This window comes from Aplidium turbinatum, chromosome 1 (assembly GCF_918807975.1).
Source record: "Aplidium turbinatum chromosome 1, kaAplTurb1.1, whole genome shotgun sequence".
Classification (NCBI taxonomy): domain Eukaryota; kingdom Metazoa; phylum Chordata; class Ascidiacea; order Aplousobranchia; family Polyclinidae; genus Aplidium; species Aplidium turbinatum.
In genome coordinates, this window is record NC_137472.1 from 17,549,673 (window position 1) to 17,619,342 (window position 69,670).

At 38.0% G+C, this 69,670-nt stretch overlaps 2 protein-coding genes across 4 annotated transcripts; one reads left to right on the forward strand and one right to left on the reverse strand.

The window, feature by feature from the left end:
• Nucleotides 1-3,343: 3,343 nt before the first annotated feature.
• LOC145768786 (snake venom 5'-nucleotidase-like) lies at nt 3,344-23,500 on the forward strand. The gene is made up of 11 exons (XM_082580383.1): nt 3,344-3,486; nt 7,210-7,654; nt 8,194-8,569; nt 13,406-13,645; nt 16,326-16,502; nt 16,727-16,846; nt 18,911-19,046; nt 19,727-19,932; nt 20,437-20,727; nt 21,298-21,576; nt 22,342-23,500. Exons 1-11 carry the CDS (start codon nt 3,468-3,470, stop codon nt 22,774-22,776), a joined length of 2,724 nt encoding a protein of 907 aa, XP_082436509.1. The 5' UTR covers nt 3,344-3,467; the 3' UTR covers nt 22,777-23,500.
• A 762-nt stretch (nt 23,501-24,262) lies between these two features.
• On the reverse strand, nt 24,263-33,396 carry LOC145768796 (coiled-coil domain-containing protein 63-like). 3 transcript variants are annotated; one of them, XM_082580393.1, is made up of 7 exons: nt 33,277-33,396; nt 31,410-31,553; nt 28,721-28,917; nt 27,572-28,030; nt 26,687-27,170; nt 25,910-25,961; nt 24,263-25,231 (listed from the first exon to the last, which is right to left on the reverse strand). In XM_082580393.1, the coding sequence occupies exons 3-7, from the start codon at nt 28,898-28,900 to the stop codon at nt 24,664-24,666; spliced, it is 1,743 nt and encodes a 580-aa protein (XP_082436519.1). In that variant the 5' UTR covers nt 28,901-28,917; nt 31,410-31,553; nt 33,277-33,396; the 3' UTR covers nt 24,263-24,663. The 3 variants fall into 3 exon arrangements, with proteins under 3 accessions (XP_082436519.1, XP_082436528.1, XP_082436535.1); XM_082580402.1 differs by having other exon boundaries at nt 31,410-31,526; nt 33,277-33,294; XM_082580409.1 differs by lacking the exon at nt 31,410-31,553 and having other exon boundaries at nt 33,277-33,365.
• Between the last annotated feature and the right edge of the window lie 36,274 nt (nt 33,397-69,670).

Here is a 69,670-nt window from a genome sequence, read left to right on the forward strand (position 1 = left end):
CATTTCCAAAACAAATCAAAAATAAAAATCTGTCAAATTGTGCTTCGCCTATGTCGTGATCATACATCCATTTAATGTTTAGAAGTCATGAACAATCTTAATTTTAACGTTGCAGGACCAAAATCCAGTGTTAGACATGGAATAATAGTTGTCTAAATATTTAATTCGTCATGAATGTTCATTCTCAGATATTCAGTTAGGCCTACACTACAAAAACTAACACTTAGGCCTAAACATTACAACCGCAAGCAATTTGTACAAAAAGCTGGATAAGTTTGCCTCCTGCGGATAGAAGCTTAACGAACTAAATATTGCATCCGCACCTGAACGTTTATTGGCGAAGTAACGTTACGCTGTAAAAAGGGCAAAGGCATGACTATGAAAGCTAGTAGGCTAAAGTACATGGCGAGGAGACATCAAAAAACAGCAACAATTATTTCGGCATTATGATGCTGTGCTCTGTACCGTGACGAGAGACCATTCTGACGAGTTAGTCTAGCCGCTCTAGCGAATGTTCGCATTGACGTCACTGGGAAAGCACAACTAACCATACCATAACCATAACACATCTGATTGGCTAAGCAGCTGGTGACGTTTTGCAAACCGAGTAAGGATTGGATAAAACGAAGGCGTTTTTTGACATTTTTGTATCTGGGAAAGCAAGTTTGATAGTTGCTTACCTGGAGCCTCAGTGATTGTTTCTGACAGAAGCGTTTGCGTTAATTGGCATTTATAGGCAAGACATGCGGTTTGGTGAGGACTTAGACTACTCACAAGCGTTACGAGTAATTTTAGTCACGAATACAGTAATTTTCAAGTTAAAATAGACGTGATAAAAATAATAAGAAGTTAAACCTAGAATTCAGTCATTATATTTTGCATAGTTTTCGCTCAGGTAAGCACTGCTTTCCTTGCTTTCCCTCACCGATCGTCACTGGTGTTGGGCTCACAGTCGAAAGCTTGCATGTTCGACTCCAGCCACCCGCACTTGCTGTTGTTTCTCTAGGCAAGAAACTTTACGATAATTGCCTCTACCCAGTGATCGATTTCGAGTAATGGGTAGTACCAAATTTAAGTCATAAGTAAAGTAGACAACCGGAAACAGACATTGCCGTCGGCTGCAGCGTGGGTCAGGTGTAGGCTACGTCGGAAGACGTACACCGATGCATAGCGCTCAAGTCCGCTTTCCCGCAATGCAGGATAAAGATAAACAAACAAACAAACAAACTGTACAAGGTGCTATAAGTTTTTACTTTTAAACTTAAATATTAGTTAATCGTTAAACATCGTTAGTTGATTGTCAGCTTTAACTGGATTTAGATTTTACAAACCCTATATTCAGAAGCTATATACAGCAAATCTGTATTTTTACAATGATTTCACGTTTGCAGACATTGCTTAATATTCTTAAAATGTTTGCAATATCAACCTCAGTGGATTAGAAGCAGTCAAAGCGATTTAAACGAAACGTCGCTTCGCTTTTGTTCAAAACAAGCAATCTTTAATAACAATTCGAAGAGGAAAGCAAAACCAATTCAGTGTGCGTCGAGTGGGAGAGCGTGAAAGACCATAGAACTGGGTAAGCGAGAGGGGGTTTTGAGTCAGCACTTCTCTATCAAACGGGTAATAATCTGTTATTCAAATCGTAAAATGAAACAATAAGGAAGAAGGAAAAAAACAAAAACAAATACGGACGTTAGAAATGCTGAAAAGGAAAATAATAACTGTGGAAAAAATCAGGTGGTGGTTGGCACATGATAATGATGAAAATGGTTGGTTTTGAATCGTTATCCTCGGACTGACAAAGCCTTGATGGGTTATTTCTGGTAGTTTCGCGTACTTGTAGAGGCTCTTGACGCAGGGCCGGTTACGGAGATTGGCAGAGTGAAGGTTTCCGATTCTTGAAGTGTTGTTGCCGGAAATTATTCCATTCATTAGGTGCCGCTGAATGTATAACAGTCCTGAAATGAGTCGCTCATGAGCAGTGTTCCCTCTGAGAAAATTTTACGCTGAGCAAATATTTGATTTTGATTATTGATTATGATTTATTTGATTAGTGAGCATGAGCATTTTAATGCTGAGTTAAAATGAATTACCAACTTCGTGAACCGAGTTTGGGAACCACTGGTCCAGAAGAAGTTTAATAAAAAGCGAACAAATTGTGTTTGTGTTTGTTTGTGAAGCAAAGACAAAGGATTGTGATGTAACAAAAGGGTAGGCTACTGTATGCTCATGTGCATCAGCACACAGTATAAATGCGATAAGCGCAGAAGCGTTCTGTCCAAAAATAATGTTGAAGATCATTTTATTTTTAAATTTGGAATTTGCAAGTGCGCAAGAATGAAATTTTACTGCGCAAATAATCTGGTGGTACTGCGCATTTGCTCAGTTGCGCACCTTAGAGGGAACACTGCTCATGAGCACACCCCGAGAGCCGAACCAGCACCGTGTTATCGTGATTCGGGCGTGAACCACTGAGCTAACGGGGCGGAACAAATGCCTACCTTAAATCTACGGGTAGCCTACTCAAAACTGCAAAAAAAAAATGTTGTGCTGTATCTCAAAAACTAAAGCCAATTCGAAAAAAAATGAAAGCATCAAAACTCCGTCGAGTTCACCTGCATTTCTATTAAATAAAAAAGTATATATACGAAAAGATTGTCAAAAAATTTCTCATTTTGCCCTCAATCTTATCTTCTATTTCCTCACAAAATAGTCTCTAAAAATATTATCAAACTTAAAAAAAACACATGGAAAATGGCTTTAAGAAAAGTGTCAAAATTGTTTTTTGCCCAACAAGATAAAAAAAGCGTCAGATTTAAAATAAAAAAATAAAAACTGGAGATAAAGAAAACTGCCCGCCTGGCAACTCTGGCACCAATCAGCTGTCAATTCTTTTCGCTTTGTGTGTAACGCGGCTTCCTTTCTTCTTGCAGGGTAGCAACAAAAAAGAAAAAAAAGCAAACGTCAGAGAGAGAACTTTCTGTCGTCCTTTATACAGGGCGCTTCGTTGCTTGAATCATAATTCTACGCTTGCCTGCTTTTCTACTGGAGGCAAAACATAGCCCGCCTTTGTTATCGCAAAGCCTGTGTGGTGTTCTGTGAACACAATACATAGAAATAGCTGATCACTTCTAAAACTTCATCAAGCTTTATCCACACATTAGCCTGAGCCTACTTTTTAAGTATTTGTGATTTATTCCATTTTTTAGCACATTATTGTTAATGCTTTTGTTTTGGCGTAATTATTTGCAAACATGTTATACATTTTGTCATTGAAAGTTGGTTATTGTTTACAGTTGATTGCACTGTAGGCCTGTTTGACGTTAAAAATCTGTTGTTAGCAAAAATCAAAAGTTGTATATTTGCTTCCAAACGTTTTCAAAGTTATAAGCAAAGCAAGAGACATTTTTCCAAAGAACAGTTTAGCTTGAAAAGATTATATTGTGTCAAAGAGCAAGAAGAACATGAAAGAAAAATTGTGTGGTGAGTACTACTTTATTAGTTAATATACTACCTTATTATTAGGCTACAGCCGCTACACCTATGCAATTGTTACTAATTTTTCAACTATATCTTAACAAACTTTGAGCGAAGATGACATGTGGTGGTTTTGCCTACAACAGCGCTAGCTTAGTCGAACTGTAGTAGTTAGTGTTTTTTTAGCAGTTCTAATAAAACGAACAACTATCTTCAGTTACAGCTTGGGCTATGTTTGCAGCAGTTTGCGTCGATCGCTGGCCATAGCTCGAACGGGTCGTCGCTTTCCCTCAGCGCTATATGTCACATGACGCAATAATGACTTGATTATGTACGTTGCTTGGTAGCCTATTGGTGAGAGTGCAATCGTTCGATAGAATAGGTGGAGGCTCTTGCTTATAAATAAGTTATGAAGCCGGATGTGTCGTACCCAATTGGTAGCACAAAACTGACTCAGCTTTGTGTGTATTAATTCTACCATTGTTGTGCCAAACAATTAATGCGACGTTTTCACTACGTAATGACAGCGCATACCTATGTTATGATTTGTAAATTAAAATCGGTCTTCCTTTCTATGTAGTAATTTATGAATAGCATTTGAAGTCACCATTCAAATAGACGATGACACTTATTTTAATGCCACTTTGTTTACAAAATTGCATTTTTGCGCTTCGGATTAACATTGGGCAAAATTAAGTTTGCTGCAAGAAAATAAACGAGAAGAAAAACAGAACAATAGCATAAACACAACAAATATATACGATAGTAAATGGTACACTTGTAACCCATTTTTCTAAATTAAAATGTTTAGGACACTCTTGAAGTGGGCTCGCTAGACGACAAAGTAAACATCTGAGTGCACACAAAGAAAAATCATTAATTTTGAAATGGTTTTGGAACTACCACAACAATCAAAAATCTCTTTTTTTTCTTTTTGCAAAATTTAAAACACCTAAGCATTGATCAAGCTTGCTCTACAAGAAACAAAACCCGATTTCTGCAATTATTAAGACACTTTGATTGATACATAGGCCTAATAGGATTAATACAAGAAGCATTCACAACAAAAGAAATTGTTCGTGGCAATGTAACACAAACTAGTAAAGTTAGGTAGCCTACAAGTAGGGCTCACTAAAGCAAAAATATATAAAAAAAACATTCATGGTTTTGTCATTGTAGAATAGCGTGTGGTTTAGTTTCTTACGATATTTTGAGTAGCCTATGTTTTATAGGTGGGCTCTTTGCAACAAATTAATTGTAGTAGCAGAGAAGTGATAGCCTATTCTTTATAAAAATTGAAACGAAATAACGATAAATGATAAATCAACAAATGAGGTCTATTCAACATGGTTCAACACAGTTTGAAAATATTTAACAACAAAATGTGATTTCATTTGGTAATAATTTTGAATTGCTGTAGAAGTACATTAATTTTGTATAAACAAAATTCCTTTTTGTAAGGAACGAGATGTTTCGAGACGAAGTTTCGTGCCCCGTTCGATTGACCATTGTTTCGAAAACAAGCTTCATACGAAATCAAGAAAAAATATTTTTTTGTCTAAATAAAACAAAATATTTCATGTGATAAACACTACGAAGCAAAACCAGATTTAGAAAAGAATTGGGTGTACCAGAATTTCATCGAAACAAATATTTTAAAACAAAATATAGAAGTTTAATTTCTGAGAAGCAAACAGCCTAGCAAAAAGGGTCTGGGGAAAGTTTTTTGACAAATTAACTTTGTTTCGGTCGCTTTTTGCAAATTTTGTGGCACTTTGTTCATATAGTGTTTTGAAGCACACTTTGTATTTAGCCAAATTTATCAAGTTGAAACTGCATTTGTGTGGGCTAGAAGTAATTATTCCAACGTTCGGTATAACTTTGCAGTTAAGGTTCTGTTCTTTCTTCCTGTTAGCAGCTATGTATTAACTGCTGTCTGCTACCCAACCTGTCTTCTTCCTAACTTTTGACTCAAGTTCCACATGTGTTGAGTGAAGATTATATATTGTCAACAAGAGACGAGTTCAATTGTGATGTGGAATAGTCACCGCACACTCTAAAACCGGACGTCCTTCCGATAGATTTGCACATCGTAAAAAGACCGAACTACGTTTTCTTTCGCCAAGTAGCGAAAACACGAGTTAGTAAATAGAGAAAAAATAATGAGACTGTCGCTAAAGCGTGACAGCGCATCGCAGTGATGACGTCATGATTGCGTCACAACCTATGTTACAACACGGGGACAAATAGCTGGGCAATAATTCCGTGAACAGGTTCAAATCGTTTGTTTTTTCATCACCACAAAAGAATTCAATTAAGTTATTTACTTTTTTACGAAGTTTTGTGTAATATTGTTGCATAGTCTTTTAGTAAAATCTTGTTATTCTGTCCGGAATTTCCCCCCTTCTATCATACCACGCAAGGTAGGCTACATTTCCCCTTTTACTTTTATTAAGGTGGTTTAATTTATTTGTCGTCTAGTTGAGTGAGCAATGTGTTTACTTCAAAATATTGCATTACTTTTTCAGTGTTTGAGGGCTGCATAAAAATTCTACTCCTTGAAACCGCTACTGAAAACACCTTTGCTTTTTGCCGCCACTAAGGCTAATGTGATTTAGACTAAAATTGCGAAAACATCAAAAAAGTACACATTATTTCACGATGGTGGTGGGCCCCTGACCAAGCGTTCCTCCTAGATCCGATTGCTCTTGCCTGATTTGTGAATCATTTCGTTTCAATGAAAACAAACAAAAAAGTATACTCTTTATACAAAATCAAAATAAATTATGCAACATTTTGCGTCAAAAGAACAATAGATATTGAAATTTGATGAAATGAATGAAAAAATATGTCAAAAATTTTCAATCTCATGTTCTCAATGACAGGCTCAGATGATAAAATTTGATGTGAAAAGAAACTATGACGTCACAATGTCAAAATTGTGCCCTTATGCAGGTCTGCCGCTGGCGATAAAATTTTTATGGAGTTCGTTTTGCTTTTTTTGTAATAAAGTTGTGTCTTCAGTGTTTCCAGGCACTGCTTGGTTTAGCTTGAACAACGAACTTTCACGTAAGTTTTGTCAATACTTCAGATTAAATTGAGGTCGTTAGGAAAACACGATTTATTTATTGAATTTTAAACGTTTGAACTAACTTTTAGGTTACGTACCGTACCTTTTATGTATCATAGGATTCAAGTTCAAATCTTAAACTGATCTTAGCTTAAATTAAATTTTACGAATGCTTGTAGCCGCTGGTCTAAATACCACAAATCAAACTTTTTTCTTGACAACCTAGCGTAAAAATGGGCCTCTTTTTTAATATATTTTCTGTCAAAAATATGAATTTTTTTCAAAAATATTAAACAGAACTGTGTGATTAGTTATGGACTTGTTCCCTCTGGCACTAACCTTTGTGTTCGGTATAGTAGCTGCGTAGCCGAGTGGTGAGAACGTCTGCGCGACGTTCGAAAGGACTTGGGTGCGACACCGCTCCAGAGCATGCGGCTGTGTCTCGGCAAAAACGCTTAATGGCAAGCCAAAATAAGGGAAGCAGCTGACTCGAAAACTATATTTCACCTACTCACTTCGCTGCTTCCTGTCGTCGATTGTAGCCCATCTGTGATCGCAGTGTATTTATTATACAGTGTATGTTATCTCAATGGGCACTAATAGAAAGTTTTTATTACAATTTGCAGTAGAAAGGGCTAAAATTCGAAATTGCTTTGCAGAAAATTGTTTCGAGTCTAGTGACACCGGTGATGCAGAAAATGTGTCCAGCGATGATAACTTGGATCCATTAGAAGATCACTCGCCAAAAAAGCACAACTCCACTTATCGTTACCAGTCAACATTTGGACGTCACAGCTCCATAGAGGCTCAGTATTTCCGGAAACACTGCTCAAGGAAAGTCACCAAAAAGCCCCTTGCCGCTACCTTTCACCTTTGTCGAGTTGAGGACAACAAGTCACCAAGGAAATTAAGCCTCAGAACTAAAAGAGTTACCAGTAGATCTTCTTGCAGTTCAACGTTTTCGTCTTCAACCAACAGTAGTGGTGAATCTTCTAGTTACTCTGATGATTGCTTTGATGTAGATCAAGTTAATGATGATATCAGCAAACTGGAACTTAAAGAATCTAATACAAAAACGATTTCTGGTTTCTGTTTAAAAAACAGGTGAGAACCTCATTTGTTTTGTTTTTGACTGTTGCAGCCGATGATTGATTTGGTTTTTGAATGAGTTTATAAATGCAAATGATAGCTGTTGCAGCAAAACACTGTATAAATTATAGAATAATATTTCATCAGTTATGACTCGTGGTGGAAAATTTCTAAACAAGTAAGTTTGTTTTAAGCTGCCAAACACTTCACTTATTACGTTAATTTTCTCAATAAGAAATTACATAACAAGGCCAAAATACCCCTTAACCTCAATGCTATACGATTATTGAATTACAAGAGTTTTGTGCAGTTTATGCTTGTTGAATTGGCTCCTTTTGTTTGGTTGATAACTGAAATTTATTGTATGTTTTTAGAACATCACACTCCTGCTTGTTTAAAATTGGTGATTGGTGAGAGCCTCAAACAAAGCTCGTTAGGGAGCCGGCTCGACACCGCTCAATAGCATGCGGTTGTGTCTTTGGCAGGGCACTTAATGGCATGCCTAAAGGTAGACACATGAAGATTGGCATAAAAACATGTGTTTATAAATGCAGAAGCAGTAACTGCGAGAAGACTATGGGATGCAAAGTCAGCACTGTCACTCCAATAGACGACGACAGCAAAAAACGTTCTTTTGATGAGGACATGGACGATAGGAACCGTGACGACGTTGGCATGACAACGAAAAGTAATGCAGATTTGTTAGAAGCTCATCGAATGCACTCCACTGATGTCACCCGGGGTCTGGAGGACCGTTGGATGAGGAGCCATTTTTCTGAACAAGCGCTGACGAAAAACGACTGCAGAGCAATGCGTCGAAAAATGAGCTGCAGGAATCCAGATGGATCTCGAATTGAAGCCACTGTCGTCTCTTCTCAACATGCCATCTTGGATAGTGACACGGATATTCACGGAGATGAATTACGCGATGTGAGTAGGCCAGTTTATGTGCTCTTTTTTGTTAGTTTAATTTGAAAATTGAATTGATTCGAGTGTTTCAATAAATAATTCAATATAATAATTTCTTGCTTTAAAAGTAATAAATAAGTCTTACCGAAGTGTTATTGCAGTATAAACTGTGAACCTGTGTTCCAAATAGCCTATATGTAAAAACATGTGTGGCAATATTATGATCAATTATATCTGCATCAATTTTTTACAACTCATAAAATGGTGCAATGCAAACTTATAAAATATTTTAACGGAATATCGGGTTTTGATAGTTGCTCCCTTTCAAACATGTCCCATAGCATGATCATTGACGTGCTTAGTGATCAAATCTCGGGCATAAACGTCAACCTACTGCGTAGGCTATTTGTCATCTGTAGGTCGCTGCAGCAGATGGAGTGTTACATGCTCATGGTATTGTGACCGTTCTTCTGAAAAAAAATTAAGTAAACGTTTTGCCGTCGACAGCGTGGCTTAGCGGTTTAGGGTTAAGGTTAGGGAGGTCATAATTTTGATGACTTGTGTTCGATTCCCACCCTCGCCTTTAGTCTTTTTTTTCTTTCACCTAAGTTCAAAGCAAGAATCAACTTTCTGGCTGAGTTCTAGAAGAGTCATACTGATTGCATTCAGCTGATTCATTGGGAAAGTTGTCTTGTGTCCAAAGTGTCCACCTGTAAACCCACTTCATCTGCTGCAGCGACCTACAGATTATAAGTACGCCTACCCACCGTATCTGATTTGAATCTTTAAAACTACCAATGCCACAGTAACTGCATCATTGTGTGGGCGTTTGTAGTGGGAGCCTTCGGTTTATAGTTGAGTTAAAAGTTATGGACTTTTAAGGTTACATGCATCAACAGCGGATCTTTTCAGCGGCCGATTAACTGATCGTTTGATTAGTTAATTGAGAATTAGTGTGCAAATTTCACATTTTGATTAGTAATCGGTGGTTCCAATCAGCAGATTATGGTTGGTGCACAAAGGAAAAACAGTCTTCGAAATAAATTTCCTAATCGGTGGATTTACTCAATCTCAATCCGTAAATAATTTACTGTTGGTACATCCAATGATTAGCCTTTATAAGATTTTTTAAACTCAAATTTATAAATGCTGTAAAGATATTGGCTTTTTTTTGCTACCTAAAGAAGTTAAACCAACCAAAGTTCATTTCGAGCGACGTAAGTCGTTCATCGCTTGATTGTTGAATACAGGTTTTGTAATTACAGATCAGTTGTTAAAACGTTTTTGGACAAAGATGAACTAAATAGTTTGTAAAATTTTTTGGGGGCTTTCACTACAGATATGAAACTTGTTTTTTTAAGTTGATATTTTGCTTTTTATTGTGTACAAAAAGCAGAAATAATTTCTAAATCTGGTCAATTTAAAAAAAAATTGAGCAGGTATATTAAAGAAGTAATATTAAGAAGTTTTGATTTTTTTTGCTTAAAATCTTAGTCTGATTGCACTGGTTTGCATGAAAATTTTGTTTTTGTGGGATCAACGTTTTTGCACTAATTTTGGGGCGCTGATTCCACAAATGCCATTCTTTTTTGCCTATCGCATCAGGATTTATAGTTACGGTCAAAAAAACGTATCAAAACTGAAATAGGTGTGTCACCGTCTACAGGTAAATAGCCTATTCCCCGACCACGCAACTGTGTCACACGAAAATGCTAGCTTGCATGGATGCGTTTCCATAAATTCGGTTTGCAAAGAAAATGCCAAACGTAATCTGGCACGCAACGGTTGCAATCTAGATCTTAAATTTACGTAGTTTGACAGTGAAAGTGTATTCAAATTGTATTAGATGCGCCTGCTGAAATTGATGTGTAGATTGATCATGATTGCATAAGGGTGAGGCGAATACTAAAACGTAATGCAGACAAATGACTATGATCTTGCTGGCAGGTTACACTGACAAAATTTCATTACTATATCATAAGTATCAAAATTCCTAGAAAATGTGTTAGTTCACCAAACTCATTTTGTTATATTTGCGGAGTATATTTACAGTTGCAGGAGACAGATGCTGCATAACAATGAATATAAAGAAACTCTACCACGTTTATAATTTATTTTGGCATTGAACTTGGTGTTCTGGATGTATACTTTGCCTCACATGTTGCATGCATATCATGTGCATCAAAGTTACGTATGTGGTACCAGAAAAACTGAAGAGCTTTCCTTTTAGCGTCCCCATGGTGTGGATTGAGCAAGAAAAACATCGCAATGATTGCTATTTTTGTATGGTAAACATTAACAGGTTTAAGAAAAGAAACAAATCTAAAATGAAGCACGGTATCCTAACCTAATTTAAAGTCAGCAATGAGACCTGTACCGCGTGATGAAATTTCTATGCCAAATGCTCTAACAGAGATGTAAAATTCATCAGAATCTGAAAGAAATGCAGGTAATGGAGAGCACTATCAAGAAGAGATGAACGATGACTCTCCCAAGCAAACTCAGTCGAATGATGTTACAAGAGAGGTGAATCTCTCAAAATAAGCTGCACAACTGTTGGTGTCATAATTAAGGGAAAGGAATCTTGAAAATGGTACAAATTTTGCATGGTACCGCCACAGGGAGACAGAATTTATAAAATATTTTAGTAAAGAAAATACTATGGTTTGATGTAAGGATATTTAGAGTTTGATTGAAACATTTGAGATATCATATTCAGCAAAAGATTAGAGACTGTTCATAGCTTCTTCAAAAGCGAGCATGAAAGCTGTGTTGCTGTACAATGGGTCATCTGTGCCATCAGTATAGGCCTACCTGTTCCATATAGACGTGGGCAGCAGCAGGCTACGTTTGTAGTGACGCTATTAGCGCGCTATGGTTTGATAGCGATAGCGGTGCTACATTTTTGTTAGAGTAGCCGCTGCAGAAGATCAAGGTAGGCTATATTACGATTATTGTGCAAATTTTGAGCTTTATCGATTCTAGATCACGGTATACTTCGCGACATTTTGAATTAATTCACCAAAAGTGATATATCATGCGTGTAGCATTTATCTCAGAAACCTGATCTGATAGAAAGAAAAGGAGCACAAATTCGGAATTAGCACCCCAAAAATAGCCATGTTTGCATGTTTTTGGTGAAAAAAGCTTTGAAGTTGGAAAATGCAGGCCAGTATTATACAGTACGGTAATAAAAGGTTTCTGCAGACTCTTAACCTCAGTTCTGGCTTCTCGGTGTTATGGGAATTGCTAATCATAAATAATTGTAGGATCCATGTAAAAGGATTCAACCAAACGTATAATAGCCTACCGGTAATCAATAAAAAATCAACCAGGTTTGGTAACTACAATTTTGTAGTTACCAAACCTGGTTGATTTTTTATTCAGTATTATACACCTTTAAAATTCAACAAAATATTAAATTTTTTATAGAAAAATGCTTATCTGCTTTTCCAACTGTAAATTATACAGACAATAGTGAACTTTAGCGTTTAATTTTAATGTTTTTAATTTCCTATCAAACAGATTATCAGATGGATTGATAGAGAGTTTGCAATGACGTTTGTAATCGCAAATAGGCCAAGCTTGAAACATAGGCAATAATCTTTATGCGATCTTTTGTATTCAAGCAACTTTCCTTGGCAATTGGGGAGATTTGCCTCATTAAAACTTTGACGTAATCACTGTTGTATTTATTTAACTTCATTAATGATTAACTAAAACTAAAAGCGTTCAAGGCCAACCGATGTTATTGCCCGAGAATCCTTTTACGGTGAAAAAATTACCCACAATTCCTTGCTGTTTTCAATTTGCAAACACCTGTGTAGCAGCAATCACAGTTGATCCAACAAAATCATTCAAAAGAAGTATTAAAGTTCAGCTATTCAAAAGAGCACATCTACATACAATGGGGTTTGTGTCGTACCGTCAATTGAACAATTGACCACGGGTCACATAACTATTCTTTGTCGCCCACACCTATATTTTAAAAGGCTCCGAATGTTATTTGGCAAATGGGCGTTGGGGAATGCGAAACTCTTTTCTCGGTTGAAACTAGTCTTCCCTTGTTGACAGACAATGACAAATTGCAATAATTTCATCCAAAGTCAGGGGAATTTCTAACACAAGTTTGTTTTATTGCTTTCTCGTGACAAATTTAAACAGGTCTCTCTCAAGTATCGCGTTTTAACTAAAGTCAAGACCTAGACTCGATGAATTTGTCACAAGACAACAATCATAACAAAACGGACTTTGGGAATTCCCCTAGCTAAGGACAAAACTGCCAGGCTTGCACAAGGCACAGCGATGTGTTTGAAACATCGTATCCATACTTCATGGCGCGATATACGTGACATGTCGTATATCTATTTATGCTTTCTTTTGATGAGCCCGAATTATTACATAGAAAGGCGATTGCGCATGCAATTATATGGCAAAAAAGGTTTAATTATTATAATTAAATAATTACATTCGCAATAATCAATTAGATTCTGCAAGTTCAGGCCAGTTTATTTGAAGCTTCCTTTACTAAGTCGTAAGCAAACTAATTTTTACAAACTAAATGTGGAAACTAACCGTGAAAGTTTATGTCTCAGTACGAGTCAGAAAGCAAAGCTTCAACGGAGCCAATTTTTAAATTTAACTATTGTGATTATCCCAGACAGCACAATCTGTCGTTTTTACGTCTGCAGATGTTGAATCAATGTAAAAATGACGGATTTTGCTGTCTGGAATAGTAACCTACTTGTTAGTTGTAACTCCAAATTACATCAAACGTTTTCAAACTGTTTATGAGGCTTCCACAAAACTTTATCGATTAGTTTTATTTTTATTTAAAAAAACGTATCTTCCTTGTAGGTGAAAGATGTTTTGTCCATCATCCATTTCAATGATGTCTACGAGATCTCGGAGAGGAAGAAAGAGCCGATCGGAGGAGCAGCAAGATTTTGTTCTCTTGTAAATTCCAAGATTGCAGAAGCAACGTCCGACAAATCAGAGCGCCCTATAGTTGTGTTCAGTGGCGATTGCTTGAATCCATCAACGTTGAGTTGCGCCACCCAGGGGCGACATATGATAGAAGTTCTTAACCACGTGGGGGTTAGTTAACATTGCTTTTTGCAAGATAGTTTCTAATTTAAAATTAACTAAAACAATATTACTTTGCCAAGTGTTTCGGATTTTTCCTCAACCATTAACATTATCGTTGCGTGGGTGCCAAAGATTTTTGAAACAATTCTTTTAATTGAAACAAATAAGAACGAAATCGTATTTTGTGAAAGGTTTTTCGAAATGACATTTTGTTCGCTTTGAAAACTTTTGAAACGAATTTTTTTATTATTTCTAAATCTAAATCTTTGGTGAATCGTCAAAGTACCAGACGCAAGATTATTCGCCACAAACTTTCTGATTTCTTCGCTTTTTGTGCGTCTCCTTTTTGTTTCAAACACACATGAAACGAGATTCTTCAAAAGGAAGTTTGAAAACGAAACAAAAGTTTACAAAATGTTGTATTCGAAATACTTTGAATATTCCTTTTTTCACAAGCAGCTCTAATGAAATTAGGCATGGAACTAATTTTGTTAACTATTTATCCATGAGTGTGCACTGTGCCGCCATGGAGTGTGTTATATTTGACAAAGCATCTCAATGCCTACAATGATTGAGGCTGTATTATGCAAAAACATTACCGTACGTGGTTTCAAAATATTGTTGACCGGGCGTTTCACAAGTCCATTGCAAGTTTTGATGCATCTCATGTGCAGTTTGCTACACTTTCCACGATGAATCTGTGGGGTGTCTTCCTCTTGTCACAGTGAAGGACTGCCACGCTTGTCAGCTATAGCCTATAGCAGTTCTAACGAAAGAAACCTGCAGCATTTCAGCGAGACAAAAAGGTCGATCACAGGGACTTGATCGTCTGGAATTAACTAGGAAAGCTAAACAATTGCTTTTTTATTTAATAGTCTCAATTTTCATTTGATTTCTAGTTTAATTATGTTGTAATACTCTAAAGCAAACCTATTTATACTTTCCAACAAGAAGGCACCAAGCAAGCTATTTCTTCAAGACAGTTATGCCATTTCGTTTAGAAGTTGTGCCTTTTGGAAGAAATGATTAGAACCTAACAGTATCGTTTTTTTTTCAGCTTGACTATTGCATTTCGACAGTGGCATGCGATCACTGACGTCACATCCCAGTCGTCAAACGTCAAGTTGTCGTCATCAGTTTGGCGATTGGAGTGTTGTGTCAGTGATTACAGAGGACTGCCGAAATTGCCGATTCCAGTTTGAAAACTTGAAAGAGCCGATGTCACAAAGTTTTAATTTTTTATTTTTCCCAGAGAACACTAGCTCTAATCACAATAGCATGACTTGAAAAGATGGCTTGATGCTTTGTTGAGAATTAAAATTGCGTTCGTTCGAGAGAAAAAGCCAGGCCAGTGCAACGTTGTAGGATGTAGAGTAGAGCAACAAAATTAAGTATAGGTCAAACACCAATTGAGAATATTTAACATAAAACATAGTAATTTAACTTTGCCTGTTAGTCCGACAGTCGAGTCTCTACGATTGCCTTGATACCATTATCCTTTTGCTCAAGTCTGTCAACAAAAACTATTTTCCATCTCACTGGAATGCTTCAAGTTTGTGTCGTTGTGGCTTAAGCTAACAGGCATTGACGTAGTTTGATTTGAAATGGGGAAGGCACGCCAAAAGTCACTTCTTGTGGGGTATACAAGATTGTCAGCAATCTGTTTAGACTTGAAAAATTGATTTATGGCTTTTGAAGATGCTGACTTTTATACCTTAAAAACGTGAAGCATTCATTATTAGCACTTTTATTGTGGCCATAAATGTTAATTACCAATAAAGTCAATGTTTACTTCTGTAATCAAATATTCGTTATCTATTTTAAAGTTGTACGGTACTTTCCCATTGTCGAAACTGCATTTTTGAGCGCAGATAGTTTTGCAAACATTGTCTGTTTGTTGCAAGACAACAGCTGCATCTGCAACATACTAAATGCATACTAGGAAGTTACGTAACTGCAATTTTTCGCCTTTTGATTGGCTTGTGGGCGTATGCTCACGAAAGTGTTGTACGTTCTCTTGTACTTTTGCCAGCACAAAAGGAAAGTTTCATCTTGTTCTTGTTATAACGACGGCAAAATCTAAAGCTTAGGCTACTTACCAAATTTACAACCCTTTTTTTTTACATGGATTCACCATCTTTAGACGTTCCATCAACGCACAAAAAGCGGGTTTTGCAAACTGAGTGTCTAGTTTTTACCAGTCTTGCACAAACCATAAAATTATACCCTGATAATATCAAATGTTTTTCTTATTATGTTTTAAACCTTGCATTTTACTTGTAAATATGTCTACTGTCTTGGCGGTACTGTATTTATATTTTGTCACCACAAACCTAATCAAACTGAATTGTTTTTACCGTTCAATCAAGTGCATATTTGAATGTGAGTGGTAATTGCAGTAAATAGGCGACAGCCTCTCCAGCTTTCGTAGGAGTAGGCTACGAGGTAGAGAGTAACTGGTTAAGTGGTAATTGCCGGGAATAGACTAGCACTAGCCTGCCTTTAGCGTACCTACCTGCTTTCCGCGATCTTTCGCTTATAAGAAAGCCCAGATTTTTGCTCAATTTTTCAGCAGTTGCGTATTTCAAAACCTGATAAATTCCCACATTTTCAGATTTGCAGTTGGAAATCATCGCTGGCTATTGCAGGAGTGTAAAAAATATGTAAATTTACGTTTGTTTTTCTAAAGGTCGATGTTTCTGTCTTTGGAAATCATGAGTTTGATTTTGGAGTAGAGCACGCCGCCAAGTGTACAAAAGATATGAAAGCCCCGTGGTTGCTAGGCAACGTGGTAGACAAGTTGACCAATAAAAATTTAGCCGATGGGTTAGCCACGTGGACAATGACAAGGCAAAGTGGACTTAAGGTCAGCTTGCTTCACATAATTTCATGTGACTGCATGAGTGTTCATATGACTTTTCTCACAAATAGTAGGCTACTTGGTACACATACAATCTACTTAAATCTGTTATTTGACGAAGATAAGTCGTTTTTATGCAAATGTGAAACAATTGATCGACAATTGTTAAATTTTATAGTGGACATAAGCGCCTTGTGTTGGCATCAAAATGATGGTTGCTTTCATCTTAGGTTGGTTTTCTTGGTCTGGTCGAAGAGGAATGGCTGGACACCTTGGCCACTGTTGACCGAAGCAATTTAGAATATCAAGATTACGTCAAACGAGGAAAAGCTCTTGCTAAAGAGCTCAGGGTAAGTAGCTGGTAAAACTCTAATGGGAAGTGGAGGACTCAAAGTGGGGGGGGGGGGGAGTCGATCCCCCTAAAAGTAAAACACAAGAAAGCTACTTTATTCAGGGTGTATATTTGCATTAATCTAGACATTACTGTGATTTGTTGAAATCCCCCCTCCTCAGGCTACCTGCTGGATACAAATGTCTAACACCCCGACCCACGCCTCTGCTAAAGGGTCGGGGTGTTAGACATTTGTACCTGGAGGGGAACACTAAACTAAAACGGGCCCATTACCCATATTTGACACAAAAATAAAAACACATGCTACATTTTAATTTTATTTGATAAAAGATAGTGGGCAGTGCAGCTCTCAGTTTTTTTACAAAGTCATGTTACAATCTGCGTCCTTTGAGTGACATGCATTCACTGTCCTTTGTGAGGGAAAGGACGAGTCATGACGAGTGCTTGCTACGTGGGTGTTGGCCAATGTCAGCCAATCAGCTTTCTTGTTTGTAGATTAGTTGTCGACTGCAAAGCTGCCACCCACTCAGCAAATCAGCATTTTTACATCGATTCAACGTAGGTAGATGTTGAATCAATGCAAAAGAACTAATTTTCTGTCTTGGATTGATTGCAACTTGCTGTTACAGCTGAGCGCGAAAGTACTTGAGTAGACGATGCATTAATGACGAGTATGGGGTCAAACAATAGCTCTGTAGTAAACTAAGTAACTGTAAATGTTATTGACCAAAGTCTGTGCCTTGTTGATTACCCTTGACGTTTTATCGTATATTTAGTGTTTCATTCCGTCGCGGAACGTTCAAACTATGTAAATTGGCAACTTCATTAGTTGCAAGCATAACAGCCACGCAAATGATTTCCCAGTAGCATACAACAAATTTCGTTTGTGAAAGTTTTGTAGGTTTAATTCCAACGTTAGTAAAACTGTATGTGCAATTGACGTTCGAATGATTGAAGCTGTAGGCCTCCGTAGCAGCAGTTCCTCTAGTGACTTCATTACTGAGCATTGTTGCTGTTATTATTCTGAAAAAGTTTAAACTGTACTAAGCAAAACATTTTTTGAGTATTCAAACTATGCCGCTCTCATGAAGTAGAAAGTTCAAGTGGGTAGTTCAACTTTGCTACAGAGTAAATAAATATCCAAAACATTTGGTTGTCACGTTATTTACAATGGTATTGAAAAAGCTTGACTAATGAACAACTACGGTATGCTACAAAGCGGTAGGCTAACAATGGTAACACCAAGTCCATACATTCGGGAATAATAATCAAAATTATGAAGTTTGCAGTTTCAAATATGCTTTGCTTGCTTTCACACGGGATCGTGGTGTCCAAACAGATAACAGTGATTATTTTTTTTTGAAAATCTCCTTCATAGATACTAATAACGCCGTGCTGACTTGGATGGCAGAAGTATCTTACGATTTTTCATAATACTTTTATGTTTTAAGAAGCCTATATAATTAGTGATGACAGCTTAAAGTTGTGATACAAGAAAATGCTTATAACACAAATTGAGAATTTTTCTACCTTTCAGTTGAGCAGTTGTCTATCTCTTACAACAGTTGTTTGCCGGTGGGGGTCACAACAAAATAAAATCGAATTTATATTTTGTCGCAAGTAACCGCAATTTATTTATGTACTGTATAATACATATTATTATTTCAAGAATAAATTGTAGCAAATGCAAAACAAAGTGCTCAATGCAGGGCTAGCAATGTTCACTATTTTTTGTAAACGATTTTGGACTTCATCTTTTACGCTTTTGCTGGATTACTTTCCATCAGTTCGTTGCACTTTCAACTTTTTGTTTTTTGTTTTTCAGTGTTGCGCCTGACCCCAGACGGCAAAATCCGTCATTTCTACAATGATTCCGCATCTGCAGACGTTGAATCCAAGTAAAAATGACGGACTTTGCTGTCTGGGACGATTGCACCTAGCATGAAACCTTAGGTAGCGCATGACTTAGGCAGTTTAGTTTTTTTGTAATGTACATTTTGATAGATAACTACTAACTAGTATATATAATATAAAAAAAAAACTCAAGCACTATTCTTTACAGGAAGATGGAGCTGGTTTTATTATAGCTCTGACCCACATGAGATGGCCCAACGACATCAGGTTGGCGCGAGAGGTTCCTGACATTGATCTTGTTCTTGGAGGACATGATCACGAATACGGAGTGAAGGATGTTGATGGTACGTGCTAATTCTTGATCGATCGTCTCATCATAAGAATCCGGCGATCCTAAGGATCCCATAATTGCATCTTTATGATTTGCATTAGTGGATGTTTGGGTTTGATGTTTTACAAGTGACTTTACGAACAAAAAAACTGCAAGATCAACCAGCGCTGGTTCGACTCTCGAGGTGTGCGCTTGAGCAACGCATTTCAAGGACTGGGGCTGCCAGTGGATGGAATAATTCACTACAACACTTCAACAACTATCAGAAACCTCAATCAATGCCAATCTCGGTAACCGACTCTGCTTCAGTGGTTTAATGCGAAATTGCCAGGATTAAACTCTAAGAAGCTTTCTTAGTCTGAGGACAAAGGTTCTCTCAATGAATCAATTGTATTTACTTCAACAAACATATACATCCTTGCAGGCTACGAATAGAAGTGCACTTTTATTCAAAAGCAGCTTTCTGTTTCTTAGAATAAATTCTTTTACTTACAGTGTATTTTTTTTAATCTAACCTGTTCGAAGACCAAACGAAAACGTAGTCCCTTGTAGTCTTTAAAGGAATCAGTCTTCAATCTCGACTAAGCTTGTCAAAACCAACGCTTAACAATATATTTTTAAATTCCCGTTTGGCGCTACGTGTTGCAGAAAACGAAACCCGAATTTCATATTTGCAACATTGAACATTTTTAGAATGCCTCATTATCAAAAGCGGTTCGGATTTTCGGACGTTTTCAAGCGTCGACGTATTTATACGTCATGACGGTTGCGTGGACGTGAGATTGGTGCGTCATGACGTCACCAGCTCTGTGACGCCAGATATAGAAATGAAAGCGATAGTAGACAGGTACACGACGGCTTTGGAAAAGAGTTTAGAAGCATGTATTGGAACAATAGGGGTAAGTGTTACCTCCGCAAGACTACAGTAATATTGTGTTTCTCGTGTTACCTTGCTGACTTTGTTGTTGGTTGAGGTAAAGATGTTACTGGTCTTCGTATTCGGTCGCTGTGAAATGTAATCTTTTTATTACATGACGAAACGTTTGCATAGTGATTTGTATTTGAGCAGAAATCCAGTTTTCCATAAGTAACTTTAAGCTAACGCACCCTTGGTTTTTCTACATTGTTTTAGTGACTTACTGACCGCACTGCATGTTTTTTTTACAATATAGTTCACAAATAACATAATTTTTCTTGCAAAAGTAAAAGTTTTTGAAAGTAATCAAAGATTTTCATTTTATTTTTTTCACATTTTAAAATTAGTGGAACGTTTTTAAATAGGCCCCAAAAGTGAGCATTTATCAAGAATGGATCCACAAGGCATGTCCTTTGCTGCGTGACTGCAGTCAATGCACGAAAAAGAATAAACAAAAACATAAACAATAAATGTAATTATGTTTCAGGCAAATCTAAACGGAAAGTTTAAGATTGTCAGAAGCCAAGAAACTACGCTTGGGAATTTTGTAGCCGACATCATGGCGACCGTAACTAAGGCCGATATTGTTCTCATTAACTCTGGTACTTTCCGTTCTGATGCCATTCACTCCAGCGGTGACTTTAGCCTGCACGATCTGATGACGATTTTACCCATCAACGACACTGTAGTTACGATAGTAGTCACTGGACAGCAACTCTTGGAAGCTCTTGAGAATGGAGTTAGTAAATATCCAAAACTTGAAGGACGTTTTCCTCATGTGAGTTACAAATTGAAATGTAGCTTAATTGTGCTTTTAAATATCTGGTAATATCAACTAACGCTGATGAGTGATGATATCGCTGATGATAAACCCTTATGATACCAATAAAAGGCGGGCATTTTTGGTAGCTCCGTTGTGATCCGCAATTCAGTTTGGAAATTGTTGATGATAACTTGTACTGAGGGCCCAACTTTTGAATGAAAGTAAGTTGCAAGTAAAAGGATGGTACCTTAATGCACTTGCAACCTGAAACATTCAATTCTACTCCAGGAGTGCTGAAAACAGTACAGATGCATAAAATGTTAAAAATCTCGATATAAAGCCTCAGATAACGACGACGCTGGGTATGTCGCGTAACTTAAGCGGTCTATTCAGTGGTCATCTAGACTGCACTGATGGCACTTAAAGGTTGGGTCAGTGTGTTACTGGCTGCAGTTAACTTACGATTGCTTATGTAATTGAACAAGATGTACAGCACATGAATTTAATTTGCGGATTTAGAATGGTTTTGACTGATGCAGCATTGAGGTCAAACAATTGTTAACTTTTGATTTGATTTTTTGACAGGTATCTGGAATCGTCTTTGCTTTTAACCCCAACTGCAAGCCGGGGAGTAGGGTTATAACTGAATCAATTCGGATACGGGGAGAGGGGCTCGACTTAAATCGAGAATATCGACTCGCAACAAAAGCATACGTCGCCCGAGGAAAGGATGGTTATGCTGCCCTCAGCAAATGCAAGATTCTCACCGACCCAGACTCAGGGCCACTGCTGTCAACAGTCGTTCGTAACCACATCATGAACGTAAAGCGACTTATGGATTTCGAAAAGAGTCGGTCGTGCCAGGTAGAGTCCGATTGCTTTCGTTCAGTAGGCCTAACTCAGTTGAGATGGAATTTTATTAAAATAAAGGTTATTTTAAAAATTTATAAAAAAAATGTGCCTTGAATTGATTTACCGCTGTTACATGTTTGCGCATTTAGTTACTAGAATTTTTCCAGATATGATTCAACAGTGAATATCAATGAATATCTAATAAGAAACATGCTAATGAATGCAAGGCCAAGCAAAACATAAACAAAACAAGCTTGCATCTCACAGAAACACCACCTACGTCCAACATAATCTAAACCAGGGGTGTGCAACCTTTATTACAGGAGGGCCACATGTAAATATCTGGGTGAAACCGCGGGCCGCACGTTGCACACCCCTGATCTAAACTCTTTAGCATATGATTACTTTTTTAAAAGCGTAGCAAGCCCCGCATTGAAAATTAACGTTTGGAGTGGTGTGATGCAGGGGTTCAAGGGATACTTTTAGACACAGTTTCGGATGATTTTAGGGGGCCCGGAATCATTTCATCGGTTCCGTTTTTCGAGGCTCAACGCGCAGCTATGTGCCTTGGAAAGACACTAAATAATATGCCTGAGGTAGCCATGAAGATTGACTCCCTTACAGTTCCTTCCACTTAGCATTTATACATCTTTGAAGTCAATCGCAGTAGTCAAAACATGAAGGTTTTTAAACGTAAAACTTAAAGGTGCAACATCATTGTATACAATCTACAACAATCTGAAATCTTCCACTTTATGACCATTGGATTCTTTTTAGGTTTATATTTCAAGTGATGGGAGAAGGATCACCTGCAGCGAACCAGACGCTGATGTCTCTCAAGCTTTTAAAGACTACGGGGATGCGGAAGCACCGCTTCATACCATTCAAAAATCCATGCAAAATGTGATGCTAGATGATAATAATAACGAAACAGAACCCTTCCAACCCGTAGGCATCCTCATCAATAACGAAGTACAGAAACAAATCCACCTTCCCAACTTTATAACAATCTCGAAAGACGTCGATCCAATGCAAGTAGGACTACCAGAACGTCTTGTGCAATTGAGGAGAGCTGCGCAAACTGCTGATGAGAAAAACGCAGAGCTCCTCCAGGAGCGCACAAACACTCCAATGGATTTGCGATGGCAAATCACTCCTCTTTTAGAAGCTCGGATTTATAAATGCAAAATGTCAGAACATAGTTTCAAATAAACTTTTACTTATCTTCAATTAGCATTTTTCTTCTTGTGTTTTAATCGTTCGACTACACAAACAAATGCTTATGATTTTTACAATGACATAAAGCTATTCGTGAATGACAGTAGCTTTTATTACTCCAGGATGTCAGTTTTTTCAAGTGATATTGTTAATCATGACATTGATATAACTCGCTTCGTAAAACTACATGCTTCAGCACAAATTAGTTTTTGTAATCCTAGAAAAACTTCACAGCATGAAGACTTCCATGATTTAGATAAGCAGCAGGCAGATTGGACCGCTCCGGATTCCAATAAAGGAGATAGCTCTCTTTATGTCGTTTTGAAAGCCTTGTGCTTTATATCCTCGTACGGAAATATTTCAGTATTAAGGCACATGCATTCTTGTCTTTGCAATAGCTTCAGAACGCTTTTTTACGTTTGCTACCGCTCGCAGTGTCTTACTACCATTGGTTTATTAATCTAACGTTCGATTTCTCTCAGCTAAAATCGCTTTTCATTGTGGCCGCAATTTTTGACTTGATTTGCTTGTTGCAATGTAATTCAGTAAATTTTTAAGTAAGTTGCACTTAGGTTACGACTAAAAGCACTTCAATACAAAAAAGGTGTGTCAGAGCTTTATTTTTTGTCGTTAGAGATTATTCAATTCATGTTGGTAATTTATACGCCAAAATTATGCATCACTCTAGCAACGCCAGACAATAAACAATTTTACTACACTTTTCTTTTACTTGTCAACTTGCTCTTATAGCATGAGTGACTTTAAAGATCAGACCACGTGAATTGCTTTATTGATGACCAGATATTCTTCCGCTCATGATATAATGAGGAAACCCTACGCGCCATCCATTAATCCGCCCCGATAGCTCAGTTGGTTAGCGCGTCACTTCTGGAACGAAGAAGCTTCAAGATCAAGCGGCACTGGTTCGACTCTCAGGGCGTGCGCTTGAGCAACGCACGTTAAGGAATGCTCTCCATTCAGCGCCGCCTGATGGATGGAATAATTCCCCGGCAACAAGACTTCAACAATCGGAAACTTCACTCTGTCAATCTCGGTGACCGGCCTGCGTCAGTGATTCAAAGCCTTTACAAGTATGCAAAACTGCCAGGATTAAGCTCTGCAAGAAGCTTTCCCGGTCCGAGGATAAAGATTCAATCAATCATCTCAAAGTCTCTCAATAGAGTTTAAGAGGATCTTTGCTACGGGATGAACAAAGATGAGTAGACTTTCGAAGTCTCTAGACGTAGAGTCATTATCAAAAACGACTGACTTGCCTGTCCCCAGACGACAAAATCCTTCATTTTTACATTGATATAACGTCCGCAGACGTTAAATCAATGTAGAAATGACGGATTTTACTGGCTGGGTTGTGTCTGTTAAACTTTATCGGCTTGGCAGACAACCAAATATTAGAACTTGGGATTGAGTTAGACACAAAAAATAGACAATACTGCGTCATAATGATTGAAGATGCAGACTATAAGACAAGAAGTGCGTTTATTACAATCAAAATATATCTCACACGATAGTAAGGCTTCTGCTTGGAGTAGGCTTTAACACTTGACAACAAATTATGGCTTGACGTGGTGGGATGGAAAGAAATAGACATGGTACTAATGTAAAGATTACGTCAATGATTCAAAAATGTAATGAAATGTTGGCTATTGAGCATAAGAAGTTTGCATTGATTTTAGACTACTGTAACGTTTAATAAAAGATGTAAAGATCCCAAACAGCAAAATTCGTTATTTTTATATTTCTTCAACGTCTGCAAACGTTGAAGCAATGTAAAAATGACGGATTTTGTGTCGAGGTGTTTTACTGGATGGAATGGTCGATAAGAGAACACTAGAGTGAATAATCTCAGAAACGTGATCAATACTACTTCGGATTGGATTTCCTTTTCTGACCAGTGTCACCTTGTCTTGGCGTTTTCTCAGCGGTCAGTACTTGTTTTTCTGAGCGTTTTCCACCAGCGTTGGATGTGGAGACTTGAGCGGCTAGCTCCTTTCGTGTCACGCTTCGCATAACCCTCGCCTTCAGTTCGTTTTGGGTAAGAGGTCTGTCAAAATCGACTGGCTCATCACCAAATTCACCGGCTTCGTCTTCTTTGTCGTCTTCTGTGGATGGAGGAGTAATCTGAATAGAAGCAACCACGGGAGGAGCGGATGGTCCTCCGAAAAGCGCAGTTGGCGCTCCTGGAGGAGTTCCTGGTACTCCATCAGGTCTGTTCTCCAGTTCTTTCAGCTCCAAGTAAGCATGGATTTGAAGAAGTTCATTGGTTTTTTGCTCAACAATCCCAAGATATTGCATCATGTTGTTTTCGTTGACAGATTCGTTGTCTCCAAGCATTTCCGCTATGGCCGAACGATCACAGTTTATTTTTCCAAATACAGACTCAATTCCAGCCTTAAGTTGATCTAAAATCTTTTCCGTGGCTTGAAGTTGTCTGAAAAAAAAGTTTTTTTCAAACTTCATTGCATTTTTAATTTGAATATACCATTTTCTGACATCGTAATACCAATCAACAATTTTAGTAATTTTCTTTACCGGTACCAGAATGGTCAATGGAAAATCAAGATAATTCTATCCAAGTAAACCCATCACTACCAGTATATTTGGCAAATGGAATGATATTGCTTAGACAAAGGATTTTTCCTCATTTAACCAATGCAGCACGTAACAACTAATACACTTCTGGAAGGTGGTAGGCCTACATCACATGCAGAAACTAATAATTTTAGGTTGTTTTCAATACATAAAAACATTTAAATTGTGGTACAATACTTGGAAAAAGAAAGTGACTATAATCCCAATAAGTTGATTGATTGTGGGAATTTTATCTTTTGAACTACTCACGTCTCAAGTTAGGACATGGAGATTAACACAGTAAAGTTTCAGAAGTTTTGTTAAAATGTTCTTGTCTGTACATCCAATTAAGTGCAGCTTACTGAAGAGCACACCGCACACCACGAGAGCCAAACCAGCGCTGCTTCTCTTGCGTTTTATCAACCGAGCTATCGGGTTGGACAAGTGTCAGTTTCTTCAGTGTATTAATATCGAGTGGTGGCTGGTGATGTGCAAGCAAACAACAAAAACAAATAAACCGCAAGCCTGGTCTACTCACTTGTCGTATAAATCTGCTTCTTTGGTGGTCTTCCTCAACTTTTCCTCAAGACCTAAAAAATAAAGTAAATTAATTCGTGACTTGACTTGTAATATTTTGCCGTGATATATCACAATAATGCGAAGCAAGGTTTTGCTTTATTCTAGTTCTGGAGTTATTCACGAAAGCGTTGACTGAGAACAACAGCTCAGCAAAAGATAATATTCAACTGAACATGAATCTAGAATCAGACGACCACATGTGGCCACTCAGCTTGGATTTCATATCCACAAAACGGCGCCCCTGCGCAATCGAACGAAGGTTTCGATCCTTTTCTCAAAATAAAATTCTGGTCAAAATTTACTGCTATTGTATTAACTCACTAAAATCACAATTTTCGGATTGCCTCCACATTTATGAGAATGGAGTAAACGCAAGGATGATGGATGAAGTTCAGTAGATGATGAGTAGGGTAAGGTGGTTTTTATACTTGATCCAAGCACTGGGCAAGTGAGAAGAAATGCTTCTCAATAATTAAAGCCCTCCCCAGACAGCAAAACAGCCACTTTTTACATCGATTTAACGTCTGCACACGCTGAATCAATGTAAAAATGGTTGATTGCTGTCTGGGTCGGCACTAACTGTGGCCCACATCGGGGGCTGTAACCAGGATCGAATGATTGAAAAGTGGGAGCTTTCTTCGCTGTGCCATCCCCTGGCTGAATTATTCTGATAAGGAACGCAACTACTTGCAGGTACAACAAATGTACAATATCGCTCGTATTTATAAATAATTACCTTTGAGGATAGATTGTCGTTCAGCTTGCTGTTGCACTCCTTGCTCCTTAAAGTGTTGGATGTTGGACTGGATTTCGGCAATTCGTTCTTGCACAAGCTCCAATTCGTTGTTCAATTCATTAACATAATTAAACAGAGCAAAGTTTTTGTCTTCGGTTTCAATGAATCTCTTCACAACGAGATAAATGTCGCCTTCTCCTGTTACTTCTTGGATGTTTTCAAATGCAGTCTGGTAAGTTTCCATCGTCTCTTCAGCGGTACGTTCCGCTTTGTCCTCTTCTCCTGCTCTCCTCTTTGCTGCTTCCTCTTCTTCCAACTCGCTTCTCTCCTGAGCCTTCATGTTCATGAACGATTTCAACTTAGCGTCATGATCGATGATCCTCATCAGCTCTTTGTATTCCATGTTGTATTGGGACATGTCTTTTTCATTCCTCTCTTTCAAAGCCATCATCTTTGACTGGGCATCGTCTCTTTGGTCATAAGCCTAGAAAATTGCAATTAAAACATCGTCAAAATCTTTTTTTGCGGTGAAATTCAATAAATTTACAAACAATATTTAAATGTAACTTCAGCTGATCCATAACATATTCGAAAAAATTACGACTAAACAACATGTTTTTAAGTTTCGTGTTGGAAACATCTGCTGTAACAGAGTGATAAAACCACAAATATTTTTCTCCTTCATTTAACAAATATATCGAGCTCTGGCCAGTAATTTACAGGTTTACTAGGAAAACAGTTAAAGACAAAGCAAGATCCTCCATTTAGTCTTGTTTAAAAATAGCATTTCATGCGATCAATTGTAACAAAACGTATAATGCACGAACCAATGGAATGATTGTGTGAAAAAAGGACTTAAGAAAATGTTCAGCATGGTTTCTTTACCTGAGTGGACTGTTCAATGATTTCTCCCATAGCTTGTTTCTGTTCGTTCAGTTCCTTCGTCAGTTTCTTGTGTAGTCCATCAAACACTGCTCTTTGTGAGCGGAGGTGATCAATCTCTTCTCGGAGTTTTGAGTTATTTGTCAGCATCTTGTTGAAATCGATGGTTGCTTTGTCAAGACGATTTTCCAAAACACGGATCTGCTTCTGTGTCCCAACATGCTTCAAATGACTTGAATGGACTCCTCCCATGTTCTTGTGTTGCTTGCTTATCTGATGCTCCATCTTTTTAATCTCGCTATCCAGATCCCGGATGCAATCCGTCTCCTCTTTTATCGCTTGCTCATAAAGATCTTGCTCCGAAAGAAGATTTGTGAGTTCAGTCACATTATTCGCATCACTCTTTATGTTTTGTGACGACTGGGCCAAAACGAGATTTTTTCTGATTTCTTCTCTTTCATCCTGTAGTAAAAGTCACACACTCCATGTGAAATTTTGAAAAACTAAACCAATTGATCCACAAACTAATTACAGAAAAAGCAATTTCTTTACTAGCAACAATAATTCTGTATCGTATGCAAACTCATAGTTTCACACCATCGTTTCAAATGGTTTATTATGATTGAAGCAATATAAAGCAAACTACCAACACTTTTATCTCCTATTTGAGTGTTGTCAAAAGATGTAAAATAATTAGCATATTTTTGTGTCATATCAAGAAAGCCTAGTAATTGTGAAGTCAAGTTTACAGCAGTGCTATCAAATATTTTTCTTGATTTGATATTGAAGTACACATTCTCCAGTAATTAACATTTGTAACATTAACCTCGAACTTGATTTAAGATGCACAGTGCACACCTTGGACCCCAATATAACAACTTAAGCATATGATGTATCAAAGGAAACAGCTTTGAAAAAACTTTTGTTTTCATCTTGTACTGTAGATACACACAAAGCTAGTGTCCAGAAAGTCTGAAAAACTGACTTATTAACACCATCGTTGGATCCCAGTTAAAGAATGAACTCAAGACATCAGAAGCACAATTAAGACAAAAAAAGCTGAATTCGAAAATAAGTTTTGCACTTGACAATTTCTACATGTAGAAAATAGGCATTCAATTAATTTGAAAACATCAATGAAAAATCATTTGCCTGTAAAGCTGTGATTTGTGATCTTTGCTTTCGAATGAGATTCTGTGATTCTTCGCAGTAAGCTTTTCGGTCGCCTTCCATTATTCGATATTGTCTTTGTAGTTTAGCCAGCTCAGCTTCTGCTAAACCATCCATCTCCTGCTCTGAAGACTCAGAGCGTCGGCTTGCCGCTCTCTGCATTTTTTATACTTTTTTTTCTAAAAGAAGAAACAATAGGACAATTTTTTAATGTGGTATTGGATTGCACTGGCATGTTGCACAGCTTATATATGTGAAAGAAAAACAGTGTATAATGCTTGTTCTACTACTTTTTTTTACTTTTGTCCTCAAACCAAGCCTAGAAATGTTTTCATTACGTGTCTAGGTTCTGTGATGTCTATAAAATGAAAGAATATATTTACAAGATGTTGGCTTGGTACAAATAAAATCACAGTGAAGATACAAAAACTTAAACCGTAGAAAATGTGTGGTATCACCAAATTAATTTTAATATTATCACTTTAGACGCCTATTGTATTGAGAAAGAACATATAAAAACTCGTTCTTTCTCAATAGGGCGTTTAAAGTGATGAAGGCGTCTAAATCCTTCACACAGCGTTATATTAACTCGGACAACAACCTTATTATAACCTAATGTCCTTTATGATTTCTGACTGCATTTACAGATCTAACCAGTTCAAACAGTATCTAACAAGCAAACTATTACTTTAACAATAATGTGTAACTTTTCTATCTGTGACATTACATCCTCAATTCAGAGATGTCTAAATTTTTTATTGGAAGAAAATACCAGAAGAAAATAAGCCAGAAAAGCCCAGAAGAAAATACTAAAATCGAGGCCAGTTGCTAAAGGAAAGAGACATGACATGTCAATGTTTGCAAACTTCTCACGCCAACTAGATATAAAGAAAACAAAATATTATGCTATTTATTGATGGTCTTCAACAAAAGAAGAGCAGAAAATTCTTCTTTTACTTTTAACTATGCAACAAATAACAGAAAAAATAACATGAATAGATAAAACAAGAACAGAGATATCAGAAGCACAAAAATTGCTTCAAAGTAAAATGCAAAATGTGCTTGGATGGATGCCACGCAGATGCATTCAAAACCATTGTGTGTGTAGTCAGTAAAATCTACTTCCCACAAAAATATGAATACTGGTAGATGGAATGGCATGTGTCATTTCAGAAAACTTATTGAATGATTGTTGAGAAAATGTACACTGTAGCCTACAGAGACCAAAATACACAAACTAAAGCCATGTTAAACAAATGTTTCAAGTACTATAGTGTTTCCGTCTGAAGATGAAATATTGAAGGGATATTTTTTACTGAAATTAACCAAACATTTCAAAACTGTTTTCTGTCTAAATGATATATATTTGTTATTTATCGAAATATTGACTACGCGAAAAAGTTAACAAGTGGAATAGGACATTGATAAACAACATTGAATTTTTAAAATCATCAGCAAGCTATAACAAAGAGCATGCTAAATTTAACTTTACATGTTGTAGTTTTTGAAATTCCTGCTGTAAGTGTTACTATATAACTATAGACTTAGAGTAATGTTAATCCTGCGCCTGGTCTGTAATAATAATAACAATAATGTGTATGCTTATTGCTCATGTAGCGCTGTATCGATAACAGGTATGTATTGATGTCAAAGCTTTACAAGGCAATGGCCAAATGCATTATCATTCTAAAGACTTATCCTAAATGCTAAGTGCTAAGCACAAATGAAATTTAGCACCATGTTTTGTGTATGACTTGACACAGTATCAAATTCTCTTCCACCGACTTAGAGACAGACAGTCTATACACTACCATAAGCATTCATATTACAACTTTAAGAAATATTTACATTTTACTCTTGAATAAATTGTATCATTATTCCATCTCACAGGAAGCCTATACAAAAAAGCTAACATCTTTTTAATAACTGGACACTACAGAAGAAGCTTAAATACTGCAAAAGTTTTCATTATGTGCAGTTTATGAATTCATGTCTTACCCAATAGTACCTACACTCAAAGGCATCACAACCCGGTTTGTAACCAGAAATAAGAATAAATGTGCGTATATTTTGTAGTTCTTACAAAGGTAGGACAGTGTCATAAAACTATCAACCAATAGAGCAATTTTGAGCTGCCTTTTTTCAATGCTAGGTCAAGCATTACTCAACGTTCCAATGCTAGCTCTAACGTTTTCCGCAAGGAGAGAAATCAAAAACAAATATTTCTGCACGAGACATAAACAATTGTCTGTGCTTTATCTGTTATACAGTAGCTTTTACGTTACAGACAAAAGTATGTTAATGCATATAAGGTAACTTCAGTCACTCTGTCTGAGGTCTCCGTAATACCATGTATAAAATTCAATAAACCTTACTAATTGTTTAACTACTCAATCAAGGTTTAGAAACACACATATTGTAGTCTAATAAATTCTCTTGTTAATAATAAAGATGTTAATATGTATTCAACTAATATTGTAGGCTATTAACATAAAAAGTAAATGTTACTATTTATTGTTCGATACTGTTTGTATTGTATGCAATTGCAGCTGTTATTGATTTGATATAGAAATACTATCACTGTAATAAACAAACACATAACTGCAGAGTTGCTTGTTCTACTGCTTGAAGTTTCTGTATTTGCAAATTTAAGTCTTTCCTGTATGATTACCTGTGATAGCCACAAGGAAGTAGCCCAACTCATGCATTTACTAGTTTGCTGGCTCTGAAGGAGGTCACTGTGTCTTGAATGATGAAACTGAAGACTGGCTGCTCTCTATTAGACTTCCTGTATAGTTCAGAAACCATCACCAATCTGACATGGAAAATGATAGACCGTTAAGCCCCAGAGGATGAAACCAATACAATAACTAGTTGAATAATTGTAGTAATCTTTATCCTTTGACCAAGAAAGCTTTTTTGAGAAACTTAACCTGGAATTTTCGCATACTTGTAGAAGCTTTGAACCACTGATGCAGTCACTGAAGTTTTCGCTTGTTGTTTGAAAAAACTTTTCACTTGAGCAGTTGTCTGTGAATTATTCCATCCAATAGGTGCCACTAAATGTTGTCTTTTCTTTGTTTGTAAAGTCAAGCGCTTAACCAATTGAGCTGTCATAGTGGACAGTTTAAGTATGGTATTAAACTGAGCATTATTCAGTTTGGCGCAAAATGGTAATTTTGTATCAAATAACGCGATTTGCAAAAAACATTCCTTTGTAACTTTTCTTCAGCAGTTTTATTCTTCATTTATTGTACAAGCCTAATTGAGGAAGACTAGCTTAGCTATGTAAGAAAACTGAATTATCTGATTCAGTGACGAAGTAGTAGTGCTAATGTAGCAAAAAAAAACACTCAAAGAATAGCGGTTCTTAGGCCTCTAAGCTCCCGGTGCCATGGCTCCTGAAAAATTGCTAATTGACCTCTGAAACTACCGCACCGGTGGGCCATGTTTGGTCACTGGCTTCTACAAGCCAACATTTTTCTACTTGCATGTCAATATGACACTTTTTTTCCTCACATGGATTTCCAACTGTTTTTCACAAACAAGGTAAAGTCTCTCACATACCAACGAGAAATATTACTGATAAAAATTTTGCAAAAATCTTAGTGTCGACCTGTAAATACTCGAAGACTAGCTCTACACCTACTTTGGAAGCAATGCATTTAAATACAATTGCAGATATGTTTCAGGCCTTGTCTGCATTGTTTTTACCTGAGTGACAACAAAAGCATGATAATAAATAACGGATTTTTAAAAACACGAATTTTACAGATTTTTTATTTGGCTGCCAAGCGCGAGAATTTGGCCATCGAGAAGAAGCTCTGGTAGGCCATGTTTGGTCACCATAAAGTAAATGAGCATAGAGGCCTGGGTACAAATCCAAAAGAAAACTTCAAAACATCAAAACACTTGCAGCAGTTTTATCTTTTTTCGTCTGGCTACTTTTAACTTGTAGACTATGTTTGCTCTTACACTCGCATAGGCCTATAGAATAAAACCAACATTTCCACTTTGCATTGCAAATGTTACATGCTTGCTAACGAAATCTTTGTCTTCAAACTGAGAAAACTTTGTTTTGAAACTTAATCCTGGCCGTTTCACATCTATAGCAGCTGCTTGCAGAGACTTGAATCCTTCACACAAAGTTGCAACTTGTTGTTCAAGCACTGTTGCCTATAAATTATTTCATCTTCTAGTTGCCAATGAATGGAGAGCTGTCCTTGAAGCATTTTTCTCAAGCGCTTTACCTGAGTGTTAAAGTATTGTTGCTTGATCTTGTACTGACTCTCCACCTACAGTTGTGATCTTGGCATTACATACGGTAGTTTGTATCAGAGCAGAGCAAACAAAAAGCTATAAAATAACTTACTCGAAATATATGAATTTTTTAAAATAAGGTGCAGTTGAAAGTAAGCAAGCCTTTACATTCTTTTCTACTAGGTAGGGCGCATGATCAATGAATAGTAGCCTAATTGCGAATAAGCAATAGCCTACACTTTCAATCAGCATAACACTATCATGCTATTAAAACTTACCACGCCGTCAGTGCAAGTTATTATACTGTTGTTTTAAATTTCTTGAGTTATTTTGCAGGAAGGTTTCAGTAGTGTAGGCCTAGAAAACACCAAACAAACATGAAGGCTCACATCCCCGTGTAAAGCGTTGTTGTCACGGACAACGCTGACGTCACATCGCTATCAAATTCTTAAAGGCATATGTGCTCAAGTTTTTTTTATTGCATTTTTATTTTTTTACTTTATTTTCTAAATAATAGGATTGCGTCAGTCATATTTTAAATCAAACTTTTAAATCTTAAAAGAGATTTTTTTAGAAGTGCAAATTTAAAACCAACTTATTTATGGAAAAACATAAGCTTTAGTAATTGTAAATCATTCAGGAACAGTTCACCTCCACCTTTACGAAAAACTCAGATGACTACCTCAAGACAATTTTATAGTTTCAAAAAGGTCTTGCAAATTTAAGAAATACAGGCCTGTGACAAAAGTTTAAGGACACTTTCCGAAAACCAAAAAATATAGCTTTAAATGCTTATATTTCGTTAAGAATGGGTATTTTTGCTTCACAATGCATAATTATTATTTTACTGGGTTAATTGTAGAATTTCTAGGCTAGGCTATGTGACAATGTAGTTTCATTTTCTGCTCAATAAGTTCAGTTCAGTTGTTTTTATTTCTGACCATCACAGCAAAACACAATACACGTCAACATAGCAAAGGTCAAGAAAAAGGTAAAAGCGACGAAACGCGAACATTAAAACGTGCTTGTGACCGAAGTAAGTTATTGAGTTGAAAGGAATTTGGCACGGTCGCAACACCTTCAGAAAAATTTAAGATAGAAAGGGAAATAGAAGAAAATGTTACAAAAAAATAAAACAAAATAAAAACAACAGCAAATAATTTTATGGCTTTAGCTGATATTTTCAAGAATTGTATAATAAACATTTGCTATGAAGATCGGCCATGGTGCGTTATCAAGAGTGCTGATGGTCGTGAGGGGAACATAATTATCTTGATGCGTTTAGCTCATCGTAAAGAAGAGCAAGGCAGGCAAAGAAAACCCCCACAAAGAAACCCTACCACGGGCAAAGCCATTTCAAGCGTAACGCACCAGGCCTAAGAGTGAGTTTTAGCCAAAATCAGTTAAATTCTTCAGCATAAAAAATAGCCAAAGACATCATTCAGCGTAGAAAAACGGGCTCAAATTGTAACCTTAGGCTACACAATTTAAACTTTTTTCTACGTCAAATTGCTAAGCAGGTGAAGTTTAGCAAAACCGTTGTGCACAATGCAATTATGAAATACCAAAATGAGAACATTTTTAAAGACAAAAAAAATGTCTGTCCGACCAAGGGTTTTTAGCAGCAAAGAAAACTGCATCGGTAGGATGGTTAGGGGAAGGGGAGGTAAGTTGAGCCAGTGGGCAAGTTGAGCCACCCCCCGGAACTCAAAAAATAAAAATCGCATTAACTTTCTACTGCCACCTACCTGACCGTTTATCTTATATGGAGCTGTTCTGTAAAGATTATAGGTCTTTGTCTTGTAGAAAGACAGAAAAACTGTTTTTAGTGATTTTTTGGGTTGTACAAAATGTCTGTGGCATTCACCAGTATTGATATGTATAACACAAATCACTAATGTTAGCTTATTCAGAAACTATTAAAGTGAGGTTGCTAGCTCATATATGACTGGAGAAATTCCCGTTTAACTTTTAATGGCGGCCTTGAGGTAAGTTGAGCCAGTGATGTAGGCTACAGGTAAGTTGAGCCGGTGGCTCAACTTTCCTCACTTCAGCTGCCGGTGTTAAGTGATGATATGTAGTCATTAAATAGATAACAAAGTGTATTTTACTCTTTAATAGTCTAAATCTCTGGAAAAATAATTTGTCCATTGGTCTATTGAAGTTTAAACTTATTTGTAGTAGCTATAACCTGCAGCCTACTAGCAACATGCAATGGAAAACCCGACCTGTGCATTACATTGGTAAAATCGAATGCTTCAATGAAGATGGAGAAATTGAGGCCAACTTTTTAAGAAAAGCGCCTGGAAAGTGCGAGGAAAAGTTGTCCTTTGTCTTTAAAGCAGGCGATGAGTGTGCTTTTCTTAAAGAGGATGTCGTTAAAGCTTCCTCACACGACCACTTGGAGAAACTTTCTGCCGTCAGCAGAAATTCCGGTTTCCATGCTCTCTTGATCAGTGGCATATGGAACAAGTTTAGATCTGACAGACAACGGAAATTGATTCAGAAAATTCACATTTGGAGGTTTGTTTAATCAGGATTGTGAATTAAATATTAATTCACCGTTTTATATTCTGTTCTGCAGCTCAGTTAACACGATCTGCTAGTAGCCTACTACAGTAGAATTCGCCTATAGTGACTTTGGCTATAGTGGCACCTGTTGCAAAGTCCCGTTTGCAAACCATATGTTTTGCATAGCAATGACTTCGCCTATAGTGACTTCGTGTAGAAGAACACTTTGCTTACAGTGACACCACATTTCCGTCCCTTGGGCTCAAAAATTTCCGTATAAGGACACTTTACGGTGTATTTCCAGTTTAAGTTGGAATCATATTTTGTCCTATATCAGCATTCGCCAGTTCCCAGCCAGCAAATCCATCTTTTTACATTGATTTAACGTATGCAGAGGTTGAACCATAAAGGATTGATTTGCTGACTGGTTTGAATTAAACCAACATGAGATGCGCATGCGCAGATACTGCACAAGTGAAGTTATCAACGACGTCATCATTCGTCTATAGTGACACTTCGCTTATAGTGACACTTTTTTCGCGGTCCCTTCAGGTGTCACTATAGGTAGACCTACCATACGTCCCGGTTTGGCCGGGACAGTCCCGGTTTAAACGTCTGTCCCGGTGTCCCGTTCCGGTTAGCAAAATGTCCCGGAATTTTACTTTAGTGAAATTTTCAAAATTAACTCCAACCTGATGCAAAATTATGAAATAATTCCTTCCCAAAAGGCTTAACTTTGCTTTAACTCGAGGCATATTTTAATATCTTAATTTTTTTAGCTTATTAGGTTGAGTAAAATATCGCGCATAGCTTGAGAAATCCTTTAGTTAGGGAATAATGAGTGACGTTTATTGCGTCATTATTCTATTGACTTCAATGAAACGACGAAGCCAATGGTTTCTGAATGCATCCCCCTATAAATGTTTGATTTGTGAGTTAGTTAGTGTTATTTCTTTGTTCTCAGTGTTTGTTCTTTTTTTTTTCTTATAAATGTCTGATTTGTGACTTAGTGTTGCTTAAATTAACATGTATTTTCCTTTAAATAAAGTAATAAAATTTTTTATTCAATCTAAGTAGAATACTTTATTATGCAATATTAAAGCTTATAAATATAAACATGGAGTAAAAATTTGCCATGTTGTTCTTTCTTCCTGGTAGCAGCTATGTTAGGGTTACCATATTTGAAAAAGCAAAATTCCGAACAGTGCATGACTATTTTCATGAGACCATATATATGCGCTACCGAAATGCTAAAGCTGCAAACGTTGTACGATACTAATGCTAAAGCGCCAGCTAATGAAATGAAAAGTATTGTCTTCTGTCACGAGCAGAATCTCACACCAGGCAGGGTAAGCACTCTCTAAATATAGCTATGGACCGTCACTGAAAAAAATCTCAACTTCAGAGTGAAAAATAATAATGAGAATTAGGTTGTGCCGAAAAAGGAAGAACAGCAATTACATGCTTAAAACAAATTAAAGACACGCTTGTAAGTCAAGTCACTACAAATTTACTCTTCTGACCATGCATATTTTTCTGAAGATCTAATTCTCTTCAATAGGGCCTGGTGTGATTTCAAAAATGAGAAAAATTCACTACAGCACTTATATTGAAGAGTCAATATGCCTTTCATAGTCGCAACGCTCAACTTGTTTCTTTCTTTAGTCCACTGACTTTGTATCAGTGAAAATAGGCTCTCTACATTGGCATTGTGGGATGTAACAGCAAAGAAAAACTGTACAATCCTTAAAATTTCTGAGTGGCATGTGATGTTCGTAGACTGATCGAAATATTTGCACCATTTCCTATGCGCTGGCAATTTAATAAATTCTTCGTCCTGTAGGTAACTTTCCACAAACTGCTTCAAGTTACAGATTTGGTCAAAGCACTTTGCATCGTCCACATCAACCCCTTTACCAATCAGATATTCCAGGCAAGGTTCTACATCCTTCCAACTTGGTATCTCGTTCAAGGTCATCCATTTGAAACAAGCAAACTCTTCCATTGGTTTCATCCATTTGCGCAGGTAGTACTCCAAGCATCTCTCATAGAGGTTTGCAACTTCGGAAAGAAAATTGTTACATTCATCTTCATATCCCTTTTCTCTTTTTTCAACTAAAAGCCTTTTAACTTTCAAGGACATAAAGTTTTCATTCTTCCTTTCCACAAGCACCTTATGAACCAGCTCCAAATTTTCTAGCACTTCTGCAACGGAATTGTTTTCTCTTTCAACTACTTGAATACGTCCATGAAACACGGACATTAAAGCAGAAATAACCTAAAAAATTTGTTCGAGTGAAATAATCACTGCAACGAACCGAATACTTGACGTAAAGTATGTTAAAAAAACAAATTATAAACCAAAAAAAAAAAAAATAAAATAAACCAAATCGAAAAAAAATAAACCAAACGGTTGCAAAATAAACCAGATTTGGTTTTAAAAAGACTAAAATGGTAACACTGACTTCTAAGTGGTAAACATCATAGATAAGGAAAACGCTCTGTTAAATCATAATTTTGTACAACCTCGTAGTAAAAAAAATGCACACGGTACGAAATAACAATGTTCTGGATTGGCAGTGTGCACAGTACGATTGCAGATGCAGTAAAATGAGCTGGCTGAGCGAATTTTCTAGGACACACCTAATTTACAGGATTATTCCCGCAATTTTAATTCCCCCAAAACGCCCATCATAAAATTCCGGACATTTGAGCATTTTTTAAAATTTCTCCCGGACGCAAGATTTAACCCTAAATTCCGGACATGTCCGGAATTTTCCGGACGGTATGGCAACCCTAAGCTATGTATTAACTGCTACCCAACCTGTATTCTTTTTAACTTTCGACTCAAGTTCCACATGTGTTGAGTGAAGATTATATATTGTCAACAAGAGACTGGATCAATTGTGAAGTGGAATAGTCACTGCACACTCTAATACGTCCTTTCGATAGATTTATCACATCGTAAAAGGCCGAACCACGTTTTCGCCAAGCAGCGAAAACACGAGTTAGTGAATAGAGAAAAAATAATGAGAGATTGTCGCTCAAGCATGACAGTGCATCGCAATGATGATGTCAGCATTGCGTCACAGTCCATGTTAGGCTACAACTCGGGACAAATAACAGGGCAATAATTTCGTGAACACATGTATTGCATAGCATTTTATATGTAGGCTACCATCGCTACAGCTTTTGTTATTAACCTTAAAGGAGTGGCTCAACTTACCTCACACCCCGGCTCAACTTACCACGTGGGGTAGGTAAGTTGAGCCAAAATGACGTAATATTTAGCACATGCTTTTTTTCAATATTCTTATGAGTTATGAAACAATTTTTTTTGTTAAATTAAGGCCAAAGCATCAACCATTAGCATCAACTTACCTCATCCTCCCCTACTCGCTTTCCAACGAGTTCCTCCCAAAACTTTCCGTCAAAGTTGAATGAAACTGGCACAGTAGTCAGTAGCCTACCAAAACAATTCAACGCAGGTTGTCTTTGCAATTTGGTCTCCGAATCGTGCATGCCAGCCAGAGAATCACGCATGACTCAATGATTGAAGAAGGAATATCTGAACTTTGCCAAGAGACACGCTATCTGGGACATAGGCTACTGATGTGGAAAAAGGGTAGCCTACTTTTTGCAGACGAGTGTTACGTAGCCTACTTCAGTTTTCTTTTCGATAATATCTGGATAAGAGGCCTGTAGGAGGAGCACGCTACGAAGAAAAATACACTGCCTCAACCGTAACCCCCCCCCCCCCTTAGCTAAATTATTTGAGCAGCAATGTCCTCCCTGTGGACAGCTGGACTTTATCTTTTTTTCGCCAAGAACCATCTTGAATGGTAAAATATATGTTATTTTGTTAATGAGCAAGCTTGAACTTCATATGAAAGTCCGTAAACTGATTTTCATGCATGATGATGCTCTCTGTCATCGAAGCAAGGTGGTAAAAAAATTGAATTCTTGGAGCAAAAATTATCCAAATGTTGGAGTGGCCGGAAAACAGTCCGGATTTGAACAGAATAGAAAACTTGCATAACCGTATGAAGAAAAAGTTAGAGGAAAGTATCCCCAAAGCCTTGATGCACTTCAAACAGCAATAAAATAAGTTTAAGAAAAAGAAATTTCTTCAAATTATTGCGGCAAACTGACTGATAACACATAGTGTTGCTGTACCAAGTGCTCAAAAAAGGGCGGTCACATAAAATATTAAAAGTTGTAAACTTTTTTTCAATTTTGTCTACGCTTGTTGTGCTTTCATCGACTCTAAGTAACTAATAGGCCTACACTAACAACAACAAAATTATGTGAAAATAACGAGTGAAACTAAAGTTATGGCGGTTGCATACAGAATTGTTGAAGAATGCAAAGTGTCCTTAAACTTTTGTCACAGGCTGTATTGACAAGTTAAAAATGAAGTGATTTAAGCTATTTTAATCATAGGCTACTTATCTAAAACAATCTCTATCTAATCTCAATAAGCTTACTTATCGTAAAGTGGCACTTAAAAGCTTAAAAGCTTTTGGGATTCTATTAAAAGTGTATATCATGCTTTACAGTAATACCTGGAGGCTAATAATAACAAACGTCCTCCCTAATATACTTCCTATCTTATGCTGAATCCATAAGGTTCTCACGCCTAGCCTACTTTATTCGTCTACCACATTTTTGAAGCATTGTTTACCACTATTTATCGGCAGTACCCATACTTAGGGCGGGGTAATGAGATAACCAGCATTGCTTACTTATAGGCAGAGGTGGGCACCCGCTACTTTTAAAGTAGCGCGCTACCCGCTACCGCTACTCGGACCAAAGTAACGCGCGCTACCGCTACTTCTTCCGCTACTTTTATCTAAAATGACACTGGGAAACACTCTTCAAGTCCCTATGGCGACGCAAAAATGACCTTGAAAACGAATGTTATCATTCGTTTACATTGTCATTTTAAGTTCATGGACACTCAGTTCATGGACACTCTGAACAGACCGAACGGTTTGAAAGTAGCCTGAATTCCGATTCGGCAAAGTATAAAGAACTTGCACGAATTTTCAAGACCGGCTTAGTTCCTGAAATGGTCAAAAATTGTCCAGAGCTGAATAGACAATCCTAGTCCGAGTTGGAAAAACCTCTCTATTCTCAAATACTCCAGCTGATTAAGATCCTCTTAGTTTTCTTGGCAAGCTCTGCTGCTTGTGAGAGGTCGTTTTCCAATCTTCGTGGATTGAAAACCTGGCTGAGAAATACTTTGGGACAGGAAAGGTTGAATGCTAGCATTGTGTGCAACATACACCAAAATATTCTTAATGACATCAGCATAAATGATATTGCTAATGAGTTTTCAATGCGCACTACCGTAAGACGCAATATGTTCGGTTGTAACAAGTTCTTGTGATGTGTTTGAAAGTTATTATTTTTGTCAGAAATTTGCAGATGTTCTGTAGCTTCGGTTGTTTTCACTTTTTGGTCTCCTGGCTAGTGACTTTGTCCTATAGGCCTATAGTGCACTAAGTGTAGTGATTTTAGTGAAGGAGAGGACAAGAAGAAAAGTATAACTTCTGTTTTTTTTTTTTTGGAAAAACTAAGTAATCATTGGAAGGTCATAGATTCGAATCCTGCTGGAGGTACCAATTTTTCTTTGCTTGTTTCTTAATCTTGCAGCAGTCATTCACAAGAGCACTGGTAGCACTTTTATCTTCATGATTTCTTTTCTCTATATTATGCTGTTAGCAGTTAATTTACCGAGGTCCGGTGATTGTTTAATAAACTTAATACCGGCACCAATAAAATTGTGTATAAAAATATGCATCCCCCCAATGTTCAAAATCGTATAAAATTTGATAAAATGTTGATTTATCCCCCCCAATCCTCAACTAACTTCGGCACCACTGCTTCTCGGTATCAACCTTGCTTGATGTCTCCCGCAACAGTCGAATTACATCTGTCTTGACTTTTTCTCGCAGTGCGTCAGCATCATCGGAGGAAACGCAGTACGGAAATTGTAGCCACGACGTCTTGAAGGAAGGGTGAAGACATGATGCCATAACGAATTTCATGTCGTTGAAGCAATTGTTGAATCGTTTCTTCGCCCCTTCAAGGAGTTTCACTCTCAACTCCTCACAAGTCACAAGATCACTGATCTCGGTCAACTTCGTTCTTCGTGCAAATTGGAATAGTTAAAAGCAAGACTCCGTAATACGCCTTAAGACCGAAACTTTGCAACCAAAGCGCCTCTCCGCTATCGCTACTTTGGAAAAAAATAGCGCCGCTACTGCAGCCGCTACTCTAACTAAAAAGTAGCGCCGCTACTGCCCACCTCTGCTTATAGGCCTAACTACCACAACGTGTACATGGTGACAGAAATTTTGTAGAACCTTTTTTTGGCTCAAGCACCGAGATTCACGGGATGGTTTTCACTGATTCTGATTGTAAAGTGTTGTTGCCTGTACATCAGTCTATCTGCCAAGTTTCGTTGAATAGAGAGGTGTCCTTAGTTAGTCGAAATGTGCTGATCGCAGTGGCGTATTTAAAAAGTTTCTTAGGGGGGGGGGGGGGGGGTGGCAAGACATTGTGTCAGTCAGCCGCGTAGCACATGACTTGGCGGCTGGAGGACCATGGGGGTCTCGGAGTAGTACACACGGGGTAGTCTCCACGGTAGTACACAAAAAGCTCAATTTTGGTGAAACTGAATGGCTGTTAATTGGTTCAAATTTTTTCTACTTGGGTTAAAATTAGACTTCTTTGACCCTTTAAACAAGGGGTATACCAAAATGTCATATGATGCGTCAGAACGGGGGGAGGGGGTTAGATGAAATCGCCAGATTACCACCAGGTAGGGGGGGGAGGGAGTCCAAAATCAAGAGCGAATCCGCAGAAGTAAGTTATTGTTCCAATCAATGAACCAACAAACGATATCAAACACTTCAGAACATAAACAATAAGTTAGTCCTTCGGACCTCGAATACCTTTTGAAAATTCTCGGCGATTTGCAATGACAATTTACAGTTTAATACGATGGCTGCGCTTGGCAAATATATCAATGACTGCATCATACTCGAGTACAATATCCTTATTTAAATACATCTGAACTAGACCATCCAAACGTGGCTCGGTCATAGTCGTGCGGTAATAAATTTTCAGGTAGACTACTTTAGTGAACTGAAACATCGCTCATTGGAAGCAGTTATAACTGGAAGCGTAGCAAAGATTTGAAGTAATTTTTGCATAATCGAATAAGTGCGGAATTGTTCAGTAGCTTGACACACATCCACAAGAGTCGGTCGTTTATCCACAGAAACTGCAAGCCAATTCGTTCTTCATCTTTACAAATCAATAGTAGCTGCAAAGCAATTGCTTGGTTCAACATCCAGCATTTCATGGTAGGCTAGAAGTCGAAAATCTCGTCGATCGTGCAGTCCTCATCTTCATGAATCAATGAAGGCAGAAATGTGCTGACTTTAAAAGCTAGCGAGCAGTGCTCATTGAATCAGTCGTAAATTTGTGCCATGCAAATGTCAAGAAAATGAAGAAAAACTGTTCGTTTGAAATAGATCTCCCTAATTCCAGCTGGAATGTTAGGTCGATGTTGTTGTCTAGGTGCTCTCCGGGGCATTTGGATTTCTTCGCCAAAAACTGAGCAAGTCTTGCCAAAAAGTTGGTGAAAAAGCCTATTATCGCCCCTTAGGTCTTGCGACACAGTTACGTAGCTTCTAACATTCACGATTGCAGAATTCAACGTAGGCTATGTGTAGGTCCTTGTAGGAGCTTATTTGTGGTGCTGCAGCACCGCAGCACCATTAAACAAGCCGCCACTGTATGCAGTGTATAGTAGGCCCTAATTACTTGCTATATTCTGCAGATAGGCTAGCTATTCCCAACTACACGCTAGCCGGGTCTACCTTAAGCAGGAAGCACGGCATTGCCACGTTTGTGCATGAGAGCCTGAAGTGGACCTTTGTCGACCAATCTCCAACTGATGCCGAGATTGAGTGGGTGTGCATTTGCATCTCAGACTACAACTTTGTCAACATCTACAAGCCCCCACTCTCGCGAATGTTGCCACCATCCCTTCCAACGTTCCCCTCCCCCAGTCTCTACGCTGGCGATTTCAACTGCCAGCACATCGATTGGGGCTACAACAACACAAGCAGCGACGGAGAATTGCTGGCTGACTGGGCCTCTACAAACCATCTTGCCTTCCTATTCAATCCAAAGGAACCAGCTAACCCTGACTTGGCCTTCGCGAGTGTCGACAGCTCTCTTCCAGACAGACGTGTGCTTGAGAAGTTCCCGCGGTCCCAACACCGGCCGTCCCTCATCATCGCCCCAAAACTTGTGGCTCTTGTCTCGAGTTCACCGATGAAGCGATGGAACTTCAAAAAAGCCAATTGGAATCAATACAGCCTCTTAACCAATGAGTTTGCTGCAAAGTTACTAGCGATTGAAACATGCAACGCAGACGAAGCATACCAGGACTTCTGCAACGCCATAATAACTGCGCCAAAGGCCACAATACCACGTGGCCATCGAACCAGCTATACACCATGCTGGGACTCTGAGTGTGAAGCTCTCTATCGCTCATACCTAGCCTCCACAAGTGGTGCTGCTTCTAACATGGCCGCCACTGGACTACTTGAGCGGCTGGACACAAAGAAGCTTGAGCGATTGAACGAAGCTGTCCAAACCATCGACTTCTCACACTCAAGCCGCAAAGCATGGAGCATCATCAACAACCTCACTGAGCACTCAGCAAACTCCCCTCGTCAGTGCCCCGTTTCTGCTAATGCCATCGTTTCCCAGCTAGTGCAGAACGGGGTCTACAAGACAAAGGACCGCAAGGCATCCGGCCTTGTTGCCAAGGAAGTATCTGCCCTGTGGCGAGTGGAAACAACACAAGAAGAAACAATCTCTGGAGACTTCACTCCAGAGGAATTCGCCACCGCCCTCCGCCTAGTGAAACCACACAAGTCTCCAGGGCCGGATAAGATCTGCCCTGAGCTTGTGCTCCATGCTGGCCATGCCCTAAAGTCCTGGTTACGTAGATTCCTCTCTCCCTGCCTGCACCACCTCACAATCCCAAAAATTTGGAGAAGAGCTTTAGTAGTTGCGATCCCTAAGCCTCACAAGCCACCAGAGGACCCAAGAAGTTATCGTCCGATATCCATCCTCTGTGTTCCTTTTAAGATCTTCGAAAGACTGATCTATGCCCGCGTCAACCCAATCATCGACCTGCTTCTTCCTAAAGAGCAAGCTGGGTTTCAGCGCGGAAAATCCACCGTAGATCAGGTCACACTCTTAACCCAAGACATCGAGGATTGCTTTGAGGCAAAAAAGAAGGCCGGCGCTGTCTTTCTAGATCTCACAGCTGCCTAGGACACCGTATGGCATCGCGGCCTTACTTACAAGCTGCTTCGCCTGCTTCCTGACCGACATATAGTTCATATTATTATGGAACTTGTCAGGAACCGAAGCTTCACCCTCACCACCGGTAGCTCACGGCGAAGCAGACTAAGACGCCTGAAAAACGGCGTCCCACAGGGATCGGTCCTGGCTCCACTTCTTTTCAACATCTACACCCACGACCTGCCAACTAATGTCTCCGCAAAATACGCTTATGCGGACGACCTGGCAATTCTCCACTCCACAAAGTCGTGAGAAAATCTAGAAGACACCTTGAGCCAGGACATGAAAACTCTCTCAGCTTATCTCCAGAACTGGCGACTGAAACTCAGCGAAACCAAAACTGTGGCAGCAGCTTTCCACCTCCACAATCGGAAAGCTGATCGTGACCTACACGTCCAGAACAACGGAAAATCTCTGTCCTTCTGCCCCGAGCCAAGATATCTTGGGGTAACACTGGACAGATCGCTCACATACCGCCACCATTTGGTGTCACTGCGCAAGAAACTCACATCCCGCGCTGCGCTATTCAAGCGCCTGGCAGGATCTAGCTGGGGGGCGAGGGCTGACACTTTGCGTATAGCAGCCTTAGCCCTTGTCTACTCTTCAGCAGAGTACTGTGCACCTGTTTGGTGCCGCAGTGCTCACTGCCATAACATCGACACTGCTGTAAACAGCGCCCTGCGCACAGTTACCGGATGCCTGCGTCCCACACCATTGGACAATCTCCCCATTCTCGCTGGCATCCAACCCGCTGAGCTTCGTCGCGAAGAAGCCACTCTGTCCCTCGGTCGACGGGCACTGGAGTCTAACCACTTTCTCCACCACAAGATCTCTGCTCTCCCAAACGAGCACCCCCGTCAACTGAAATCAAGACACCCATTCGTGCCAGCCGCTCAACTTCTTATCAACGAAGCTGATGTACAAGACATCTCTGCGGTTACTTGGGCGGACCATAAATGGAGTTCTGAATGGAAGTCAAGCGCCACTAGACTCCATTCGTTCATCCCCGACGCCGACACACGCCCCATCGGCCTAACACTACCTAGACAGGCATGGGTGCGCCTCAACCGTCTTCGTACAGGCGTCGGGCTTTTCCGCTCAACTATGCACCAATGGGGAATGGCCTCTTCCTCCTCCTGTAAATGTGGTGCCGAGGAACAGACTCCAGACCACATTATCAATGACTGTTCCATCTTTAAGCCACCTAACGGAGTGGAAGGTCTGCGTGTCATGGATGATGAAACCAAAGACTGGCTGCTCTCTAGTAGCTTTCCAGTGTAGTCCGGGAACATCGTGAATCTGGGGTGGTAAAAGGATAGACCCTCGGCCCCAGAGGCTCACACGACGACGACGACGACGACTTGCTTAATTAAATATTTTTCACTTACTGTAATCAAGATTAAACTAGAAGTTGATTTGGAAACTCAGAATATTATTGGCAAATTACATCGCAAAAAGTAGCCAGGACCCCCCCTCCCCGCGCTAGAATGAATCATCCAAGCAATTATGTCTTGTGCTACAACTTTTTTTTTTGCAAAATTTGCATAATTATATATTTTTTTTTATTACCTGATCATTAGGGAGGGCATCGCCCTTTATCCTCCCCTTTAAATACGCTACTGGCCGGTCATGTGCACATCGCGAGATTTGAACCATTATGATTATTATCATTATTGCTTAAGTTAAGTGGTCGTGCGTTTGTATGGTATTCAAATGAGTTATCAAACTGATTGCTGAGATGGCCTTTCTCATCGCCCAAGAATAAGCGGATAAGCTCTTTTCACTTATCTTTATTTAATTTTATGGTTAACAGGTCTTAATTTTGACAACTTATATTTACAATTTAAATTAGTAGCTCACAGGTGCAGTATAATGACTGTTGACTTTCAAACTGAAACCAATGCAAGATAAAATCATGCTGCTATTTGCGGTTTGTTAGAATTTTCGTTTAACGATTATGTTTTCTAAATCTCACAGCAAAATAAAAATTCCCAAGTTAAAGTTTGTGAGTTATTTTTCCTTTTCTGCGGTTTAAACAAAAAGTATTAAACACAGTTGTTTAATATTTATAGTTAAGAGTTTGCCTAATTACCCAAACTCTAATAAGATCATTTTTCGTTTTTAATCAGGTGTATCGCATATCTTCGTTCAAAGATGCGAAAAGCAAAGTCTCTTTCGATTTGCTTATTTAATCAGCTAAGGTTATCGTGATTATACCGCTTGTGATAGTCTACAAACACTTTCCAAATATTTTTCACCACGATAACGACATGTTTTTATGGGGATTTTTACCGATTACTCTTTTTTCTTGTATGTGTCATCTTATTCCAGTCCATTCTGTATTCAAGTCCATTCGGTATTCTGCAAAACACTTTTGCAGAATTTTGCAAAGGTTAGCACGTAAAGAAAACTCGCTTGGATTTAATAGCTTAGCCCACAGACTACAGCCTTCTATAGCCAAAATCTACCACAAAGTAGCCTACTTAGTACTTACATGACACGAGCTAGTACTTTGCTGAAGAATACACAAGGCCTATAACGTGCAGTGTGCCAGCTCTTACATCTCAGCTTGGCAGCTGTGCAGCCCGAGATGACAGTTGGCCGTGGTAGGTGAGCGATCTATCTTGTGCTACCCCGAGATACGTTGTTATAATAATAATAATAATGTTTGTTTTTATATAGCGCTGTATCCATCGCAGAATGCGTTGCTCCTCAGCGCTTTACAAAGCAGACATTGTCAATGCAGCCGTATAGAGGCGCAACTGAGTGCATTATTACCTGAGTCTATTCCATTGCTCAGTGCCAAGCAAATAAGCAAAATTATACACAATTTATGCTCAGTTTCCCGGTTGTGTAGATGAAATGCTACAACAATCGTTTTAGTTTCACTGAGTTTATGCCACTAATGTTGAAGATGAACTGAAAGTGTGCTTGTGACCTGGTTTAGGGGGTCTTTTGGTCATCCAAGACTACGTGCGATAAAGAATTATCAGATCATGTACCCTATCACTGTGCGTAGGCTTTATAGCCTACTGTAGATTTATATAATTAATTGGAGCCAGGAATAATTCTTTTAGAGCGTCATTTTTAGGGGCCTCAGTTTGCTTTGCTGGGAATGTCCGATGAAGTTGCAAGCAAGGCTGCATTGCCGTAGACAGCTTTTAATCTAAATATACAGCTCTGGCCTTCTTTTCAACTTCAACGCCGACTTTCTTTGTTATTGTAACAGTCGAATTCTGCAAGATCATAAACTGACCTTGCATCCAACAACTGTGCTTCTCGCCTGACAAGAACGGCTCCAAGGTTAGGCCTCTAATTATCACAAACTGATTAAAGCTGACTAAAAGTTTATTCAAGTAGCCTACACACGAAGACACTTACTTGCAATCGACGAACAAATAGTCAACCGTCATCAGTATGAAATTTTAGAAAATGTGACCGTCCACCGCTCGAGTCAAAACGCAAAAGGACGATTCCGATAAATGACCAAAAGAGATTAAAACTCGTGCGGCTGGAGGTCAATGAAGCGTGACAATTAAACCAAAACATTAAAATTAAAAAGGGATCGCAAAAATCGTTTCTTACAGTTATTGGTCACCAGATTAAGACAATAAGCGATGGATTTAGCATGATGAGACGTTAGGAGTTTTGGAGGACACAGAGGAAAGAAAGTGAACAATAATTCTTTAGTTGCTCTGCTAGCTTGTGAGGATTAAGAATTGCAACCACAAACGCTCTTCTTCAGATTTTTACGATCCTGACAAAAACAAAGCTCAGTTCAGTCAGTTCAGTTTATTTTGATCTGTTGGCGAATAAACAAAAGTATGCAAAACCAAACAAACACATATAATTCCTCAAACAAAGAAATAAAAAAAAAGTGAGGACCAACCAACAAGGCCAGCATCGAATACAAGCTTTGGAAAATCTTATCTGGCTCATGAAATTTGTATGGTTTTATCATGCAGATTATGGTGGTAAACTCTCCAGCAGTAAAGTCTTCGTAAACAGTTTTGTCTGATGGAGTTGTCTCAGGTCACATAACAAACATTTATGTTGCCTTGAGTCGAGATGCTCTCATCGTTCATCCTACAAACGGGTTTGTTCTGCTTCTGCACAAGCTGAAAAGTGATGACGTTTGTAGATTAATGACGATTAGAACAGGTGTGGTACTCATGTAGAATAAAAAAAAAAATATGGATAGCCTACTGGTACTGCAATCATGTTCAACAAACGTTTAGACAACTAGACTGTTTTCATCTTCAGTGTTATTGAAAACTTTTATAACCTTTTTAATAGCACTGAAGATGAAAACGTTTACCGAACATGAGTTTAGTATGTATAGGTTACATTTTGGGCTCTTTATTTTTTGATTTGGTTACATAGGCCTAATCATGGACCACTGATTCTAATTCAGTGATCCATGGCCTAATGGTTTAGTATTTTATTGGGTAATCGTGATTCGTGTGGCAGCAAAAGAGAAGAGCGCAGGTAATCGTTAAATGAACTTCGAACGAACTTCGGATGACATGTTGCTTCAGTGTGTTTTATATAAAATTGATGCTTTGTGGTTTTCTTTCGTTGAAGGAAATAACATGAGTAGCCCGGTTATCTAAATAATCAATTTACTGTAAATAAGTCGCTGTGAGTGTTACTCAAGGGTTCATCACCTCCAAAATGATTTCTAACCAGGAAAGTAGCCAGTAGTTTCGGAATAAGAAATTTTATGCAGACTATAGCCTCCAGTAATGTATTGTTGGCAAACGGTTTACACCTTAAGAAGTGGGTTAATGAGAAAATAGATTGTTTATGTTAACAAGAATGAGACATAGCAGTTTTTAGATGTTGACCCTTTTGTACTCTCATAATGAAAGCTTGTTTATTTTTGTTCCGCTTGACTTGACCTTTGATTAAGTGGACAATACTGTTACTCACATGTGCCAATTTTCATTTTAGCTAAGGCCACCCAGAACCGTCATTCTAAAAAGCAATCAATCATTCAATTAAGTAACCTCTAAATAGTTGGTGGTAAAAAATTCAAGCTTGCGAATTGCGAAATTCTTTTATCTAGCTTCAGAAATAAAGATAAAGGAATACGAAAGAAAAATTACTGTAGTCTACTGTATGCATAGACTATATTTTTCTTGTCTGGACAAGGAGTTTTTTGCCTTTTCTTCTGTTGTAGTTTTTAAATAGTAAAGTAATGAAAGAGTACGTTACGGTACCTACCGTACATTAATAAGTACATTAATACATTAATAATAATACTACGGTACATTAATAAGCATGGGCTCCGTTAGAGGGGGGGCCGCGGGGGTGATTACCCCCCCCACCAATTGGAGTGGGGGGGGGTAACTAATGCAAAATTACCCCCCCACTAATGTAGAGATAAAAATTTAATTTTTAATGTTTTTTCTACTTGTGTTTTATTTTTATTTTTTTTATTTTGTTGCACAACTTTTTAGTTTTTTGCTTGGAAACTCCGACTCGCCAGACAACGCAAATATGCAATAGAGACTTTCATAATGCTATGGGAATTGTTCAGGAGCTAAGTAGTTTACAAAATCAGTCTGGCAAGTTCAAAATCGCCCTGCAGGAGGAATCCCACCATGGCCTGCACACTTTGTGCCAAACAAGATGGCTGACACGTGTAGGCAGTGCCGGTCTTAGGGTATTTCGGGCCCTGTGCGGAATATGCTTTGCGGGCCCCAATGACAATGATTCAATTCAGTAGCTTAGCTAAGTATTTTGAAAGGGGAGGGAGTGGTTTGACTGTCGACGGCGAAGCCTAACAGCGTGACCGCCGAAGGCGACACCCAGCGGCGAGGGGGTCTAGGGGGCCTCCTCCAGAAAATTTTAAAAAATTACTTTGAATTTGGGGCATTCTGAGAGCATGTTCAAAATTTGGGTATGAATATTATTACTGTAAAATGGTGCTGTCCGGTGGCATAGCAAAAGAATAAGATCAGCATGCATTCTTGGGCATTTTTCGGAAATAAAGCTATGTTGAGTCTACTCTAGATGCAACCTATTTCGTGCCCTGAAAAATTCGTCTCCCGATTTCGTACCCTGAAATCGGAGTGACAAAATCAAAATTCGATCTATTTCGTCCCCTGAAAAGATCGAGAGAAATTTGAAATGTTTGCGGCAATTCCGATGAGCAACTTCGGCTATGTTGTTTTTTTTCTCGATCTTTTCAGGGTACGAAATGTTCAGGGGACGAAATTGGTTGCACCCGTTGAATCTCTATGTTTTCTTGTTGTTAATTCCTTTGTTGAATTTTTCCATTGGAAATGACAAAGTTGCTGCATTTTCTGAGTAAATTGCGGGCCCCCTAATTTGCGGGCCCTGTGCAATCGCACGGTTTGCACACCCCAAAGACCGGCACTGCGTGTAGGCCTACCGGCCATTTCTTTAGTGTTGTCAAACTACGAAGCCTTGCTAAACACACTTCAAAATTTCAACAATGCGAAATCATTAGGCCTTTATTCCCTTATTATTGCAAGGCAACACATACTTTGCATTGCAGCTTTGCTAAGTTTTATTCAAACTGCTTGAAAAGATAACTGGCCTGTTGCAGATCAAGTCGTATACCATCAACGACATGATGGAGCTGGTTGAAAACTCAAAAGTTAATTACCAGAGTCTTAGAAATGAAGAACAATTTATGCAGTTATACAAGGAATTTCAGCAGCAAGTAGAGCTTAGGCTTAGCTTAAGTCCAAATTTTAAGAAATCGCTGTAAGCAAAGTGCTTCCCATGACCTCGCTTCTAATTACAGAAGGTTGTTCTATGCATCTATTGACAGCACAGTGCAAGGCCTCACCCACCGCTTCAATTGCGAAGAAATTAAAACTCACCAAAAGCATAAAGTTTTAGTATCTGGCACAGTCAACGACAGTGCTGCTACAGCGTTGGAACGATATGGCTTTAACGTGAAAATTTTGGGCCAAGATTTAAGCCACTTCCATCAGAAATTTGAGCCGATCAAGTATGTGTGCGATGTTCGAAACAAGTTAATGGGACTAATTACTGTCAAAGAGTTTTATGCCAGTGTGGAAAAACTTGTAAAATTGCTATTGGTCAATGGCCCTTTTTCTGCAAAAGCTGAAAGATCGTTTAGCTCGCTACGCCGCTTAAAAACATGGCTCCGAAGCACAATGACTGCTTCAAGACTCCATTTCATTGCCATGTGCCATGCCCATCAAGTGTAGGCTATTTGGATAAACTAAGTGTAGATGATATCTGCAAAGAATTTTTTTCAACAATGCACAAAGATTTACAGTCTTTGGCGACTTCTGACTGTTCTGCTTAGAATAGAAGCAGAGTGCACACAGTGTTTTGTTTGGAATTTGGTTTTTTGTCCCCTTTTCCAGTCAAAATTGTTTCAAAACCTTAAAAAAATGTGGCAAATGTTAAAAAGCTTTTGCTCGTTATTTCAGATTCGTTGAAAGAATTTTTCGATTTTAAATCGTGCTGAAAGGCAAAAATTTTGCGCCTTCGGCGCGAAACATGCAGCCTAAGATGCTGTATAAGGAACTGAAACTTTCGGTAATGCGAACGGGGTCTTGGGAGCAACCTTCCAGAAGTATATGTGATGCGATAATCCAATAAGCCCCTGTCGATGTCAAAACATCGTTTCCGCCCCTGCTTAAATTACCCCCCCACTCTCAGGAAGTGTCCGGAGCCCCTGTTAATAAGTACGAAAAAAAATTGCACACTACGTTGGCTATATGAAAATATAAACGAAATGGTGTGATAATTGTTTAGCAACTCAGAAGAACGCAGAAACTTAACAGATTAATTTAAGAAACCTGTAAGGTTCGTATAATTATCGCAAATAAGGTTGAGAAGCATTGACCTTAGGCAAGTCAAGCTTCTTGTGGATTAAAACTTTAGATGGTCTCCTTTATTTGCATGATAAGCTTCGAATAATACAGCTTGAAATAAACTGGAATCAGTGGTGGCCTTTGGGGTGGGCGAATTGTGCGACCGCCCAGGGCCCGCAAATTTATGTGGTACAACATAGCATCAGAGTGATGTGAAGATGTCACAGCATGAAATACACCTTTCTCGCTTACCATCGCTGTTTGTTGTTGTATCATGTTAATTCCTTTTTGTGTTATTGTGATTTATGGTTATTTGAGTTTGCGTATTTTAATTTGTCGATACGTAGGCGGTAGGAGGCCCTCATATTACCTCTTGCCCAGGGCCCACAAAACCCTAAGGCTCCTACTGGCTGGAATTGTCATCTTATTACTTGTCTGGGTGCTGTCGATACTCGCCAACTAAGTTATTAGCTTAGCTCCATCTGGCATTTCGGAGAAAAAATCAACAGAAATGTCTGAGCAAAATGTCGAGCAGCTCAGCCGATGAGAAGGAAAATGCCAAATATATATATATTTGAAATCACAATAACGCATCGGTTTATGTTTTGAAAAGTGGAGAAAATCTTTTTCCCTTGGGAATGTGAAAATGTACTTGATCTTTTGGCATCACTGTTGACAACAAAATAGCTCACCCATTAAATTTTTTTGGTGATATTTTGTTCATATACTTACGAAGTGATATTTTAGGTTTAGTTAAAACAACTAATCTTATATAAGGTACCTCAAATACATCTTTATCCATTTTCCAAACCTTTCTTATCCCAAGGGAACAAAGGAGAAAATTGTAACTTCGATGACATTTTGGCATGATTGTTGTCAAAATTTTAGCATTAGTCCACTAACTTTTTGCGTAGGCTGTCTTCTCCATTAAATATTTATTCAAATGTATATGTTTGGTTATTGTCAACATCAGGTGACTGACAAGCCCACAACCAAGAGACTTGAAAAAAAAGCGATTTTGTGACAAAGTTTTACAATTCAGTGCATTTACTTTTTGTTGCGATGAAAAACCATTTTGCTGTGTGATAGAAGTTCAATTTTATTATAATTTTTGATTGTTGGTTATATCTATTGTCCTCAATAGAATAGTAGGTACCTTTTTTTAGCACACCGCATTAATTAAATTGTTAATTTATTTACAAAACACCAGCAAATGACTAACAGTCATTTTAGCATGATGAAAACAGTTCCAATAGATATTTCCACGTGTTTTTGAAATAAAATTTATTGCCTATGCCTCATTAAAAGTGATACAAAGTTGAAAAATGGCTGTTGTTTTGGAAAGTTTGAAAAGTTTTAAGCAGACAAAAAGGGCAAGTTCAAAGGTTTTATTTTGACAAAAACAAAAGCACTTCCCTCAATAGGTTTTGAACGAAAAGAATAAAGGCCTAACTGCCGACAACAAAACATAAACTCATACCACTGTGGTCCTTTGAAAAAGTAAACTTAATGTGGCCTATAGTCCTTGGAGATGAACGACTTGAATGTCACCACTATTTACAAAACTCTAAGTTTGAGGGATGTAATGACTTTGTAGTCTTAAATATGTAGTGACAACATAATGTAATATTAAAAATTGTATTTTTTATTAAAATCATTCTTTTGAAACAAATCTATCCGACAAGCTTATCTCACAAATACCGAAAATTTATGTCGGCTTAGTTCTATTTATGAGAGTTAATTGTTTGAGTCAGCGAAAGATTCTTTTTATTACTTGTTATTGTTTATACATCGCAAACTGAAAATAACTGCGTTTTATTTCAAAGGAAGCGATGTTTTAAATTACCTATACTTACAACATCAAAATATTTACTTAAACCATCACGGAAATACACGCAATAAATGTTAGAACGTCATAAAAAAAGCTTGACAAAATAAAGTTGTTTGAAAATGTAGATGATATCTTAAATTCAGACGTTTTACAACATTGGACAAGCCAGCCTGTATCAACATTAAAGACATTCTAAACAAAACGCGTTATTGCTTTTGGTAAAGATTACATTTGAGATTACTTGTAATGTTTTATCACGGAAAGCCTTGTTGCAAAATGACTCAACAAAAGACAAGTGACGTCAAAGATTGCCTACATCGCATTCCTTCTGGCATTAGGTGACATTAAGATACAATAAAAAAAAAAATTAAAAACGATTGCCGTTTTTATCAACTAACCTTCGGTTACTTTTTATTTTATTACATTTAAATTGCATTATGTTCTCTCAAATATCGATCACGTCACATGGATGTAGTCGTGCCACCACAGATGTAGGCAGTTAAAATTTAATTGGCTGTTTTCGATGATTGAGACCTTCCTGAAACCATAGCCAATGCTTGGTTAGGTGTCAAGCGACAAAACCTCCAATCAAGCTACTTCTAAAAAACTGGATCAAGCGTCTGAACTTTAAAGTTATTTTATGCCAAAAAATAGCATGGACATCAATTAAATTAATAATTAATTCAGACAACGATGGCCTTATTTCGCAAGAAAACTAAATCTGCCTTCATTCAAGGTTTTGTATGTCTGACTCATACCCAATTGAAAGCTACGACACTATATGTTAGTTAAGTGCAGTTGCTTAGTAGTAGCTTCTCCTCTAGATGGCGCTAAATGAGCTTGTACTTGTAACCCCATGCTTTTCTATTGAAATATACTTTTAAAAAAATGCTTTCCAAAACATAAAGAGTTCTCTAATTTTTGGAAACGGTCACCAACCTTACTTCAAACGTATAACTCTATTACAGTTGTGTAAATTCACTTTTCTTTGCATTTTGTGGCATGTCGCCTGTTGAATCAATGATAGTGACGTTTATCGGCAAATCATAAAAGTGGTCAGATGGAATTTGACTTTCGGGAATGTTAAGTAGAAAAGTTAACTCCTAGAACCAATGATGAAAGAAGCTCCTCTTATTACGCATTTGTCTAAATACTAAGGTGACAAATGGAAATACTTTGGCGTTGACTGGGGCAGTGGCCTATATTTGTAGTTTTTGTTGAGCCTCTTGAAGTCAGTGTATAATTTACAACACCGATGACTGGATGGCGTGAGTGAAAAAAAAGTTCAAAAATTTCAAAAGCTTTCATTTCATAGAAGTGCAACAGGCTGCTTCAAAAAGGCGGATCGCTGTAGCGATATTTGGAAATTGTGCAATCTCAAGCCCATTGAAATTCTCAGCAGCTGTCAACCAGCCATCCTCACTTTGCCATGCCACTCGTAATAGGCCACTTCCGTGCATTTCAAAGGCACTTGTACAGTTTCCCACCGGTTTTGACGTATCTACGTACGCGGCATTTCTATTGATGTTGCCCGCATATAAGGTCATAACCTTAACACAGATTACGAAATTGCCAGACCTCTCAGAATATTTTTGAGTTATTGCCAAAGCGCTGTTTGGTGCTAAATAGCGAATGGTGTAATCTCACAGACGATTTACTAAACAGAGCGAAATTTTATACCGCACTTTCATCACTTGATACTCTTTATTTCTATTAAAAAATATAACGGAAATATTAATACTGAATTTTGTCGTTTTTCATTTTTGATCTCAGTCAGAGTGACGATAAATAAAGAAATTCCCAGAAATGTTTGTAATTATAAAGCGGGTTTAGGGTTGAAAAAAGCTTTTGAGCTCGTTTAAGAGCAATTCTTAAAAAAGAAACTTCCATACAAGGAAATTTTATCAATGTTGGAAATACCAAAAGGTTGTTACCAAAAGTTTTCTGTTACGAAATAAATGGACAACCTTTAACAACCTTTATTCGGGTCGATTCAAGTTAGCTAACGGTATTTTGACTGGCTTTTAAGTTTTGCAGCAGCATAAAATGCAAGGACGTTGTTGCATGTACAGTAAATTTAATACACTTTTGTTCAAAGTATCTACATACACTGCAGAGACAATTTATTGCTTCTGTGCCACCAAGTAACGAAGGTTTTTTGTCTTTCTGCTGCCTACCCCTGATATGTGCTTTTGATTTTATGATGTATCAACTGTGGCACTTAATTAAATGAATTGGCGAAATATCACAATGCGAATGTATCCTCTTCTTTATATACAGCAAACAAAACACATCCACAAAAAATACCGGGCCCTTCTTAACAGGCATTCGATTTTACTGTCTTTGTGTGGTAGACAAAAAGCTGATGATGATAGGATGACTGCAATTAAAATTTAACGGCTGATTGCCAAATGTGAATTACATCAGACAGACCTGGTTTGCTTCATATTGATAAATTATTTATTCTCGTTATTAGTTTCGTGTCACTGTCGCTAGGATTGGGTCAATTTTGGTCTGGTTACTCATCTGCAGCCAAATCAAGAATGGAGTTTCCCTGACAAATTCTTCGCTGCTCGTGAAGCCTCTTCACAACGACATAACATGTTGATTCAGACTGTGGATTGACATTGGTTGCAGCATGCGTAGGCGGCTTTGAAACATATTTGAGATAATTAGCATCTCATTTGGTGTCTGTCATGCACAAATGTCAATGGCCCTGCAAACAAAAAGCAGTTGCTACTTGATAAATGGATATTGATTATGAAACCTTTCTCAGATTTTCTGCAAGATAAATTATCTTGCAAAGTTTTGTTCTGTTTCGATAGGTGTTGTTGTATACTATTTACACGAAAGTAACGTAAAGAGATAAACTGCTATGTTGTGTATCTACCAGGTGCCAGCATGACTATGAACTTGTTTGTGTACTGCTGTAAGAATAAAATAGTATTAGTTGGCAAAATGGTTAAAAACTTTAAGTTTTACACTTAAACAGGTTTGTTTGAAGTAAAGTATTATAAGCGATACACTTAAGCTCCAACAGAGTTCGCAATGCATGCAAAAAAAACATTATGTAACTCTGCACCATTGACAGTTAGTATCACTGTTGTATAATCTTCAAATTTGTTTTAAAGACCATCGATATGACCAGAACTTGTAATAGATTTCATTTTCCATCTTGCAGAAGACCGCAGTTCAGTGTAAAAGCACTTGGGTGAGAGCATCCGGAAGGAAATAAAGAGAGCAAAACTAAGAGCTCTTTGTATGGGAAAATTCTCCCCATCGGCAATAAGTCATCGGAAGAAAACGTCTGAAGTCGAATCAGCGTCGCTAGATCGAATTTGTCTACAGATTGTATCAGATATTATCTTTGTTTACAAAAAAATGATTAAGATGTTAGGGTTAGAACTAGTTCAAAGAGATCTTTCCACTTTCACTTACTTTGTCAGTGAACTGGGTGAGTGTGAAAAAGACAACATGGTAAAAATTATTCTATAAAATATCTGTTCAACTTCAATGCTCAAAAAATTGTAGTTCCAGCTTAATAAAATGAAAAAAAGTTCATATTATGCGAATAACCAAAGTCGCGCAACTTACACGAAAATAAAATGAAAAGAAATGTAAAACAAAGTGAACTACTAAATTTGGCTTTAGTTTTGTAAATGCTAAGCCGCTCAGCAAATAACAGATGGTGGAAAGCAAAACGATATTTATTTCACATGATTTACGAAAAATTTTTATATTCTGGAAGATGAATGTGCTCTTGTGATGACTTCATTGCAAACAGCACTGGACGCTCAGCACTACAACAACTGCAGCATCTGCTAGTGAAAATAGGAATTTGATACAAACTAAACAAGGTTATGATGCAAATGCCTGTTTTAACTGTTTAAAAATTACTGTGCTACGGTTCAAGATTGTTAAAAACAGTAAAGATGTTGTTTAACGCCAAACTTCATTACCTACACTCCTACAGTACTTCATGGCCAGAAGGCAGAAAATTGCTCTTCAATCTTTGTTTCGGCATCTAACACATACAAATAAACATTTAGTCTATATATTTCACAAACATGTGAAAAGTGTCACTGATGAGAGATACTTTGTCTCACAATTTGTAACGTACCAGAGGTATTAGGGGTAGTGAAGGTTGTATTACCCTTACAGGGCCGTTGGGAGGATAATTTGGGTCCAGTTTCAATGTCACCCTCCCTTCCCGAATCAAGACACTTCTCAGAAAAACGCTCTCTCTTTCTATACAAAGAATACGAGATAGTTATTCAAGTTCCCAAGTCCCTTGCAAAAGTTACGGACCCCTAAAATAATCCTGGGTCCGGCTCCAAAAGTACCCTCTTGACCCCCCCTGTCAACGCTACTACCCCTATCTCTGAAAACTACCATCTTAGGTTTGCACGCCTGTTCTTATAATGATATTTGTTGGTTTTTTGAAGTTTTTGTTAATTTTATTATGATAGACAGATCAAAACCTTGCAAACTGCGTGTAATCATGTTTGAGATTGGTAACTACTGTATATTCAATATCAATCTAGTTGGGCAGTAAGCTTCACGCAGTTCTTCAAACGATACCAACTGGTTAGATGACTCCTCTTTTGTACATGTACAGTCTGACCCAATAGACCCAATTGGATCCTGTGCTTGATCGTTCGTTGTGAGCCAATCGCAGCACAGTTTCAATTCAAGCTGATGCAAACAATTTAATAACCGAAGACAAAGCGGATGAAATCTTAACCAGAAACGATTCTTTTTCATCTTTATCAGTTGGTCTTCTTGCGTTTGAGGCCGTTACAAATCACGTTGTTACATCCAGGCGCAGCAGCCGATGGATTGTGTGTTCATCAAGCGTTGTGAGGTCCACATATTTGTCCTGGGGTCGATATACAGGCAATGGTAGTTAATGTGGTGCGCAGTCTGAGAATCTGAGCCACACGCACAAGATGGTGAATCGGCGAGGCCCCATTGGAACATGCTGTTGTTTACCGGTTGGTGAACGTCACATACTCAAAGTTTATAAGTTTACAGACAAAGCTTTCTCTTTTTTTCACTGTACAATGAATCAAAGAGGAAAAGATTCTCAGGGATACAAAAACCATATCTGAAACAAAGTATAATAATTCATATCTATAGTTACATGTGTCGCATGAATAAGTGTTACTTGTTCAGCAACTTTTATTTTTTTTCAGTATTATCTTGTTTTTATTGTAGATGCACCTTATTTTATGCCAAGGTTGATAAAAGCCCTGCGTAAAAGATGATTGTACATTTTGTAAAATGTTGTTTAGGCTACATTATGTTATGTAACTTACGAAACTGAAATTTAGTTAAGTGTTACTGTACGGTATCTTTTACCTATAATGAGCCCACTGTCCTCAGATCTATACATAGAGCCCTTCCAAATAGCTATGAAACTCATTTAATTGTACTTGATCATTAGCAGTAGCTTAATTCCAGTTACTGCAGAAATCTTGCAATTTTAAAACTAATAATATAACTAGTAAAAATTCCAACAATGAAAAGCTTTAATGTCAACTTTTCACCTCTGAAACTTTGTTTTGAAAAGATGTGGCTACAAATTCCACGTAAATGCCGAAGAAGTTGCAGGTTTAGATCATACCTTCATGTGACCTTTTTACCTGTCTACCATGTCTATTGTAAAACATAGAGCGGTTACTAAAAATTTCGGATAAACGCCAAAGTGATCATATTTTAATCCCTATGAAAAAGCTCACTGATGTGTCAAGTCGAAATGGTCAAGCCAAAGTTCAGGAAATGCGAATTAGTAAAGCACAAAGCCACATATGTACAGGACTTCTGTTGTGATTTAGATTGAGTAATCACAACAAGAAAAGGTAATAAATACTAGAATTTAGAAAATAAAACTGTGTCTTTGACTTTCAAGTGGGCGTGGGTGGTTGTGTTTTGCAATCATGGAACGATTTTTTAAGGTTCTCATCAACCACTAGATGCCTGAACACTATTTTTGTATAGCTAACAACAAAAAGTGCGGTGGGATGGCGCAACGGATAAGGCGTTGGCTTTCCAATTATGCAAACCTGGTTCGACTCCCGGCTTCAGCTGGTTGTTGAAAACACCGCTCACCTCTACCCAGGGCAGGCGCGGATCTAGGAGTTTTTTTGGGGGGAGGGCCAGAAAATTTGAAAATGAATTAAAAAGTAAGAAAAAGATAAAACAGATAGCCTATGAACAATCAGTGGCGTAGCCAGGAATTTGGGGGGTTTTGACGGCCGGCGGGCAAAGCCCGACGGCGTGTTCGCCAAAGGCGACACCCAGCGGCGGGGGGTCTGGGGGACCTCCCCCAGAAAATTTTGAAAAATTACTTTGAATTTGGTGCATTCTGAGAGCATTTTCAACAAAAATATGGGTATAAATATTCCTGTAAAATGGTGCTGTCCGGTGGCATAGCAAAAGGATAAGATCATGTTTTCTTCGGCATTTTTTTCGGTAATAAAGCTAAGCATCTATGTTTTCTTGTTGCTAATTCCTGGCTGAGATGTTTGAATGTTTGGTATTGGCAAAACTCGCTCTTTTAATGCAGTTTAGCTTAAAATTAGGCACACTTTGTTTTAGAGACATGGAGACTGAAAGCATCATTCTCAATCTCTTGACGTCACACGCGTGCCAAAGGGGGGGTTGTAAGTCAGCTGTGGGACTAATATCAGCTGTTTAGAAGCATATCAAACCATTCAACAATTTCTCACAAAATTTCGGGGGAGGCCCGGGCCCATTGGGCCCCCCATAAATCCGCGCCTGACCCAGGGTGTAATAAATTGGGTGGGCGTAGTTGCTGAAGTAAAGGCGGCCGAGAGAAAGGAACTAGCCACCCTACTCTTCTTAGTGCCGAAGGCTTAGTACAATGAGAACCTTATCTTCTCATGCCCGACACTTGAATCAAGTATGGGACCCCCCTTTTAGCAACAAAATACCAGAAGCTTTCCAATAGGACTTTTCGCACCTGCAAAATAAATACACGTGTTAAAAAACAAGCTGCAACCATGAGAAACCCACACAAAAACCAGTATTGCATTTCATTTATGTCGATCACATAGCCTACGGTTTGTCTTCCGTTAACCTTTGCAACTGTCTAACGTACAAGAGTTCATGCACACGTAGGCTACGTCACATTCTTCCATCGCACTACTTCGCTCTGCCCTTTAGCCAAGGTGGAACAAATTACGTTTATTTTATTACAATTTTTCATAATTTTGTAGGCTATGAATGTTTTGATTTTCTTGTTTCGGATATTGTTTGCCTGAGCAGATGCATTGAGCTAAATTTTCATGCATGCGTGGGATAGTTTTTAGTTTAGTCAAAGCCGTATAAAACTTCAATTACCGTACCTTACTTAGGAAGTCTGCTCGGATAAATATTGACAATAATTTATAGGGGGTCCTTCATACGCACATTAACAACACAGTAAAAGGTTTGCTTTGCTGAAACACTTTCAAGTTTTTCTTAATAAATCTATATAGTGTTAAGGAAAATTAAGGTTTGTTTGATGTAGCATCAAAGAGTGAGCTTTCTGGGAAAAAAACCGGTGTTGCATCATCTCCTCAAGGGAATTTGAACATAAAGCACCGGGAAAATTTTTTCTTGTAAAATTACCAAGCACGGTAGACCGAAGAAATGCCACGATATATTAAGTACGCTAAGTATTGCAACAATATGAAAGACCAAAGGTAATAAGTCAATAAAGTGTCTCCGGTAAGAAAACACTGATGAACGGTATTGTTTGTTTTATTTTTGAAACACGTGGGCTTACTATGAAAAATTTCGCAATTTGATAGCACATGACATTTACGACACTTCAAAATGCGTAGCTTGCTTTGAGTGTGCTTACTGCTTAGAAACAACCCTAAGTGAAGGTTTATAAAATACGACGGAAATTTGACTTAAAGAATTTTGGGATATTTTCTGGCTTATTCGTCGTACAATTAAATCTACTGGTGTACGAGAAATATAACCTAAATTCTAATCATGCAGTTGTAGTATCAGAAAAAATTCGCTCGATTAAACGTTTTAAAAAACAAGTACCTCAAAATTCTAAAAAAACTTTCTCCAAAACATCATACAACAATGTAACATGCCAAACAAATTTCAAAAATGTGCTTATTTAGCGATTGCATGGCCACCTGGAGATGCGGCCTGATTTGTCACATTTTGCAGATTTTGATTACAGCTACTGCTACTGCTTGACTGACATTTTTTGAGATGTTTTTACTTTTTGCGGTTTCCTAATGACAAAAAACTTTTTTGTTGCCTTGGGGAAGCAGTAGCAAATGAGAAAAAGTAAGTTGAAAAACGCAAAATCAGACTGTTATTGAAAATTAACAGTCTGACTAAAATCTAAAAAATCAAATTTTTTTTGTTTTTTAACATGTGAGGATGTTAAAACCTATTGTGTCATCTGGGGAAAAGAATAAAGAAAGCGTAAAAATCTAATTTTTAGAAAAATTCATTTAAACGTTCGCCCAAAGTTAGAAAAACCTGGAAATTTCTGCAAAATGTGACAAATCAGGCCGTATCTTTAGGTGGCCATGGCGATTGATAGGTTTTTTCGGTTTTGTTTTTCTGAGATGTATGATATTAAATACATTGTCTAATTCTTGTATTTTTTATGTCAATTTGCTATTTAAAAACGCAATACGTTCTTTCGTATAACTGTTTGAATGAGAGAGTGCAGACTCGACGACCTCCTACGCCTACCTTTATAGCTTACCCTTATCACGAGCAATATTATGCAACTATTTTGTGTTTGCAAGAATTTTTCTTATGGTATTTTGTAGTAGGCTCATGTGACCAGGTGTTCCACCCCCATTCCGCTAGCCAATCAGAATGGGTTGCGCTGTGTCGGGCACGAAGTGCAAATATATGTTTATTTCTGAGTGGTTCTACCCGGCCCTGCTGGCGCTTATTTTTATTTTTGGTGACGTCCAATTTTACATATACGTCAGAAGTGTGCGCATTTTACTCCACGAGATACGTTTTCCTTGTAAGAAAACATCGTTTAGAAACTTTAGTACCATTGAAAAATAACAACCCGAATCATTGACAATAAATACAAATCTAGGGTCTATCTATTATTCCTTATCAAGAGACACACACAAGCCCTTGGAGATAATTTTGGTAAACCTTTTTCTTGTTGCCCAAACCTTTTTTCTGTGGCTTTGAAATTTCCTCTTCCCAATCAGTTTCGTTAATTGCAGATCATTTACTTCTGGGAAATAGCACACGAGTGGGCTTGGGGGAGCAACCGTCTCTTCAAAATTATATCTTGCCCACCCTCACTCCCCCCAAAAAAATAAATGTTTTTGATACTATTGTATTACAATGTTTTAATGGCATTGTGATTGTATGTTTATTGTATGTTATTTCATAAACATTTGACTGCATTTAATAACTATATTTTGAAAAAAAATCTTTATTTTAGACAATAAAATATTGCTACCCCCCAACAGTTGCTTTTGTCCCCTAATATTTTCTTTCTAGCTGCGTCACTGAGTTAGTTTTTAGGGAAAAATTAATATGCTCTGAGAAAAAGCGATAGGGGACATATTAATTTATGAGATTGCGGACCACTAGATTTAGACAACGTTGGATGGTATGCAAATATTGACATAAAAAAGTAAAACTGAAAAGCAATTATGCAAATATTTTTGTACAGTAACCAAAACAAGAGTTTCCAAAGTCGAACATCAACACGTGGGCGTGGTAAATAAATACTGTAGCAACCAGTGGCAGGTTAGCTTAATAAGAAGTTGACAAAAAGCTTGCCCAATTATTTTTGAAAAAATGCATTATTTTGTAACAAAAGAAGGCAAAATTGTCAAACTGTGTCAAGGAGTAACACCGTAAGCAGAACCTTCAAGATAATGCTTAGCCCATTTCAGACTCCTCACTGCATCTCTATTCGTCCTTTCTTGCAAAGCCTATTTCAAAACTAAGACATTGTGTCACCCATCAAATTATTTTCTAGATCCACTGCCAGTAGTAATCGAAACCATAGACAACTATTCGGTGTTCACGCAATCTTCTTCTTCAATTGCCTAGCCTGAACCAGGCATCGACGGCCTCAGATGAATAATTAGACCAAATATTCCTATTGTATGTTGCATGGAAGATTGTTTCTGCCTTGTCGTTAAATTGCTTCAGATGTGTCTGTCGTTGTCTGCCAGGTGCCCGCTTTCCAAAAATTTTACCAGTAAAAGAGAGATGCTGCAATTGTATAACACCATTCAACAATTTGAAACCAACTTTCTAATGCATGAACAAAAAGATTATTTTTTGGTTATATTTGGGTCGCTGAGTTTGGAAATGAAGTTCGTTTACTCGCAATAAATCTGTTTTTTTTTCACTGCAGTGAAAACTTTGAAAAACAGATTTGATATGGAAAACGGTCTTCATTTTTCGATTCCCCAACCTCGAAAAAGCCCAAAACCCCTCTTATCTTTGTTGCACCAAAAACTGTGTTGACCAGTGTTATCCTCTAAAATTTATTTGCAGTTTGCCAGCTTCAGGCATCAGAAAAGGATAAAACTTTATGGCTTTATTAGGAACTTGTTGAAACGCCTTTCAGGAAACTAAACAAGGAGGAGGGGCGACTACGAATTCCAATTAATTATAGAAAGCAAACATAACACTCGAACCTGATGAAGCCGTGGCAATAATATTTGATTAAAGAGTTTAAAAAGTTTCATTGAACTCAAAAGACTTTTCAATTGAGACCTTTGGAATTGCTGCAGCTTTCATCTCTGTGCCGCTGGCTGCTTGTCATCGTATTGGCTATATGTAAACAGTCTGACACAACAAGTACACAAATAATTTGTTGCTTTTTTTCTAGTATTACAGAATTCAAACAAACGATCTAAATACTAATATGACAAGTTATATTTTCACAGACAACACATCTTTAAACGTTTGACATGTTTTGTCCTTTCAGTAACTTATGACAAATTTTGATGGACAAATTTAGGTTGAGATTTATGATATGCACATGACTTGAATAGATGACTTGCTTATGAATTACAAGTTTTTTTGCTATTTTTCAGCAATGCTAAAGAACTGTGTACTTTCTGTAGCCAACCAAGCTGAAATGGTCTGATTGGTCGCATCTGTGATGTAATCACCGCATCTTTGCCAAAACAAAACATAAAAAAATCCATTTATAATTTAATTTGCTTGATTATGGGAAGCCTTTTTTTCATGTCCCTTGGTCAGTTTTTCTGGGTTCACATGATACAGTAATAATACCATCATGTTGTATTTTGTGCCCTTTGCGATAAGATACAGTTGTAGCATTCTGTGATCACAGATGCGATAGAACAGACAACAGGATGCAGCGAAGGGTCATACCAGTCTTCGAGTCAGCTGCTCTTCATATTGTGGCATGTCATTAAAGTGTCTTTGCCGAGAAACAGCCGTGTGCTCTGGAGCGGTGTCAAACCCACGTCCTTTCGAACGTCGCGCAGACGTTCTCGTCACTCAGCCACGCATCCGACCTCTGCATATTCACACTATGCGTATATGAATAAGAGAACAATTGATTTGTGTAAATACGTTGGAGTGTGTCAGAACTGAATGCTGCCATTGTGTTGTCAGCTCATCAAAGTTGGATGTAGGTTCAGGTCATTGTATTCACAGTAAACAAAACATGGTACTTCCATACCGTTAAAGGTAAACAAAAAGTATGGCGTTTCTGCAGCATGGGCGATTTGAACCAGTATATTTAAGTAGGAATCGTACTACAGTGGTACATGTGCTACCTATCGGTAGTCCAAGTGGTACAAGTGCTCCTACATTCTACTACTGCTCTGTCGTCACTTGGTTTTCGTGCCAACCGTGTTCTGCAACCAAACATATGACATGGTCTAAACTGCTTTTCTACAGCAAGTGTAGGAAGAGCAGTCACACGTTTTGCCCATGTGGTTGGAATTATCAGTATCGCACCACTAATTCAAGCCAATATCTGTATAGTGAGAAGCCTACTCAGCTTTGTGCTGATGCCAGGTAAATTATTCTTTTTACGCATAGTACAAACCTTGACGTACCTTTGTCATGTCTATACATTAATTATTAGCGATGTCCTGCAAAGAAGAATATGCCTTGTAGAAATACAACTCCGCGAAGAAGCAACAGGTGCAAAGATTGGCGTTAAATTGTACGCATTATCACCGTACGTGTTTTCTACTGTCTTTTTAGATTTGTCGGCTCTTATGAGCAAACCAATGTCTCACAAAACTAAACAACTTCTAAGAACAGCAACTAATCGCCGAGCGGTGCAAAGTTAGAAAATTGAAAACCATTGCCAACACAAAAACACGAATCATAACCTTATAAAAACAAAAATTCCAAGAGCGGTGCCCAGTTTCACATGAGTAGCCTATGCACGAGATATGTATGGCTTAAACGTGCTAAACGTTATTTCATTCGAAATCGAAAACCGCTTCAGAAGATTAATGTGTCATTTTTAATCTTTAAGGCCAAAGCTGCAAGTATAATAATCTATAGCCGACATTGCAGAAACAGTAAGCTCTCAGGTTTTTGGAAAGTTATTAATCATATCTGGCAGACTGTACTTGGCTTACTGTAGGCCTACATGATGACGTTTCAAAAGGGTATATTCAGTGTTTCTCAACTCCAAATCCGCGGACTCAAATGAGTCCACCGAAGGATTTGAATGAGTCCGCAAGCACGTCAACCTCAGAATTTTTTTTTTACTTACTTTCTACATTGGTTGCGTAATAGTTCTTTGAATAGTGTGATAATTTTCGCAGCGTAATATTACAAGGCTGTCAACTGAATAGTGAATTGAACGATGTTAATTGTATTTGCTTGATGCCAAAAATTTACAGCTTAGACTTTAGAGTCTAGAGAGTTTGGACAAGGCAAAAAAAGGCTTTTGTTGCTTACTTTTACAAAGTTCTTCGTGGTGTCAAGTAGTTAAATTATGAGCTCCTTGGGCAATAAAGATGATTTTCTAGTAGCAACACGATTCTTTAATAAAAAATTTAAGGAGATTGCATCTGTGTGATCCTCTTCTTTGTGCGGTTTCCACAGGTATCTTACTTCGTACGTTGTGTGACAAAATGAAAGCAGAACGCAGTGAGCTTTTGTTCGATTCCAGCATTCTCTGAGTGTTGTAGAGACAACAACTTCAGTGACAACGATTGTATTGCCGATTTGTTTTTTTAAGTGATATTTTCAGCCATATAAACCAGCTGAACTAGAATACTTTATGGAAGGGAAAAAAAATCTTTTTTTTTAGATTTTTTAGACAGCATTGATGCATTTTAATGGAAAATGAAATTGTGGATGCCGACAAGCTTACAGTCAAAAATTTTACTGGGTACAAAATGAGGTATCAGCGCTACTTTTTCGGTTAGCAATGAACTAGCTATAGGCTATATTACAGAATAATTAGTTGAGTTACAACTTCAAAAAATGTGTAAATTCAAGTTTAAAATGGTTTCTCGGACTCAATTGTGGTCAAATGTTCAATCACTAGAACCAAAACTTTATGAGCTCAACGAGCAGGTAACAAAAGTCCCTTGGCCCTTTACGGCTACGTACCTGCATAAAGTTGGACTTTCAGCTCTAAATCAAGTATCGCATCCAACCTGATGCGTAAGACGATATCCGATGCGCATTATTTTAATAAACTTGGCGAACAACTTCAAGAGGAAGGTTCTTATTGAGATTTGCAGCGAGTGCAGAAAGTAAACACCATTTCCCTTAAATTCACGAAGTGTCGACAAGACTATACTTTATTTTTTGTTAGCCTACTTTATTTGAGTCCACAAATATTTTTGCTGGTGTAAAAACACTCCTCGGCCTTAAAAGGTAGTAGCTGCTGTAGAAAACCACTGTAGCTTAAGCAGTGGCGTACGCAGGAGGGCATTGGGCCATGACCCCCTTCCCTTAAAAAAACTGTTGATTTTTTTAACGTTGTTGTGACTGTGTAATGCAAACAAGCTATTGTTTAAGAGTGGTCTTAGGTAGCAGAGCCGTATTAACCGCCCTTAATACCTCTCGAGGGGGGACACAGTGGATTAGGGGACCATTAATTTAATTTTTTTTATGTTTTTATTTTTGGCTATTTTAAATGAAAAGATATTGTAAATGTTGCTACAGAAGCTCGATACGCTATTATAGCTTAAATAAAGAAAGGCCCTATTTACCGCTTCTAAAACCCCAATTAGTGGGACTACATCTCTGTTTAGGGGCCCACCCTCATTCATACCTAGTTGGTGCAGCGTTTTTAGGCATTCTAATATAAACAGTGTGACTATACTGTATACTACTATAAAAACTCGACAGTTTATAGCTTAGGTTACATCCATCGGTATTGCATTGTTGATTATCATTTAGAATGGCTATTTTAAACCAGCGAAACCGAAAAATCTATGCTATTTTGTTGGAGTTTACAGAAGAAATAATACTACGCTCTCGCTTTCTAAGAAAATGTGTTTCAACGGTTGATAGCATAAGACTTGCCCATGCTCATGAAACGACGAAGATGTTCAATAATAGCATCCAGAAGGGTTGCCAGAGATTATCCAGGGTATACTTTTGCATTCGAGATGATTTTTTTAAGTTAAAAACATTTTAGGAAGGAGGGGCTTGCATATGAAAGGAAACTCCACTTCGCCAAATTTTTTTGTAACTAACTTGTTTAAGTAGGCTGTTCTGCATTCAACCCAACGTCTTATTTTGTTAAAACAAACACTGCTTCTTTCTTTTCCCTAGTTTTTAGTTTTTGTATTTCAAGAGTGATGCATTTACATGTTTTAAAGACTACCTTTTTAATTGCCAAATTATATACTTTGAAAACAGCCCAGTAATTTTTTTTAGTTTTGTTGGTCATACTCCATAGCCCTTTGCATTGTTATGTAGTATTGTGGAGTCAGTCTAATGTTTTTGATCTGACCTCACAACCAATGGTTTGGAAAACATTTTAGGCACCTTTACTGAAAAGTAGAGGCCCGCTAGTGAATTTCGGATAGAGAAGGTGGCAAGATGATGCTCACACGGCCCTGTTAGGTAGGGATTCTCTTTTTTATTCTATAACTTATATTC

What these genes read in the sequence shown, in the direction of transcription:
- LOC145768786 (XM_082580383.1), top strand. An exon ending in CAAGGCAAAGTGGACTTAAG is followed by an intron (nt 16,503 to 16,726) that starts GTCAGCTTGCTT and finishes CTTTCATCTTAG; the next exon opens with GTTGGTTTTCTTGGTCTGGT. An exon ending in AAAAGAGTCGGTCGTGCCAG is followed by an intron (nt 21,577 to 22,341) that starts GTAGAGTCCGAT and finishes GATTCTTTTTAG; the next exon opens with GTTTATATTTCAAGTGATGG.
- LOC145768796 (XM_082580393.1), bottom strand. Translation starts at nt 28,900, where the DNA reads ATGCAGAGAGCGGCAAGCCGACGCTCTGAGTCTTCAGAGCAGGAGATG. An exon ending in CACAAATCACAGCTTTACAG is followed by an intron (nt 28,031 to 28,720) that starts GCAAATGATTTT and finishes CTTTTACTACAG; the next exon opens with GATGAAAGAGAAGAAATCAG. An exon ending in TCATTGAACAGTCCACTCAG is followed by an intron (nt 27,171 to 27,571) that starts GTAAAGAAACCA and finishes GCAATTTTCTAG; the next exon opens with GCTTATGACCAAAGAGACGA.